The sequence below is a fragment of the Pyrus communis genome, chromosome 11, assembly GCF_041283825.1.
Source record: "Pyrus communis isolate YQ-2024b chromosome 11, ASM4128382v1, whole genome shotgun sequence".
NCBI classification, from domain to species: Eukaryota; Viridiplantae; Streptophyta; class Magnoliopsida; order Rosales; family Rosaceae; genus Pyrus; species Pyrus communis.
The window spans coordinates 20413168-20485256 of record NC_142575.1 but is presented as its reverse complement, the minus strand read 5'-3'; the positions used below and the strand labels follow the sequence as shown (position 1 = coordinate 20485256).

Below are 72089 nucleotides of genomic sequence, written 5' to 3'. Positions count from 1 at the left end.
TTGACTTTGTGTGTTGCATGAGAATTTCTTATTAGAAAACTATTAGTTAACTTGATTATTTAATATCTGAGTATATCGATAATTCTCTCTAGAATTAACTAGTATTGACATTGTTTGGCTTAACTTTCTGTGTGGGTAGTGAAATGTAAATGAAATTTTACCTAGTATTGACATTGTTTGGCTTAAAATTTGAAAAACTATGCAAAATAAAGTATTATAAGATGAAACTCGAAAGAGTTGGGTAAACCCGAACCCAATTAAAACTCAGACCCTACAAAACCCTCATGAAACCAAACCCAATCCAAACTCGAATTGTGAAAGTTGGGTTAGGTTTGCTTTGACCATCCAATGTGCCGCGTTGCACCCCTAGTATAGAATACTCCAGATGCAAGTAGGCGATTTTTTGTTGAAATTGTAAAGAGCCATTGTGTCACATATCGACTAGTAAACCATGCATCCACTTTCAAAAACTCAGCAATTCAAGAGGTCTCCCCAGCCAAGAGGACCAATTCTACAACTGTTCCTTTGTTCCAATACACAACACTGTAATGTGATGAATTATGTGCACATCATATGGTAACACAGAGCTGGTTATATCATGTACAAAACGCGCATACGCAATGCCTCGAATATAAACACATTTATGAACCATTGCGGAAAAGACTTGAAAAATTTTTTGCAGATGCAATCGCTTATGGAGTTTACACCGCAGCTGCTTTCCACAAGCGCCAGCAACCTAATAGGAATTTACATTTCTCACCCTCAAACCCCCACACAAGGAACATAGGGAAAAATTAGAATACAACAAAATTAGAGAAAAATGGGAAAAGTAAAAACGCAATCAAACCCCTATACCAAACCTCTGCTTCTTCAAACCTTTATAAGAATCAAAGCCAACGCTAATTAACGAATCAGACCTTGGTAACCCAAGCTTGAACCTGAAACAAAAATATCGTTTCCATGTACAGATGACTGTTCCCACATGTCAGTGAGCCAAGTCCTCGCTCCCAATGCCTACACTAGACTTGTCTACCGTGCGCACATTGTATATTTCATATACTCTTGCTCGGTTCTCTGCCCACCACTGTTCTGCTTGTTTCTCACTAAATCGCTTCCGACTGCATTCACCAGTGATATAAATTTGAATTACTGTATGAATATACTGATATGGTAAACTTCTATACAATTTACTCTCTCTCTCTCTCTCTCTCTCTCTCTCTCTCTCTCTCTCTCTCTCTCTCTCTATATATATATATATATATATATATTATATTTGTATGAACGAAATGTTCTCTTCCAGACAGTGTATTCAATTAAGATAGTTTAATTAGAATTTTAAGTGATTCTCTGAAGGTGTATTCAATTAGAATTTTAAGATAGTTTATTAAAATCCCTAGAAATTTGGGTGTATTCAATTAAGATTTTAAGGAAGTTTATAACATTTCAGGTGTATTCAATTAGAAATTGATTTTAAAGAATTTGAGAAAGTTGAGGAATTAGAGGGAATTGGAGAGATTTCGTAGTGTATTTTAAGCATCCACAAATGTCACCTCTCCCCATGAGATTTCGAGGGAATTGAATCAAAATTTTATATGGAATCTCTACAAATCAATTAAAATCCATGGATTTATAAATCTATTAAAGTCCCTCAAATTCTCAATTGAATACACCCCCCCGTAGTCTAGATTAATAGGTATGTTATCAGTCTGGCAAGAGAACATTGTCCCATATATACACTAATACACGCTATTATCAAAAAGGTAAAAACACATCTACGCACATATTGTTATGTAGGTAAGTACAATATACCTGAAACGAACTCGCTTGAGATCCTTGGCGCCTCCCGGTAGGGAAGTAAGTGTGATATATACACCAGGCTCATCTTGCTCAACCCATTCAGTTTCATGATGAGATTCGTTTTCTTTAATTTTGGTCCCATTTCTGGTTGCCACATCTAGATGTCCTTGTTTGTTGTGACCTGAATTGCGGTTACTGGTGGTGTTGGACCCATTAGAAAACAACTGACTGTTTGGTCCATTGGAGTCTGGTTCTTGGAATGTTAATTGACCATTCAATCGGTCAGTCAAAGGAATAGGAACTTCGTTGGAAGGATCAGAACCCAAGGAAGAAGCTAGAGAGGGTGATTTGATATTCCGTACTGCTCCAACAGGCAGCCTTTCAGCCATGTCCTTCAACTGGTCAACATATACAAAACACAAAATTAACCATCAGCTAGACTTGGCCTATAAGAGCACAAGTGACAGTATACAGTAAGGATCTATTTGTGCCCGACCAATTGAATAGATCACCAGAACTGACTCAGGAAAATCTCTTTAGCGCATGGCACTATAAATAATTTATAGTTACCATTCCATGTAGTTCAATATGTCATACACATTTATTGTGGAATAGAAAAAGTTGATCTCTATCAAATATACTAAGCAAGCAGTCAACACATGTCAAATGAAAACCAGAATCAAACGAGAATCTATTTCTTCACTGTTTCTGGTGAAAAATAACTCTTACGTACACCTAGATACATTTTCGATAGATAGCAGAACTTATAACATAAAGAAAAATCAATAATCAATCTAACTAACAAACTACATTTGAAACAATGGTTAAAAATAACAATAAGTATTGTACCAAGAATGTAAACATCTATCGTATTCTTACTTGGGCAGTAAGTGACTGGATCACTTCCTTTGCTGCTTTGCATTTTGCAGTCTCCGCACCTGCAATTGCTATTGCTTCCTTCAGCTGTTTAGTTGTTCGTTCTAGCTCAACCTCTTGTATTTGGGCTTTTTGAGTAAGACTTTCAACCTTAGAGATAATAGTAGTCAGACAAAACGCTCAAGGAGAAAACTGAACAAGTGTAATATGAATATGTTTGGTCTTGGAAAGTAAATTTGAAGGGCATCGATAGCCCAACACAAAGGTCACATTTCTATAAATAGAAAAAGAATAACATGATTGTTTCAATTTTTGGTTTTTTTCCTCCCTTTGTTTTTTCTCTTGGTATGTTTCTTATTAATTATCTATGATTCTTTTCAATTGTCTCAAAAAACAGTTAACTTTCCACCAAGTAAAAAGTAACACTGATTAATTTAATTTCATTCTTTTGCTCTCTCTTTGTGCTATATTTCTTACTGTTAATTGCTCAGTCACTTAAAAACGAAAACTCATGCCACATTGTCTGCTCCACATTTGAGAATAACAAAATTCATCTTCAACTACCTGTTGATCAATAAAAAATTATCACCAGTTGTGACCTTAATTCATTTGAAATACTCGGTAATTGAATTTTTATTTGGATATAGTTTGATGAAAAGGCATATTTCGTTTTCTAGTTTAAAGAAAATTTCTCATGTTGGAGGGGAGAGGGATTTTGATTTCTATATGTGAAATATTACCATGTTAAATTATTAAAGATCCAGACTTGTAATTTTTTAAAATTCTTGCCAATAGTTATATTAATTCCAAAATGAAAAAAGTTGAAATTGAGTTGTCGGAGTTTAATTTCCACAAATAGGCCACTACACAATTACTTATTTCATCAAAATAAAAACTGGTGAAAGGAGAAAAAGAGAATCAAGTAAACAAAGTCAATTTTCACCAGCAGCTGACTTACAAGAGAGCTGTGCACCAACACTTGTTGAAAATTAAAAAGATAAGTAGTTGATACCTGTGATCTTAGTTTGATAACCTCCTGTCTGAGGCCTTCATTTGTCCTTTTAGCGTCATCTACAACAATCTTTGGCGATGTGAGTCCTCCCAGAGTTGGAGTTGGTGTTGTAGAACGAGGTGGGCTGGGGCGCCTTGAAATTGGGGATGTAGCTCGAGAAACAATTCTTGATCCAGGAACAGAGGCTGAGAAAAACTTCTTGGATGACCCAAATACTGGATTAAAAGGTTTAGAAATATTAAGAGCTCCCCACTGTGATCCTCCATTTGGAACAGGTGAGACTCGACTGCTGTTAAATTCTAGTTTCTTATTTTTCTTTGATGAACGGGTTTCCACATGCTTCAGAGATTCCATTGAAGAAAACCTGGCAAGTTGCACACGAGATCTGGAGTCCAACTTATCATCTTTATCAATAACCTCATTTGACCCCTGATTGATACTTCCTCTTCTGCTTATAGATGTCCGTAATGAAGTATCAGTTTCAGCAGCTTTTCTCAGTTTATTAAAACAATTATCACAGACACGATAAGGTTTGCTAGGATTTGGTGCCATGGAAGCTTTGAGTGATTTCTTACTGCTGCAAGAATGACAAAACACAAGCCCACAATTATAACAATTATGGCGTTTTCTTTTAAAATTAAATGGAAGCCGGCAACCCGAACACATTGACTGATCAACTCCTGAAACCCATTTATGAAGGCATATAACTGCAGTAAAATTAGCACCACAAGCAATACTTTTGACTTGCTTATCTTTCAGAGCTTCAACTAATGTTGGGGAATTTCGATCATCTATATTCCCATGACCTAAACGACCATTTGCTCCTTTTCCCCAAGTATACACTTCAGTTCTTGAAGTTAAAACTGCAACATGATAGGCACCACAAGCAATCTCTTCCACAAAACTCTTGGAGAGCTTTCCCTCAACTCGAGTTGGAAGCTTTCCATCAGCTTGAGGATTTCCTAACTGGCCATAAACAGGACTTCCCATTGTGTAGACATGACCAGATGTTGTACGAGCAACTGTCATACTATGTCCACAAGCAACTCGACAAAAATTGGATTCAACCAGAGCGGCAACACAGGTAGGCACAAGTTTTGCTTCCTTGTCACCATGCCCCAGCCTACCCTTATCACCATCTCCCCAAGTGAACAGCTTTCCTAATGAACAGTTGCTGGCACTTGAATTCCCAACCATGACTTCTACAACTGCAGCAGTATGCCAAACACCACAAGCTGCTCGCACAGTGCGAAGGCCCTTCAGGGATTCCACTTCCCTGGGAATTGAAACACTTTTCCGATCACCATGGCCAAGAACACCAAATGTGCCATCACCAAAAGTAAACAACTGCCCAGCAGAAGTTACTACGGCTGTGTGCCAGGGTCCACAAGATATGGATGAGACATGTATAGCCTCCAAGGGTCCATTTACTCTTTTGGGGACCCAATGGCTCACTTCATTTCCATGTCCAAGTAGACCGAAATTGTAAGTTCCATCACCCCATGTGTACAGATCACCAGAAAGCGTAACAGCACAAGTATGGTACTCACCACAAGCAACAAGCTCAATGTTGATATTACTAAGTGCATCAATGAGCTTTGGTTGCAAAACGTCAACATCCACACCATGCCCAAGCCTGCCCCCCGATTCCTCTCCCCAAGAGAAAATCTCCCCTTGCTTCGTTACTAAAGCAGCATGCCTACCACCACATGCAATGTTTTGGACGTCAAGTACGACTTTAGATTCTAAGGCTTTGGGCAACAAAGAATCCATTTTTGCACCAAGACAGCTTCCAACTCTATGAGAACCACCACCCACAACACCATCTCCTGTGCCCTCTCCCCACATGAAAACATCTCCCAAGGCATCACCATCATCATGACCAGAACCTTGGCTTGATGAGCTAACAGCACTGGATAGACTAACTCTAACAGCATCCATTCCCATTGCCTTCATCTGCCCATGTACACTGTCTGAGCCCCCAGATGACACAGAATGTACGGAAGCACTGGCCGAATCTGAAGGGAAGAAACCCTTGGGAGGAACAGCATACAGTATCACATCTGAAAGTGCCTTATCCAGACCATTTTTAGGAGGACTTTCATACGGACTATGAAGGCGAAGGTGATCTGCACTATCCTGAATGGAATAAAATAAAAGAATTTAATTTACATTTTGGACGCAAGTGAAGAAGAGCATACAAAGGGAAGGGGATCCTCTCCGGATCCCTTCCACCAAGTCCACGAAGGCCACAAATCCGGGCCTTTGAAATTTGATCCATTGGCTAAAGTTATTATAACTTTTAAAGTGGGCCCCTGTTTGTAGCCGTTGGATCAAATTTCAAAGGCCCAGATTTGTGGCCTTGGTGGACTTGGTGGAAGGGAGTTGGGGAGGATCCCTTTCCCATACACAGGAAGAAGAAGACATACCTTCTGTAAGCTATCATTACTACCAAATGGAGAATTTAGAGGGGAGCTTCTCCGAGTGTATGTTCTAGGACTATTTGCTTCAGATGGAATTCCATCACTCCTTGACTCCGTTCTCCATTTTCGATGATGGCTGCGGGATATCAATGCTTTTAAGCCACTAAACCAAACCTCAGCTTCATCTTTATCTTTGCAAATCTAGTACAGAAGAATCAGATCACTGAATACATACACTTTAAAACAATATCAAAACCATTCTACTATGACAGTATGACCAAAGGATAGAACAAAAGACGATAGCAATCAAAGAGAGTAGATTGAACCTTACCAAATCTAGTGACCTGTCATTATATATTAAAGAAAATGACTGGTACTCCTTCTCAGGCCGTGGATACCTTTGAAAGATTGGCTGGAAGAAATAGGGCCATGTTTGATCAGTAGTCTTATCTTTTAATTTTTATTCAGACCTTAGCATCATGTTGCTGCAGATGCATAAAGATATGGAGCTCTGATAAAATTAAAACACAGAAACATACGCAAGCACAAAAGCACAATCAATGAGATATGAGGGTTATAATGAGAAATCGCCAGAATCATTATCAAACAAACAAATCCTTAAAAAAAAATCATCCTTAAGATTAATAAATTCAAGGAGGAAGGAGGAATAACAAGAGAAATGGCACAAGAGTAGGGAAATTCAAGGCTTCTTATGATCCAGAATGGCACATGTTATATACTAGTACTACACATGCAGTGGTACATGTATAAAGATGGAAAACAGAAAATAAAAAATAAACAGATAACCCATGGCTAAATATGGTCAAAATATCCAGCTTTTTCACATAACCAGTGGTTTTTGGGTTTAAAAAAAGTTACAACTTAATCACACATTAAAAGCATACCAATTTTTCTTTCAATAAAAGATCATTGACTGATGTAGTCATGCAACCACATTGTCAAAAAATTTGTACATGTGAGTAAGATATATAGATGATGCATCTTCACAGTTAAGACACTTACAGTCCGTTGCCCAGAAATAATTCTAGACACGTGGCTTAGCTTAAGGTGCTTTTCCTCTTTCCCAGAGAACCAGATTAGAACGGATTCATCCTGAAAGCAACAACCAATGATGAATTATATATATTAACAGGAAAAATTATGTATGACAGTCTTACGAAACTACTGTATTGAAGAGCACAAAGCTTTTAGCTACAATTAGATGCCTCAAGATATATATCATATAAGATTGTTGATACGGGAATTGGATGAAACTGTTGCAGAAGATCTGAGTAGGCGTACTTAATTAGTTTTAACACCATTTTATTCTGCCTCATGTAGGTGCTGAATATGATCATGTAATTAAATCCTTCTATGTTTAAGGATGGCTTCCAACATGAGAATGGATGAAAAAAAGGGATACATATGGTACTCTTGCAAGGAAAGGAAAAGAACAACATAGATAAGAAGGCAGACCCAAACACAATATTATAACAGCAAATCAGAAAATTCAGGAACAAACTTACATTGGAAAGACGAAATGGACAAAACTTAGGCTTCCCCCTTCTTCCATACTTGAGCAAGTATGCCCCTTTCTTTAGAGCAGTAATAGCCTGTAGTAAGAAACAGTCAAGACTCTAACTTAAGCATATTCAGCAATTTCGTGTATGAAAAGAAAATATTAAGAAAAGAATAACAGTAATGTATAGGAAAGGATAACAAATTACTTATTCATTAAGCCTACTAAAATTACGAAGAGGAGAAAGACATTTTAAAGAAAGAAGTGCATAAATCCATAGGAGCTAGCATTCAAACTGAGTTCTAATATACAATTCTACCATGCATGGACACGGATACAGACACTGGGATACGACATGACATGGGGATATGTCAAATTAACAAGAATTGATGTATGACCACAAGGGAATACGACACGACATGGGGATACGAGGGGACTCCACACGGGGATACGAGGGGATACCACCATGTCCATGCATCGTAGATACAATTCCCTTTAAGAATTCATATTGAGTTTTGCTATCATTTAGTATACAATTCCTTTGAAGGATCAGCACACTTAATTCAACCAATGAAGATCAAACTGAATTAAGTGAAAGATGACATAACCACTCATAACAATTGAACCTATACTTGTATTAATCCTGGGAAGAGATGCTCTGCAATGTTATGAATGCAATATTCCTAAGCACCAATCTGAAGTGTTGATAGAAAGAAGAGAAACCTATCGGCAAGGGAGGACGGGAATGAGAAAACAAGTTCCTATTTTCAAATGTTACAAAAAATTCATTTCCGTCATTATTCAATTATTGCCCCAGACTATCATCAAAGAAATATCCTATTCCACTAACCCCCTTTCTTCTTCTTTTCTAATTTTTTAATTTTCATCAAAGAAAATTTGAATTATATTGCCCCCATCCTCCACCTCTAATACAGTAAAATCAAACCCGTTTTGGTCCCATGATTTAAATAGAGTAAATCCGTTGTATGTGATACAACAATGATCAATTTGATTGGTCTTTTGCTTTTGTTTGTATAAGGTAACTGCAACTCAATTGCTAAACTCATACGTAAACCCTTAACAACTGTCATCCCTAAACTTAGAGCAATCAAATGTATTCGCTTCAACTACCCAACCCCCAAACTCATATCGCAAAAAACAGTGGAAAAAGTAGTGAATTTCAATAATGTGACCCCCAACTATCAACGTAAGCAAACACTAAACTCCATGGCTTAATCTAAATGTAGTACTCTAAATTCCACGAGCTGCAGCCGCTTCACATCCCACGAGTTACAGTCTCATTCAAAAAATCATTTCATGCAATAAGCAACTCATTGCCACTTGATCACATTGAACAAAACTCGCAAATCATCATCGCCATCATCACCACCACCAATATAGCATCTCAAACAACGAGATAAACACTCAATTTTGGATCAAATAACACCTCCTAATTAGTTTATACTCAAAGCATTCAACATTAGCAGCAACACCATTAAACAGCAGAAAATCAAATTAAACCCAAAAAAAAAAAAAAAAAAAAAAAATCGAAACCCCAATAAATAACAATACCTGCTCGATGTCTCTTTCGACGGGACCGGTCCTGCTAAGATCCGAACCCATTCTATCGGTCCGCGACATTTCTTCTCCTCCTCAAAAACCCTAAACAAGTCTAGATTCTAAACCCCAATCCGGGACTCAACCACTCTCGTAACCAAACACCGCCATTCACAGACTCTGAACTCAGCCTCCAAGTGGAACCCCATATCTTCTCCCCCAAACAGCCGCCAATCTCCACCGACACTCAAATCCACCATCGTCGCCAATTTCAGTCCAACTTCAATCCAACTCCCTCAGTCCGCATAGAAACCAACGCTCTCGGAGTGTTGGAGTCTTCGCGTCTTCCAGTGCAGTCCACAAGCTCCGTCGTCCGGTGCCTAACGAAGCTGAGAGAGAAATGAGGCGAGAATTCAGTGATTCCTGGAACTGGGGACGCGGTAAATTGGCGAGTCACCGAGTCGCTGACTCGAGAGATTGAGTGAGAGAGAGAATCTAGGGGAGGAGAAAGTGAGGGAAAAGGTGAGAAAATGCAGGTGAGTATGATCTGATTTTTTTCGTTATGAGTTGAAGAGGAGGGCAGAGAAACAGCTTTAACCCAGAGGGAGAGAGGTGGATTTTTATCTTTCTTCTTTTTTTCTCCAAGAGAAAAAGTGTAAGAAACGAATGGTAAAAAGCGAGTTAATTATAAGAAAACTAATAAAAATGGTTAAAAGTTTTGAATTTTAACAATAAGGATAAAATAAAGAGGGTTTTAATGAAAAGGGCTTAGGTCAACAAATATTTAACCAAAAACCATCCCGAAATGTTATTTAACCAAAAGAGCTCAAAGTTTAATAAAAAACCTTCCAAAACTAAGTGTCCCCAAGCACTGCGCTGCCATAACCCCGCCAAGAACAACAACGACAACAAGAAGACAGGGATCGGAAATTGGATCCGGTGAAATCGGGTGTTGAATTGTAGTGATTTTGATTACCTTGTGAGTGTTTTGTTTGTGTCCGAGAGTCTGCCTGTAAATTGTTTGCTGAAATACCAGCCTTGTTGTAGACATTAATTTTTGGTACTGTTGTGAAATGTCGAAAACCTTTGCTTAATTTAGTGTCTGCTTGGTATGTGTTTGTTGTAAAAGGATAAAGGCTGCGGGATTGCTTGTCTTTGACCTGCAGATGTTACAAGGTCTTCTATTTAAATCCACCTTGTTGTACTCTTTTTTTATTAATTGTCAGAAACATCAATCTAACACGAAACCGTCATAATAACTCCATGTCTTCCTATCAAATCGAATTCCCCCATTTTAAAAACAACCAAATCAAAGTTGAAAAATGAAGCATTAATTGAAACAAAGCCGCTGAAACAAGTTCAAAGAAGTTTAATAGCAGAAACTGATGAAAAAGTATCTAGAAAAAAAAAAAACCAAAACGTAAAACGGTTTCTGGAGAACCCAAAATATAACACTGTTTCTGGAAAAAAAATCAGATACGGTGTTTGTTTGTGCACAGACAAAACAAACACTGTATGTGGAAAGAAAAAAACCAAAATCCAGAAACAGTGAGTTAAATTCCAGAAACAGTGACTTAGATTTCAGAAACAGTTTATGTTTTAACCATTAACTGTTTCTTTTCTTTTATGAATCAGTTGATTATATTTAAGAAATATGATGCTTATTTTGCTTTGAATCCAAATACAGTGAATTTCACTATTTCTTTTCTAACTTACATTTAAGAAACAGTATGTCTATTTCATTTGGATCCAGAAACAGTGACTTGATTTAAGAAACAGTAACTTAAATTCCAGAAATAGTGACTTAGATTCCAGAAACAGTGTTACTTAAAATCCAGAAACAGTTTATTTTTACAGTCCAGAAACAGTGACCCATCGTTATTATTAAATAACATGCAGATCTCAAATTTATTTTCTGGAGAAACAAATGATGAACTCCATTGATGAAGAAAAATTGAAAAACAGTATCTCGAATACACTATGAATAATAACGACGATCACATTTCAATGAAATAATACAAAATATAAATTAAATAGCATGACGATCTATATTTTTGTTTCAAAGAAAAAGAAGAATGTTTGCAAAACAACGATGATCTCCATTAACGACGAAAATCTGGAACTCAACCTAAAAATGTTAGAGGTAAAATCGACAAATCATAATTTATTATAGTTGGGCCATTTTTAGTTGGACTAGCCTTGTACTAATCATTAAACAAAACTTATAACATGATTTTTAATTAGAACTAAAACTTTTCAAACCCTTTTCATTAGTTTTCCTAACATTAAAATGATAGCTATAATTCTATACGGGTTCTAAAATATTGTAACTTTTCCAAATTTCCCCATAACTAAACACCTGTATGTAAGAGAAAAAAAAAAAAAGATGTGTGTTTATCTTTTCTCTTAATTATTGTGTTATATAAGAAAAATTGAAACTTATATCTACTTTACCATATGATATTATAAATAAAAAATATTTTTTTTTCAAAGTATATATGCTGTCTGACAATCAAGTTGGACGCCTCGTTAAGTTAATTCTATATGTTGAGAGATTAATAGTTTTGCAAAATAATACGTATGTCAGATATTTACTTGGCAACGTGTATATTATACGTATGACAATGACATATATATACATGATTAGGGATTTAGAATAGGCAAAAATGAAGTTTGCTAGACGATATTACTTGTTTATAGGCAAATTATTACAATGCATGTGTCCTTAACAAACGTTCATGCATAATGCCCTTGACAAGAGCAGTTGGCTTTCCCTTTGATTGACCAACACCATGGAAGAAGGTTCACTTTTAACAAAAGCGGCTTATGTACGTATAAGCACAAGTCAGAAATTATGCATGGTCCCTAGCTTTCTTCCAGGCAGTGGTCCAAACTCCAAACCTTTTCTAGTCTCATAGGGGGATCGATGATTTCTTATCCATCTATTCCATGATCTAACATTCCTTACCACATAACCCTACCATATATAGCCCTACAAATAAGAAACAATTGCTAGGTTAGCACAACAAGTCAATGTTTTACCACCGTGGCACTACTACAAATAACAGTTTGCACGACGAAGCACAGTTCGTCGTGGAAAGATAAAAAACATTGCCTGAGAATTAGCATGACAAAACCTTCGTCGCACGGAGTCCGTCGCGCAAAGGTCGTGAAAGAAGGGTTTGTGTGACGACAACGTAAGATATGTCTCGCAAAATAACTTTGCGCAATGACAATAACCTGCGTCGCGTAAATTTTTTTGCACAATGTAGCTTAATCTCATTGTTGCGCAAAGATTGTTGCACGACGCAGGTTATTGTCATCACGCAAAGTTGTTGTTATTGTTATTTTATTTTTTGACAATATATTTTTTTATTTAATTTTTATAAATATTTTAATTAAATTATAAACAATAATTAATAAACTAAGAAAAAGTATTTAATTATAAAATATATGAAAATGTACATACAAGTTGCCCAAATAATAATAAATAAAAAATAAATAAAAAAACACTACAATAAATAGTTGTTCGGGTTTGATGCATCACGCTACTAGGTATCAGCTGGGCAAAGCGGCTGGGAGGTCAAAGGTGGAGTAGGATCAGGTGTTGGCATTAGGATTTGGAGGCTGGACAGCTTGAAGGCCCATAAGATCATTCTCATCTTCTCATCATGGACTACAATCACGAACCCACGCCTTCACCATCCCCCAAACAACCTTGCCATGACAACGGCCGAGCGTCTGATCAAGGGTCTTAGTCAGGATCTGAAGACCCGCAACGAACTAGGACTTTACCGTCTTTTTTCCAAACATTGTGCGACGAATATGTACCTTCGTCGCGCTAAAACATTTTGCACGACAGAAAGTTTTGTCCCCTAATGGCCCATCTTGTAAAACGTCATTGTGTGACACTTCTTTGTCAAAATCGCACGAAACGTTTTTGAGCGACGTAATATGCTTCGTCGCACAAGTGTGTTTTTGTACTAGTGTGGGGGATGCCAGTGTGTTTTTGTACTAGTGTGGGGGAGGCATCCCTCATTATGTCAGTGTTGCAAAGCATGTGTTTCGTCATGCCTTTTCAACTTTATTGACGATCTATGAACCTAAAAGCCAAAAGTGGTCCAAGAGAAAAGGGAACCAGCTTTCTTGGTGCGATTATATAGATTGTAGAGTTCAGGTTAATGATTTTGCCAAATGCAGGAATGTGAAAAATAAAAATGGATCAGATAACAAGGCCAGCACAGCATATGCATGAAGTCAGAGACGATGCCTTAGAGCATAAGTTTAGAAAGTTCATGTTATGCACAATGTTTGTCAAGTGTACTAAAATAAATGTTTTCGCATCGCCAAGAATGTTTCTCATCATGTTTTGTTCAAGAAGTTTTTGTTGGCATGAGTTGGGTGATTGGAGAAAAATTTGTATAGGGCTCAGTTTGTCACTGGATTTTGCTGAGTAGCAATATAATTCACTTAAAACTCGTCATGTGGTAAGTTTAAAATGTAATATTTTATCTTTTTTCTTATATTTATAAATCTCATAATTAAATTTTCTACTAATTAATATACACACCATGAGATTCATCTAATGGTTCATTTTTCTCCTCCCTCTATTTTTTTCTTCCCTAATTGCCTCTACCGTTCTTCACCACTTCCTTTCTTCATAAGAATCTGGAGAAAAAATTAAACCACATGAAATGAAAACAAAAAAGTCCAACTCAGAGTTCATTTTTGAAAAAAAGCTGTGTGAGAGCAACATTTGGATGAAAGTTTGTTAGCTTCTGGGTTCTCTGTCATGAACCAACACAGACGTCATTGTAATGCCCAATCCATTAATCCATCAGTCACATCTTGCCCTCAAATTTTCCATGAACGAATGACGATTTAAGTGGTGGGGAAAATTTGGTACATTGTTAAGACTGAGAGTTGCTGGCAAGGTCGGAACTAGGTCTGGCAAACGGGTCGTGTCTGTCGTGTTCGTGTCGTTTTCATGTAACACATGTTATCTTAACGGGTCGTGTCGTGTCACACATGTTATCTTAACGGGTCCTTAACAGGTCGGGTCACTTTACCCAACAGGTAAAGTGACCCGACCTGTTATGACCCGCTATGACCCGTTAAGAAAAAATTTTTTTTTTCTTAAATTTGCATACACCACCCATTGCCACATAAATATTACTTCAAAACATTAAAACACATTTGTCGTTTAACTACTACATCTACACTTGAAAATAAAAGCCTAATAAACAAACATTCATACACTACTAATCTATTACAAAATATTAAATTTGCAAGGATATGCAAAATGAAAAAGTTTTTGGTTTCAAGGTTGTGAAGCCTTTCTCAAAAGTTTAAACCTTGCCAATGGAACTCAGAGCTTGCATGTTATTCCTTTTACAAAATCCTCAATTTTCATCGATCATCATGACATAAGATTTTGTGGTATCAATAGTGTAAATATTTTAAATTGAAGATCGAATTCATCTCTAAATGTTTGGTTTTTGCGATTTTTGGCGTATGCGATCTTGAAGCATATACAAACAAGTTTGATGATTGGATCATTGAAATTATTTTCATAGAATGCGTATCCCATCAAAACGATAGATTCACTAACACTTGGAGTTTATTTATACTTTAATTAAGTATAACATAAGATTTTGTGGTATCTACTAGGGTAAATATTTTAAATTGAAGATCGAATTCATTCATTGTATTCATATAGGGTCAAGGACTGTAGCTGTAAAAAATCATCAAAATCGGAGTTAAAATAACCGTTAAATCATGATTTTTTGTTGATAACCGTCGAAAAGTTTTGTCTCATTACTTGATCTTTGAATGTTTGTTTTTTGAAATTTTTGGCATATGCGATCTCAAAGTATATAAAAACATGTTTGACGGTTGGATCGTTGAAACTAGTTTCATAGAATGCAAATCCCATCAAAACAATAGATTCACTAACACTTAAGAATTTATTCATACTTTCATTAAGCATAACATAAGATTTGTGATATCCACTTGTGTAAATATTTTAAATTGAAGATCGAGTTTAGTCATTGTATTTGTATAGGGTCAAGGAGTGTAGCTGTAAAAAAATCATCAAAATCGGAGTTAAAATAACCGTTAAATCGTGATTTTTCATTGATAACCGTCGAAAGGTTTTGTCCCTTTACTTTATCTCTGAATGTTTCTTTTTTGCGATTTTTAGCGTATACGATCTTGAAGCATATACAAACAACTTTGACGGTTGGATCGTTAAAATTAATTTTGTAGAATGTGTATCCCATCAAAATGATAGATTCACTAACACTTAAGAGTTTATTTATACTTTCATTAAGTATAACATAAGATTTTATAGTATCCACTAGTGTAAATATTTTAAATTGAAGATCGAATTCATTCATTGTATTCACATAGGGTCAATGAGTGTGGTTGTAAAAAATCATCAAAATCGGAGTTAAAATATCCGTTAAATCATGATTTTTCAATGATAACCGTCGAAAACTTTTGTCCCGTTACTTGATATTTGAATATTTGTTTTTTCAATTTTTGGTTTATGTGATCTCGAAGTATATACAAACATGTTTGACGGTCGGATCGTTGAAATTAGTTTCGTAGAATGTGTATCCCATTAAAATGATAAATTTACTAACACTTAAAAGTTTATTCATACTTTCATTAAGTATAATATAAGATTTTGTGGTATCCACTAGTTTAAATATTTTAAATTGAAGATCGAGTTCATTCATGATATTCATATAGGGTCAAGGAGTGTAGCTGTAAAAAATCATTGAAATCGGAGTTAAAATAACCGTTAATTGTGATTTTTGGGTGATAACCGTCGAAAAGTTTTGTCCCGTTACTTGATCTCTGAATGTTTGTTTTTTGAAATTTTTGGCATATGCGATCTCGAAGCATATACAAACATGTTTGACGGTTGGATCGTTGAAACTAGTTTTGTAGAATGCGTATCCAATCAAAACAATAGATTCACTAATACTTAGAGTTTATTTATACTTTATTAAACATAACATAAGATTTTGTGGTATCCACTTGTGTAAATATTTTAAATTGAAGATCGAATTCATTCATTGTATTCATATAGGGTCAAGGAGTGTAGTTGTAAAAAATCATCAAAATCGGAGTTAAAATAACCGTTAAATCATGATTTTTCGTTGATAACCGTTGAAAAGTTTTGGCCCGTTACTTGATCTCTGAATGTTTGTTTTTTGAAATTTTTGATGTATGCGATCTCGAAGCATATACAAACATGTTTGACGGTTGGATCGTTGAAACTAGTTTCATAGAATGCGTATCCTATCAAAACAATAGATTCACTAACACTTAGATTTTATTTATACTTTAATTAAGTATAACATACCACTAGTGTAAATATTTTAAATTGAAGATCGAGTTCATTCATTATATTTATATAGGGTCAAAGAGTGTAGCTGTAAAAAAACATCAAAATCGGAGTTAAAATAACCGTTAAATCGTGATTTTTTGTTTATAACCGTGGAACATTTTTGTCCCGTTACTTAATCTCTGAATGTTTTTTTTTTTGTGATTTTTTGCTGATGTGATCTCGAAGTATATACAAACAACTTTAACAGTTATGATCGTTGAAATTAGTTTCGGAGAATTTGTGTCCCATCAAAACGATAGATTGACTAACACTTAGAGTTTATTTATACTATTATTAAGTATAATATAAGATTTTGTGGTATCCACTAGAGTAAATATTTTAAATTGAAGATCAAATTCATTCGTTGTATTCATATAGGGTCAAGGAGTGTAGTTGTAAAAAATCATCAAAATCGGAGTTAAAATAACCGTTAAATCGTGATTTTTCGTTTATAACCGTCGAAAAGCTTTGTCCTGCTACTTGATCTTTGAATGTTTGTTTTTTGTGATTTTTTGCTGATGTGATCTCGAAGCATATACAAACAAGTTTGACGGTTGGGATTGTTGAAATTAGTTTCAGATAATTTGTATCCCATCAAAACGATAAATTGACTAACACTAAGAGTTTATTTATACTTTCATTAAATATAACATAAGATTTTGTGGTATTCACTTGTGTAAATATTTTAAATTGAAGATCGAATTTATTCATTGTATTCATATAGGGTCAAGGAGTGTAGCCGTAAAAAAACATCAAAATCGGAGTTAAAATAACCGTTAAATCGTGATTTTTCGTTTACAACTGTTGAAAAAACTTTGTCCCGTTACTTGATATCTGAATGTTTGTTTTTTGTGATTTTTTGCTGATGTGATCTCAAAGCATATACAAACAAGTTTGACGGTTGAGATCGTTGAAATTAGTTTCGGAGAATTCGTATCCCATAAAAACAATAGATTGACTAACACTTAAAGTTTATTTATACTTTCATCAAGTATAACATAAGATTTGTGGTATCCACTTGTGTAAATATTTTAAATTGAAGATCAAATTCATTCATTGTATTCATATAGGGTTAATGAGTGTAGCTGTAAAAAATCATCAAAATCGAAGTTAAAATAACCGTTAAATTGTGATTTTTCGTTTATAACTGTTGAAAAGCTTTGTCTCGTTACTTGATATCTGAATGTTTGTTTTTTGCAATTTTTTGCTGATGTGATCTCGAAGCATATACAAACAAGTTTGACGGTTGGGATCGTTGAAATTAGTTTCGGAGAATTCGTATCCCATCAAGTTCAATGGTGTGTGTATATATATATATTTATTTATTAAGTAGATTTAAATCTATTTATTTTGTACATATAATTGATTGGTATACGGAGTAGTACATCACGTGAGTCATTATAAAAATAGTGAGATATGTCATATATGTGATAAAAAGTTAATAACTTAAAAAAAAAAAAAAAAAAAAATCTCACCACTTCTATTAATTTTCATTTTTCCCTCTCTTTTTTGTTTCCTTTTCAACTTTTGTTATAATTTTCACTTTTCCCTTTGACAGCCTACGGTGCCTACCCATCTTTCCCTAATTCCCTCTCTTTTTTGTTTTTTTTCAACTTTTCTTATCACTTTCATTTTCCCTCCATTTTTCTTCAAAAAGAGCGACATTGCAGCCTGCAGGGAATGGAATGGAATTATCAATTATGGAATCAAATCAATGAATGCATATTAATTAATAATTATTATAGTTTTTATAAAATTTAATTCAAAATTTAATATGTATATATATATATAATTATTATAGATAGTTAATATTTTGGGGGTATAATTATTATAGTATATTTAATATAAATATATATATATATATATTATAGTTTTTAGGGGTATAAAATTGTTAAATTAATATATATAATTATTACAGTATTTTTTTAGGGTTATAAAATTATAAAAATAATATTCTGCTTATCGTGTATTGTGTTACCCACGTGTATACCCGAATCAACCCGTTATCTTAACAGGTGCTTATCGAGTTACACGATAACGACCCGATTCGTTATCGTGTCGACCCGAACGCCTGTTAATTTCGTGTCGTGTCGTGTCGGGTTATTGGGTCGTGTCAGGAATTGCCAGACCTAGTCGGAACCATTACTGGGTCAAGTCTAATATTGATTACTTTTCTTTCTTAATATTTTTCTACAGATTTATTGGGAAGAAAAACAAGAAACCTGGTCGGGGAAGAAGGGAAAATCTGATAGGGAAAAAAGAGTGGGAAGAAAAGAGGAAAAATCATGGGTCATTAGATGAACTTAACGGTGTATATTAATTAGGAAGAAAATTAATTATAATGATTTAAAAATAAATACATGGTAAAAAATTCCGCTTAAGCTTACCTCATGGCAAATTTTGAATGGTTTGTAGTGCTATTCAGCAAAATTTAGTGGCAAGTTGAGCCCCATGCAAGTTTTTCTCTGGTGATTGAATTGACTATATGTGTAATAAGCTGGATTTGTTACCCATTTGATTCTCAGTAATTAGGGTAGGTCTTATTACTTATTGTTGCCTTGTAAGTCGCAGCTGTATTATACATATCTGCTCCTTTGTGATAGAATGCAATCAGAAGAATTAAACCAAAATTAGCACAGTATCAGAGCAGAGATTCTAGGTTTTCTGCTTTGCTTGTTCCTTTTTTTTGTTTTAAAATGAAAAAATAGAACACCTTCAAGGAAAACCTGCCGCCCTTCCATGGTGGAATCACCACTAACCACGAATTCTACCAATTCCACCCTATCTGATTTTACCACTACTACTTCTACTACTACCACTTCGAATTCCTCAAGTAGTAATGCAAATTGTTCTTCACGACACATCCGTTGTGTCAATTGACATCAAACTCAACCGTGCCAATTATGGAGTTTGGTCCCAAATTGTCAAGATGTTTGTTGTTGGCAAAGATATAGTTGCTAACATATTATGACGATTTTGATAAGTTTATGATCTTACCTGCAAAGCTTTTGAATGCGGCAAGATGGGCGACTTGTGGAGGCATATTATAACCACCTTCTGTTACTACATACAACAAGAACTCATCCTAGCCATCCATGTAATCTACCTTAATAGATAGTTACAAGTGTCATAATTCATAACTTAAAGGAAATACATCACAATAGCACACTTGGACTATGATTCAACAGCTGAGATTAAAACCGAAAATTAGAAAACCAATTAAACATTAAGAACCTATTTCTGCAAATACACTCATATTTCAACTATTACAAACTGTTGGAAACAGATGCAAGGGTTGCAGTATTATATGCAACATGAGAGCATTCCATTGTCCGAGGAAAAGTAAATACTTAAAGAGATGAAAGCTCTTGGGAACACAAGGTGACAAGTTATTCTATTTTTACTCGTATCTTTTTGAGCCTTTTATGTTTCAATGAATTCCTGAAAATTGCGTGTTGCAGAATTGTATCATTTTATAATATGCACTAATCGTTTGCAAAATCGTGTAAATGTAGCTTACGGATGGTGTTAGGTCCAAACGAGTCTCGAGGTACCATTTTTGTAGCCCAAAAGCCAGAGGTTTTCTTCCAAAAAGCAAGCATACGTGGCTTTGAAGCTTAGCTCGCTTTTGTACGTTCAACGGTGCATATTTTTCATTTTCCTTACATTGTTGGAAATTAGAATTGTGCGTTCTTTGTTGTATTTAGGGATAAGCAAAATATTCATGGGTTTGGGTAACGCAGTTATCCGTTTATTTAAAATTCACGGTTACAGTTATGGGTATAACCGTTTATCCATGAAATTTAAATAGACGGTTATGGGTATTACCCGTGATTATAACGGGTATCCATTTATCTATTTAATTTCTTGATTTTGGATTACAAAATTTGACTGACTATTTGGGGACAATTTGTTTCCCATCTCTCGCATTTGGTTCTGCAGCTTTCAGTTTGGTTCTGTGTCAAATTTTGGGTATGCTAAAATTCTAGGTACAGGTTCTTGGTGTAGGCTTTGGCCATGAACTCTTTCCTGCAAAGTGCAAATATAACATACATACATATGTATATATATATATATATTAATACAAATTACATAATATAATTAATCAATTAAAATACACAACTGGTCACCATGTTTGTATGCGCTATCAATATCTGCAACTTGCCATCTTGATAGTTGATATGATGATATATCATTTTGTAATTTTCAAGTTGTTAAAAAAAACATATAGACGGGTGAAAAATGGATAAATGGATAAAAAAAAGAATAAACGGATTCAAAAATGGGTAAACGGGTATGATTATGGTTAAATGGGTAAACGGTTATGGTAAAATGAGTACATGGTTATGGGTATGGTTAACCGTTTATAAACAGTTATGGGTATGAGTATAACCGTTTATGCAATTATTCAACAGGTAAACAATTATGCTGATATGAACATAAACGGTTATGAGTAAATAACCGCAGTTACCCGCCCACCATAACCATTGCCCATTCGTAGTTGTATTATTTATACAATTATTAAGAGATCCTCTTTGTCGACGATCAGTTGTGAATCCCAAGTGGGCTGAGAAAATTACACCAAATGCAGGACCTTATTAGTGCAAATCTGAATCTAGATACAGTTAAAGAATTCGAACTAACAAAACAACACAAAACAAATGAAACTATATTTTTGCTCTTGTGGGTACATAAAGTAGCCATCTGTTTACTCATTTCAATTATCTTTAAACTCTATGGCATGAAACCATTGAATATTCAGCTATATCCAGAAGTTGAACCAACACATTTCACTTCGCATCTTATCGCACTTGCGCATCGTTTCAAGCTAACTATTTATTCATTTCAATTTATTTCTTTTTATTACTTCATCTATATTAATCTGGTTGGCGTTAGAAATTGACACGAGTTGCGAATTTGACTTGCTTCTGGAGCGTGAAAAGAAGGCGAAGAAGAAGTCATCTTCTTCACCCGAGACCAATTCCGAGGAACCAATAGAACCTGTTGCTGAGGCTGCAGAACCAGAAAAGGTAATTGAAAAGGTTGAAGCTCCTACCCCGGCAAAGGCAAGGGCATAAAAGGATAATAATCTGAGGAACAGATATCGAGCAAAAGGTTCAGACGCACTACCAGAAGACATCCTGAAGAGGAAAAAGTCGAGTACTACCTATTGGCTTTGGGCTGTTCCTGATGCTGTGTCAGTTGTGTTGTTTCTCTTGGAAAATTTAATAATAATATTATTATATTAAATTTATTAATTGAATGGAAATGTGAAGCCTTTTAGTAGAAAGATATATCTACTTAAATGAAGTGTTACACTTTTGACTCTTCATGAATAGTCACATGCTTTCCAAAGAGATATCTCACATTCTATAAATAGGAAAACCCCCTATAATCACCAAAAGAACTTTTCGTTGTTTACATAATCATACATAGAGTTCATTAAATATTAGAGAGTCTCATAGATTCTATATGAGAGAGTTTTCAATACAATCGTGGTTCATGGAGCCTTGTGATTTGGAGTGCTACTATTACAAAGACGTGGTCGTTGTATCTTGGGAGATATGCGCCGATCAACAATGAACACCATAGTGGGGCGTAAACTTGTCTTAAGAACAAAGTGTCCAACACTTGCCTTGACCATATTTTCTAAGTTTTTCTAATCCATTATATCGTGTTCATTTAACATTGGTTACTCCATGCCAGGACAATCTCTGACATTTTGGGGGCCTTGTGCGAATTTAATAAAAAGGCCCTCTGACACACCCCGACCTAAATCAGGGCGTGCTGCCCGTCACATGAGAGTGATGTAACCATGTGCACAGTGCGTAAGCAATAATGATATAGAGAAATACGAGTGAATAAAAACCAAACTACTAAAAGTACTAGCTAAAATAAGGTGCTAGTGCGAGATTAAGTGTGAAATACACAATCAGAGCCTAAATAGCCTAAGTGCAGTCTGATTGGATAAATACTAATTATACAACACCCAAAGGTGATCCTACATTTGTGATGTTCTGTCAGAACCACCGTCGAAATCCCCGTGAGCCACCAAAGCACTTCTACCTAAAACCTGGAGGGACGCAAAACAGAAAGTGTGAGTGGGCAAAAACAAAGCTTTTCAAATTCATTTCATTTCTCAAAAGTTCTAACCCCTACTGTAAAACCTGTATAATTTCTCATAAAATATAACATACCATGCCAAAGTATCTCAATGAAATGCCATAAGTAATCCAGTTAAAATATATCAATGCCAGATATCATATTAGTTGGATCCACCTAACGTGACCTGCACGGCTGAGTCTATAGCTCATAACCAATCTCAATCATATCAAAACCTACACACAAGTCGGAACCACCTAAAGTGGTATGTACGACAAGATTAGGTGTAAAATAAATATACTCTAGTGTTACGATTACGTGAAGACTGTGCGAATGATCGCGGGTCACCTATGAGTCGGAACCACCTATAATGGTATATATGACAAGCCTGTGCACCTAACTTGGATCCAAGGTGAGCATATGGTGCCGAAGGTGAACATCACGTGAAGGACTGTGCCCTAACTCTGGGCGGGAACACTAACACCGGGGTGCAAGTTTGTGAGTTCTCAATGCATCACATCATATCTCGCATAACTAAAGCAATCTCATATCTTTAATTTATGAACTTACTTGGCACTTACTTGTGCGTCCGCATCACCAATCATAAATATGCAACTACTAATGCATAAATAAAATAGGCAGATATTTTGCATGGCATTTCAAAACGTATAATCATTCAAATTCATTTTCTGGGAAAAATCTCAAGTATATAGGTATATACGGAAAACCAAAAGCCCACTCACTGGTATGTCGAAGGGTCATAGCCCCCGGGCCTTGATTGATGGCGCTCGTCCTCTGGATAGGTCTCACCTATATGCGAAATAACTAAATAAACGTTATTTAAAGCATATAACCAAAACTAGCTAATAACTTTTCATACAATGCTCAAATGAGGTGTTTGAATACACCAACGTGATCTACTCAACACCACGAACATCCCCATATTTTTAGAAAAAATTTCTAACCACCCATGTGCCGGCCAAGGCACGGCTAGACACACGCGCGGCCAACCCTAACGAAACAGTTAACGACAGTTAGGAATATTCCGTTAAAACCTTAACAAAAGTTAACAGCGTTACCTGACGTCGTTAGAATATTCTGTCAAACTTGATAGAATATTCTCCTTCGTTTTCCTTGGTTCGCCGAAGACTGTCACCGATGTCGCTGCGATCGCTGGTTTTTGGAAAATATTCAAACCTTCATTTCTCACTCATTTCTTAACCAAAATTCATGAAATTTGTCTCAAAATGAAGCTTAGAGTGAGTAGAACACATTCTTACCACTTTCAAGCCTTGAAATCCATAGGATCTCGCCGTAGAAACCTCGAACACTCCGGCAACGTCTGCAACTCGATGAACTCGAGCTTCCTGACGTCCAAATCACTTCAAAATTACCCCTCGAGCTTCGTGAAGACGTCCTAAAGCTTCCTAGAACCTTAAAACTCATTCAAAATTCCACGATCACATGAACAGTGCTCAAAATGTGGGATTTCTGGGTTCTCGGGTTTTCGAAAGATTCACGTTCTAAAAATAGTATGGATGTGTTCCTAAGCTCACAAGGAACACGAAGATGGCTTCCAAAACCTCAATCTGTGCCTGAATTGATTGGTTCACTAGTTGACCGTACAATTGTACGGATAATGGATGAAAACCGACAGAGGGAGGAGAGAGAAAGGTCAACAAGTAAGGGTATAGGTGTGTGTGAGGGTGTGTGATCCTAGTTGGCAACAAAACAACCAACCACAAACTAGGAAAAAGTTTAGTTTTAATTGGGTCCAAACAATTAGGACTTAACATGCATTGGACCACAACCAAAACATATCACCCACAACACCAACTAACGTCCAATGGCAATTTAGTCTTTTCACGCCATCGATAAAAATAATTCGGGATGGGCTGTGACAACCTCCCCCCTTTAAGAAAATTTCATCCTCGAAATTCAAACAATAATTACAAACCACTAATAATCATAAAACAACCTTGGATACATATCTCTCATTCGGTCCTCTGTCTCCCAAGTAGCTTTTTCCATTGAGTGATTTCTCCACAAAACCTGCACTAGGCGCATGGTTTTATTTCTTAGAATCTTATCTTTCCAATCCAAAATAGGCATTGGCTCCTCATCATAAGACAAGTCTGGATTAATATACATATGTAATATATAGGAGGGTAAATTTTTTTTGGGCCTCTAAAAAATTCGGGGCCTTGTGCCATTGCACCTTTTGCACACCCTCAATGCCCTCTCTGCTCCATGCATTATTGTGATATATATAATTGCATGAATTATTTCTTGATTTTTATGTGATTTAATATAGCAATTAGACCCTATTTTTCCAACGGTTTCTAGTACTTGGTTACTATTATCTTCTTTGAGGAAGGTAAGAGGGAGCAGACCGAGGTAGAGAAGGGTTGAGAACCACAAGTTTCTGCTTGATAAGTGTGCCATAACAACTAGGTCTATCTGTTTAGTTAAACTAAGTTATTTATGTTCTTTACAACCTTTTGTGGGATGGACTCAAAACTCAAAACTCATAATGTTGGTTTATTCCCAACTATCTTTCAATGGAGAAGAAGAAACACACATTTGGTTTTCTTTATGTGTTAAAGATTGCAACAATCAGGGATAAGGATTTGGTCCTATAAGAAAGAATCTCTGTATTATTTAGTTTCTTGGTTTGTAAGTCAATGTGTAATTACCTAGTTTAGCATATACTTGTGTATATAAGTTTGAGTTGTACACCTTATTGAATAAATCAATCAAATACATTTGGTTGAAACCAAATTGGTTTTCTACATGGTACCAGAGCAATAATCTTGGGACCGAAGAAAATATCAAACCCTAGCCGCCCACCATGGCAGAGAACAACGACAAACTCAAGCCCTCTGGTTCAATGGAGGCAACCACATGATGTTAACCATTCTTATTACCTGCATTATTCTAATCAGCCGAGGATGATGCTCGTTTCTTAACTGCTCACTCCAAACAACTACAACACATGGAGCAGGGCGATGATCGGTGCATTGAAAGCCAAAAACAAGTTAAGTTTGGTTGATGAAACTTTCTAGACTTGCATCAATGGGATTGATGTAACAGCTTGGTTAAAACATGGTTGGTGAATTCAATATCACCAGAAATTTAATCGAGTGTTATTTACTATGATCATGCGTATCAAGTTTGGGAAGACTTGAAAGAACATTTTTCCCAGATGAACAATATGCAACTGTATCATATTGAAAGCGCAATTCATGATTGTGTCCAAGGAACAATAACTGTGAGTTCTTACTTCACCAAACTCAAGGCACTGTGGGATGAAAGAGATGTTGCGATCAACCTACCAGATTGCAACTACAACACTTTGCAACATGCGTTGACATTTCAGCAAAATCAAAAGGCAATTAAGTTTCTCATGGGACTTAATGAAACCTTTAGTGCAGTGAAGGATCAAATTCTATTGATGGATCCACTTCCCCCTGTCAACAAGGTATATTCCCTTGTGCTACGCCATGATAAGTAGCACAACACCACTGCAGGAAAAGCACCGGTTTAGGGGCTATTGTTTTTGCTGCAAAAGAACCCGACTTTAGCAAGAAGAGTATTGATATGAAGTGTGGTCGCTACAACAAGAACAATCACACCACTGAAGATTGTCGTGACCATTTAAAATGTGATTATTGAGGCTGGAAAGGTCATACGATAGATTATTGTTGGAAACTAAAAAGGGCAGATCTGGAGCAACAAAGGAGCCATTCTAAGTAGGAGAGACCAAGAGGTAACAATGTTTCAATTAACCTTGAAAGGCAAGAATTGACAACCTCTTTTCCATTCACGCTTGACCAGTGCAAGCAGATCATGACCAAGCTCAACAACAACAAAGCCAAGGCAAACAATGTTGGTAAAAATTCATCTCTAAATGATCTTTTAGGTAAAGCATTTTCTTTCACTGCTCATGGTCAGCAGTTGTTATGGATCCTAGATAGCGGTGCCACAGACCACATAATTACCTCACATACTTTGTTGACCTCTTTTGTGCCTGTTAAAAATAAGACAGTAAAACTGCCAGATGGTTCTTATGCCGCTGTGACACATATAGGAACCATGCAATTTTCCACAAATTTTGCCTTACATGATGTCTTTTGCGTCCCAACATTCCAACTCAATCTAATCTTCATCAGTAAACTTGCTTATCAGTCCTTGTGTATCACCATTTTTCTAAGTTATGTTTGTGTGATTCAGGACCTTCCTTTGGGGAAGATGATTGGGACGGGAACTAAACAAGAAGGCTTATATTTTTTGGATGACACCAACCGAAAACCCACCTTATCAACCTGTCATGTTGTCAAGAAAACATCACCACACCTTTGGCATCAACGCTTAGGCCACCTTTCTGACCAAGCCCTTTGACATACTTCACTCTTTAATAATGATATTAGTTCTTGTGTTTCCAATAATTGTTTTGTGTGTCCTCTAGCCAAACAAACGAGATCTCAGTTTCCATTAAGTGAAATTTCAACTATTATGCCTTTTGAGCTTTTACATATGGATTTTTTTTTTTGGGGGGGGGGGGGGGGCGTTTCATGTTGCTTCACTCATTGGAGCACAATATTTCCTCACAATCGTTAATGATTACACTCGTTGCTCTTAAATTTACTTAATGAAGCACAAATCTGACACACGTCATTATTTGACCAATTTTATCAATCTTGTTAAAAATCAGTTTTCTCTTAAAGTGAAGACAATTAGGAGTGACAATGGCCCATAATTTAATCTCGCTGAATTCTACTCAACCAAGGGCATTTTTCATGAAACAACGTGTGTTGCTCGCCCCAACAAATGGGGTGGCTGAACGCAAAAACCGTCACCTCCTCAACATTGCTAGGGCATTACTCATTCAAGCTAAATTGCTCACTAATTTCTAGGGAGAAGCCATCCTCACGGCGGCCTATCTCATCAATTGTACACCCATTTTCGTCTTGCATGGTAAAACACCTTATGAACTTTTGTTTCACAAACCACCTAAATATTCACACTTGAAAGTTTTTGGCTGCATCTGCTTTGCATCCACACACGTACACCATCCATCCAAATTTGATGCTAGGTCTATACCATGCATATTTATTGGTTATCCATATGGCAAGAAAGTGTACAAAGTTTATGATCTCAACACACGAAAAACTTTAGTCTCCTGTGATGTGCTCTTTTGTGAAAATACATTTCCTTTTACCCAACCTTTCGCATCATACTTTGATACAAACACACAACAAACATTCTCATACCTACCTACCCTGGTTAATCATTCTTTTGATCCGCCACCTAATCCACTCATAACTACCACCATAAAAGACCATCATACTCCCTCTTCACTTCACGAAAATACCATCCCCGAACCTGCTCCAATGCCTCCACCTGCCTCGCCAAACATTGACAACTCTCTACAACCTCTTCCCACACTTGACAACACAACACCTATGCCTGCACAAACATCCAGTCGCTCTTCCACATGAGCCACTTGTTCACCTCCATACCTACAACAATTTCATGTCGGTGTCAAGTTGCCTTCTTGTCCCAACCAATCATCGATTTCTAACGTTGGATCACACAAAAGTAGTACTTTTCACCCTCTTTCTCAATTCCTATCATATGATCGCTTGTCTCCCATTCACCGTGCTTTTACCACCTCTCTTTCCATTGCCAAAGAACCCCAAAGTTACTTGCAGGCTATTTAGGATCTTAAATGGTGCCAAGCCATGAGAGATGAGGTTTCTGCTCTTGAAGCCAACAACACCTAGACTCTACAACATCTCATTCTCGGGAAGAAACCCATCGGATGCAAATGGGTCTATAAAATAAAACTTAATCTAGATGGTTCTGTGGAACGCTACAAGGCACGCTTGGTTGCCAAGGGGTATACGCAAGTTGAAGGTCTTAATTACAAAGAAACATTTGCTCATGTTGCTAAGTCGGTCACGGTTCGTTTACTACTTGGTGTTGCCACTACTCGGGGTTGGCATTTGTATCAACTCGATGTCAATAATGCCTTCCTCCATGGTGACTTACTTAAAGATGTTTACATGCGACTCTCACCAGGATACGGACGAAAGGGAAAGACACAAGTATGCAAACTTCAGAAATCTCTTTATGGACTTAAACAGGCTTCGAGACAGTGGTTCCTTAAACTTTTTCTGTACTCAAGGCTGTAGGTTATCGACAGTCTAAAGCAGACTATTCTTTGTTAGTCCGATCCAAAGGCACAAGTCTTACTACTATTCTTGTGTATGTGGATGATGTGATATTGGCAGGTAATGATTTGTCGTTTATTGAGAAGACAAAAGAATTTTTGGCTAGCAAATTCAAACTCAAGGATCTAGGAAAGTTAAAATATTTTCTGGGCATTGAAGTTGCAAGATCATCTCAAGGTATATCATTGTCACAACGAAAGTATGCTTTGGAAATATTGGAGGACACTGGTTTTCTTGGAGCAAAATCAGCTTGCTTTCCTATAGATCAAAACTTGGCACTCTGGCAGACAGATGGTGAGTTGTTGGAAGATCCATCCACATATTGAAGACTCATTGGTCGTCTAATTTATTTGACAGTTACTGGGCCAGACCTTGTTTATTCTGTCCATGTTTTGAGTCAATTTATGGACAAGCCTAGGCTGCCGCATTTAGATGCAACATATCAAGTTTCGAGGTACATAAAAGGGACGCTAGGGCAAGGTATCATGCTCTACTCCACAAGCTCGCTTCAATTGAAAACATATTGCGACGTTAATTGGGCAAAATGAAAAGATACAAGAAGGTCAGTCTCGGGCTATTGCATCATGCTTGGAGACTCACTTATATCTTGGAGAACAAAGAAGCAAACCATAGTAGCAAGATCAACAACGGAGGCAGAATATAGAGCCATGACATCTACATGTTGTGAGATAACTTGGTTGAGGTATGTGCTAAATGATCTACATGTTCATCATCCGAAACTTGTTACTTTGTTTTGTGATAATCAAGCTGCACTTCATATTGCATCCAACCCTGTGTTCCATGAGCGGAGGAAACATATCGAAATTGATTGCCATTTGGTTCGAGAAAAGATACAAGGAGGTATTGTCAAAACTGCCCATGTACGAACTCTACAACAATTGGCAGATTTATTCACCCAAGCATTGAGTACCTCTCAGTTTGAAAGTCTTCTTAGCAAGTTGAGTGTAATCAACATACACTCCAACTTGAGGGGGAGTGTTAAAGATTGCGACAATCAGGGATAAAGATTTGGTCCTATAGGAAAGTATCTCTATATTATTTAGTTTCTTGGTTTGTAAGTCAACGTGTAATTACCTAGTTTAGCATATACTTGTGTATATAAGTTTGAGTTGTACACCTTATTGAATAAATCAATCATAAACAATTGGTTGAAACCAAATTGGTTTTCTACATTATGTGACTTCAAATTTTAAATTTTGCCCCTTTTTCATGTATCCTGGATCTGTTATTTGTTAAGCAATCATGAGTTTTAATGTCGTTGCATTTTGCTCATATATTTACATAATATATACATATACAGTCCCATAAGGACTATTCATTACAACGTGTTGTATAGCATCTCGACAAAAATAAGCAAAGGTCTTTTCAACAAAGGGAAGATGATCAGTGCGGAGGACATTGCTTCAAATTTTATTGAGCATATCATCTAACCCATCAAATAGTGTATAGACTCGAACCATTTGAACAATCTTGTTATAACTTTCAATATTATGCTTCATCGGATTGGGACGTTAATAATCAATTTCCTACCATATAGAGAAGCGCTCCTTTCTCCTAGCTACATAACAATGGTAATATTCCTTTTGTGAAGTGGTGTGAAATGAATGAATTCAATTGCAACATTCTCCTTCCTCCTTGAGCTTTTTTTAATTTCTCCATTTTCAGTGCATAGGAAACCTTCGTGATTCAATCACTCACTGAATCAAACTCATTAAAATCAACCTCCTCTAACATGGCCTCAGAGCTAGGCTCATCCGTCTAAAATTTGGGCGTTGAATCTATGCATTTCCTTATTTGAAAATCTCGAAAAGATTACTCGAAGCTGAGCTAGAGTTTTTCGTCTAATCTGTGTCTAACGTGGCAGGATCTGGAAGTAGTGAGTTGAGGGCACCAATATTCAATGGTGAAAATTATGAGTTTTGGAGCATAAGGATGAAAAACATTTTGAAGTCCCTTGGACTCTGGGAGTTTGTGAAGAAACGGTTTGATGATCCAGAACTGGAGAAGGAAGAAGGATCGGAACCAAAGAAAAAGGAAGTAGAAGGAACGAGTAGCACAGAGAAGTTGATGATGGAGGAAAGGCTCATGAAGGATGCAAAAGCATTGGGTCTAATTCAAGGAGTTGTTGCTGATGAGATTTTTCGTAGAATTTCTCAAAGAAACTTCAAAAAAGGGAGCATGGGATATTCTTCAACAAGAATATAGAGGAGAAAAATAGGTATGAAGTGTGAAATTGCAAGGTTTGAGACTCGTATGAGAGATGATGAATCTCTATATTCATATCTCACTAAACTGCTTGATCTTATGAGGCAAATGAAAAGCTATCTAAGGAGAGAGTTATGCAAAAATTGGTAATTAATTTGCTAACTTCATATGATTCAATATGTTATGTGATTGAGCATTCAAAGGATTTAGATACTATTGAAATGCATGAGGTTGTAGCATCATTGAAAGGCTATGAACACAGGCATAAGAGGCACATTGATAATAAGACTGAAAAGGCTTTTGCTAGTCTCAGTGTTAGACCTAAACAAGCTAAGTTCACTGGGAATCAAAATATTAAGTACCAGAAGAATAGGAAAACAAAAGGCCAGAAGTGGAATAATAAGCCTAACTTTTTTTTTTTTTTTCGGTCGATATAAGCCTACTTATCAAGCAAGAAAGAAAGCTATTGGTACTGATGGTGCTAAGAATCTCTGCAAGTTTTGTGACAAATTACATTTTGGGGAATGCTGGTTCAAGGGAAAACCTAAATGCGATGTGACAAGATCGTTCACATTGCCAAGGACTACAACAACAAGAAGACAGTGTAGCATCTCAAGTATGCCAATCAGGTAGTTGACACACCTACTATGTTCTATGTATGCAATGCAGCAACTGTGGAAACTATTCAAAATGTGCGGTACATATATAGTAAGTGTAGTAATCATATGGCTTATTGGTGGATATTGATAGAATTACTATTGCCAAAGTAGAGATGGGCACAGTGTAACTTATTGATGTCACAGGGAAAACCAAAATGGGAAAAAGATACATCAAGGAGATTATGCTTGTACCTAGATTGAAAGAAAATTTACTCAGTGTGGGCCAAATGATGGAACATGGGTATTTTCTGATATTTGATGATAACAAGTTTGAGATATATGATGATTGCTTTCTCTTAAATATGGTTGCCAAAGTATTAGTGAGAGGAAATATGAGTTTTCCCTTAAAGCTTCAACCAAGAATGCATATTGCTTTAAAAGCAAGTGTGTGTCAATCTACTCTGATATGGCATAGAAAACTAGGGCATTAAAACATGGACAGTCTGAAATTGCTGCAGGAGCAAGAAATGGTGTTGGGATTACTAGAAATTAAACACACAAAAGAAGTATGTGAAGGTTGTGCATTTGGTAAACAATGCAGAGATACATTTCCAAGAGAAGCAATGAAATTTTTACCACACGCGCAAAAGGATTTAAAACACCTAAAATACTTGCAAGAGTAACAAGGTTGTAGTAGTATAGATGGTTCTAGAGGTCATTCTCCACATGGATTATTAAACAATTTGCAATAAACCAAATCTCAATTAATTATTTAAAGCAAAATTTTGGAAAGATTGATTTATGACATAAATTAATAAAAACAAATTTAATTAAAAAGATAAGAAAAATCTGCAATATTAAAGAAAAGGAAAAGAAACAGCTTTTGGAAATCAAGCTATAAAAGCACTAGGGTTCCGCTGTTACCTTAACAATCCTATGTAGTTCTCCCAATTACTTATGATCTATAATGCATATTTTGAAGGTTAGGATTTCCTAATTTATGTTCTACTTGGACCTCCAATCTAGAATGTATATCAAACATGCAATCCGTCTGTGGTATTCAAATCAAATCTAAACATGCAAGACTCATTAAGTTTTGTGAAAACCCTTTGATAACCATGCAACAATCATGACGTGTTATTCATCCTAAGTGAACTTGCACATATTAACTGCAAAAAGCCTTCGTCAATTTTAGGGACGGACCTCCGACTAAAATTGCATTAAATTACTTTTCTAAATATCCTAATGGTCGTGAATCATCAAGACACTTAAATAGTTTATACCGGTGATTAATAAACCTACATGCATAATATAATAAGTATTGAAAAGAAAATACATATTTTTGCTAAGGCTCGTGACCTCAACCTAGCAAAAGAGATTAGTTACGTATATTCATAATTAAACTCAAAAGGAATTTTATTGAAATAGAAAAAGATCGAAAACACCTTCAATGTAAAAGTATAAAAATCTCCGAGCTTTGGCCAAATGCCTTTCCCAAATATCGCATAGAGAAGAAGAAACAATGCCCGGCCAAAGGCCTTATTTATACTGCTTATAATTAAATCCTACTTAGAAAAGGTGTTAGAATAAAACTATGAAACCAAATAAATTGAAATAAATTAGGAAACATAATCCTAAATTGATTAGGGCTAGAATTTTTTTTTCCTAAAAATCACAAACCAAACCAAAAAAATCACGATCCCATACCGAAAATTCCCAAACCGCTAATGTAACATCCCACATCGTCCAAAGGAGTAGATCCTATAATCCTTATTTGTATATTCTCATCTCTACCTAGCACAAGGCCTTTTGGGAGCTCATTGGCTTCGGGTTCCATCGGAACTTCGAAGTTCAGCGAGTTCGGGCAAGAGCATTCCCAAGATGGGTGGTCCACTGGGAAGTTCTCGTGTGAGTTCCCAGAAACAAAGCTGTAAGGGCATGGTTGGGGCCCAAGGCGGACAATATTATGCTACGGTGAAGTCGAGCCTGGGATATGGTGGGGGCTTGGGCGGGGATGTGACAATTTGGTATCAAAGCTAATCTCTGGCCGGAAGTGTGCCGACGAGGACGTCGGGCCCCTAAGGGGGGTGGATTGTAACATCCCACATTGTCCAGGGGAGTGGATCATGTAAGCTTTATACGTATATTCCCATCTCTACCTAGCACGAGGCCTTTTGGGAGCTCACTGGCTTCGGGTTCCATCGGAAATTCGAAGTTAAGCGAGTTCAGGCGAGAGCGTTCCTAGGATGGGTGACCTAGTAGGAAGTTCTCGTATGAGTTCCCAGAAACAAAACCGTGAGGGCATGGTCGGGGCCCAAAGCGAACAATATTGTGCTACGGTGGAGTCGAGCTTGGGATGTGGTGGAGGCCTGGGTCGGGATGTGATAGCTAATACCAAATTTTTTAAGATCCATACCGAATTGATCTCGAACCTTTCAGTATGGGAATCGCGATTACATATTCAATGATTTAGGAATCCCGAACCTAATTGAAAATTTATATATATATTTATTTATTTTGGTTGCATGAATGTTGAATGTTGAATTTAAGTAGTTTGACAGTAAACTTTATTGGAAACAGAAGTATGAAGTTAAATAGTTTGGAACTTTTGAACATTAATTTGACTTAGTATGAATGAATTGGTATTTCAATTGGTATGAAATTTCAAATTGGTATGAGATAAAAAGCCTAAATTTCAATTGATATGAAATTGGGAAACAAAATTTTATGACAAAAGCACCAATTTTTTTCCCATAGCCAAAAATCTCAAATTTCAACCCAAAAACCCAAAAGCCCAAAACCGAAAATCCAATCCCAATCCATCCCGAAATACCGAAAACATTTCGGGAATCTTGAAATTGGGAATACCAAAATTTTGGTTTAGGATTGGTCTTCAAATTTCCGTACCAAAAATTTTAAGTTTGGGATTCTTGATGCCATTTTTTATTCGGGATCCTATACTGAACCACCCCTAAAATTGATTAGGATAATTTGCCTAGAATCTGTCCAGCCCATTTTGGACCCAAATCTCCTCCAAATCTGGCCCGTGATAGTTCATTTTGAAGCTTGGAATAATCTGAACACTTCTCCAGAAGGCCTCAAACCCAAAAAAGCCATCCTGTGCTCCAAAAATCACAATTAAGCTAAAAAAGTCACTTTGGCTACACTGCGTATTGCTACTTTATTTTTTCGCCATAAATTAATCACTTGGTAGAAAAATCTGAAACTTTGAAACGAATAAGCTGAGAGACTCACGAACATCTTCCAATTAGAATCACTCCAAAATTCATCCGTTTGATCATTTTTTGCTTAAGAGGAAGTCAAATGTCCTGCGTTGAAAATATAAAAAAAAAGTATCAAAATTTCACCAAAATAAATACCAAAACATATTAAGAATATGGTAAAATATATAGTATAAAATCGACCATCAATAATCAACAAGTAAGGCCACCACTCCTCTTGAACTAGTACATATTGATGTATGTGGGCCTATGCAAACAACTATAAAGGCTGGGAATAAATACTTTCTCACCTTTATAGATGATTGTACTAGGATGTGTTAGATCTATTTCTTGAGATACAAGTCAGAGGTATTCAGTGTATTCAAGAAATTCATTGCTACTGTTGAATTGCAGAGTGGTTACAAGTTGAAAACGCTAAGAAGTGATAGAGGTGGAGATTACACTTCTATGGAGTTTAATATGTTATGTGAAGACATGGGAATGGAAAGACAACTTACAGTTGCATACTCACCACAACAAAATGGTGTGGCATAGAGGAAAAATAGAACAATAGTTGAAATGGTTAAGTGTATGATGTTAGAAAAGAAGATACCATTTTGAGTTTTGGGTTGAAGCAATTAATATTGCATGTGTACATCTTAAATAGGTGTCCAACAAAGGCTTTAGATAAGAAGACACCCTTTGAAGCCTATAGTTGGAGGAAGTGGGTATCAGACATTTGTGGGTGTTTGTTTCACTGTGTTACTCTCATGTATCAAACCAACAGAGACAAAAACTTGATGTGGCAAGCTTAAGATGCATATTTTTGGGATATGGAAGCTGTGAGAAAGGCTACAAGCTGTTCACTGCAGAATATGGGAAAGTTATTATTTCCAGAGATGTGTTTAATGAAACATTTTTTTGGGATTGAGATGCTCAGAAAGAAAGAAGTACTGATGTTTCAATCACTAAAATGACTAATTTGGAACAAGGGTATGAAGGGAATGTGCTAAATTTTGTTTGACCAAATAGGTTTATTATACTACAATATAAGAAAAAAGATTACATCAAAATGAAAACATACAAATAACTATGATAAATAAAAATTGAAATAGTGAAACTATTTCTGTACACGAACTTTACACAGTTACTGATTAACACTTTAATATAGGTATGGTTTACATACAGTGACAAACCCTCTATGAGAGAGTGTGTCAACAAATATTTAAATTTTGTATCCAAATAGTTTTATTGAAACTAAAAAATATATAGTAAAACACAAAATCTAGTCCCTATTCCTTCTTTTCATCTTGGCGATGCACATTTCCTTCTTCACATAGAGCGAATCTTGTACATTATCTAGGAACCAAAAATACACATGCCTTCATGTCTCCTTAAGAATTAAAGAACCGCGAATTCCCCAAAATTAGATAATAAAACCTAGGGCTGCAAAAATATAAAACTAGGGAAGCTCATCGCGATCATTGTCCCCATCTTGGTTGACGTTGTTCTTGTTATCCTTGTCAATTTCTCTACACTTATTTGAAAGTAGAGCACCACAAAGTAGAGTACCTCAAAAGCATCTAAGCTCTGGAGTTGCGAGCCCTTCGGCATTTGTCCTTTAAGATTATTGTATGAGACACAAAATTGTTCAAGTAACTAAGGCTCGTTATGGACAAGGGGATTTTTCCAGACAAATGATTCATGGAGAGATTTAAAATCTCTAAGCAATTTAGGTTAGATATTTGGTCTTGAATATCGTCGGAGAAATTGTTGATGTTAAGATGCAACTCACTAAGAAGCTTCAATTGGTCGATCTCAGTAGGCATACTACCACCAATGTTATTGGCCGCTAGGTCTATTATTCCTTGATAGAAAGATAGCGTACGAGGCATAAAATATGGATTTTCAATGATGCAACCGAAGATGGGAAGTTCAAATTCATAATTTTCTACTCGAGATGCATTCAACATTGACATTGGTAATCTATAAAGTTGTTTTGGAATTTCACCTGAAATTTGGTTGTTTTGGATATCCACATAAAAGAGTTTTGGAAGAGTCCCCAACCAACTTGGAATTGAACCTGTGATTTGATTAACACCCAAATACAACATCTCTAGATTCTTTTGGTTTGATAACCAACCAGGTATCTGACCAGTGAGCCTAGACATAGCCAAACTCAAGACACAATGATTTTGGAATCTATGAAAATAACCAAGTCATCATTAGTTGGCATTGCCTCGACGTTAAAGTAACAGCCAAGGAGGAGTATGTGAAGCCTTTTGCAACACATTAATATCTTCATTGCCCCTGTGACATTGGTTAATCGTACACTACCAAGCGAGAGGAAGGACAAGGATTTCAATGAAAGAATCTTAGATTGTATTTGTTCTTCTAGGTAATGATTTTCAATCAATCAAATTTCTTTTAGGGACCTGCATGAGTAAAGGCTTACTGGCAAGTTACTAGTGAAATTATTCCCCATTAGGTCAAATTTACTAAGGTGGCTGACTTTGGAAAAATTAGGTGTGGAGAGATCTCCTTCCAAGTAGTTAAATCCTAAATGTATTTCTAGGAGGTTTGTGCAATTCATCAAAGATGGAGGCAAACTACCTTCTAAGGTGTTGAAACTAAAATTCATAAATTTCAACTTGGAGAGCTTACCAATATTGAGGGGGATCACACCACTCAAACGATTAATTTAGAGATCAAGGATTATGAGGTGAGTAAGGTTGGCAATTCTTTTACTAATGGCTCTATTTAGTGAATTGAAAGGTAGTACAAGTTCCTCAAGTTTGGTAGCGTTATAGATATCTTCTAGAAGTGATCTTGACTTGTGACTGGCATGAACAATTTGAAGTTTGGAACACCCCCCCCCCCCCCACAAGCCCACAAGAAATGTTGCCACTAAATTCATTGGAGGAAAAATCCAATACTCTTATGGAAGGAGAGGATCAGAGACAAATAAAGGAAGGGATATGCCTGGAGAAGGTGTTGTTGCTAACATTGAAACTAGTCAAATTCCTAGCTTGTTGGAAGAAAGAAGATGGAATTACACCATGGAAGTGATTGCTTGACAAATCTACTGTCTGGATAATTTTGGATGGTAGAGAAAATGGTATCTCCCCATAAAGAAAGTTATAGCTCAAATCAAGGATCTCGAGGCGATTCAAGGACGAGAAGAATTTAGTTTCAAGTGCGCCATAAAGTGAATTGTGGGAAAGGTTTAAGTGGTTGAGATTTGTGAGATTTCCAAGTGATGAGACAAACATACCTCATTTGAGCCCTTTCGAGGTTAAGATCAAATGGGTGACCCAACCCTCTTGATTACAAGTGATGTCGTTCCAATGGCAACAATCAACATCACTACTCCAATTTCCGGGAGGAGAAGATAGTGTAAGGGCGAATGCCAGAAGAGAGGTGGTTACTTACATGAATATTTGTTGTAGATATAATGCAAGAGAATAAGAAGACGAGGAGGAGGTCATGGGCCATTTTTTTTTTTTTTAAACTTAGATATTGCTTGCAGTAATGGGCCTGCACATATATAGGAGCAATATTTCTTATTGCTAAATTCACTAGAGTCAGTAGGTCATGACTCATAAAAAGGGTCGCACATGGAAACTACTAAACTTAACTAATGATTAAAATGTTGTTTTGCTGCTAGTTGGTAGCCACGTTAACACAAATCTAGGTCCTATATATGCCAAGTCATCACTTAACTATAAACTTAACAAATGTTCTAACGGTTGTATAATATTGAAATAAAATGATAAGTAATGTAAGTGATTGAAATGTTTTAGAGATGTTGTATGAGGTTGCAATTGCACCCAAAGTTGAGGGGGTAAAAAGGAATGTAAGTGTAACGTTTTGAATTCGAGTTGTGTAAACTATGAGTTCAATACTATTTAGTAGCGTATACGTTATGCAAGAAAACAAAAGATTCATCCCATTGGGGTTTCTAAAGGAATGCAAGTTCTTCATTGAAAGGAATCGCACTAATGTAGAAGAAATGGCCAACCTTTCAGCACACTTCAATGGTCTTCTAGGCTTAAGTGGTGAAGGTGGACAAGTCTCACAACTTGGAGCTGGAGCACTACCACAAGCACTCCCGCTTCTAACTCCAATTCCAATCCCACTACCACTCCAATTTCCAGCTCCAACTTGTTCCATAATCATTTAATTGAGAACCCAATTTCATTTTGACTCGTGTAAATTGCGAGTTCAATACTAAATTTAACTATTACGTTAGTCTCATTTTAATACTATTTAGTGGTTTATACGGCATGCTAGAAAAGAAAAGATGTGACAGAAAGGATTTTTACCACACATGCAAAAAGGTTAAAAATACCTATAATACTTGCAAGTGTAACAAGGATATTGTAGTATAGATGGCTCTAATAAGGTCGTTCTCCACAAAAATTATTAAATAATTCGTATTAAACCAAATCTCAATTAATTATTTAAAAGAAAAGTTTCAGGAAGATTGATTTTATGACCTAATTTACTAAAATCGAATATAATTAAAAAGAGTACAAAAATTTGCAATATTAAAAGAAAGAGAAACAAACAATTTTTGTTTTAGAAATCTAATTGAGCACTAGGGTTTCTCTGTCACCTTAACAATCCTACGCAATTCTCCCAATTACTTATGACCTATACATGCATATTTTGAAGGTTAGGTTTTCCTAATATATGCTTACTTGGACCCTCAACATAAAGCGTGTATCAAACATGCAATCCGTCTGTGGCATTCAGATCAAATCTAAACATGCATGACTCACTAAGTTTTGTGAAAACCTCTGAAAAACCATGTAACCCTTAAGGTGTGGTATTCATCCTAAGTGAACTTGCCCAAATTAACCACAAGAAGCCTTCAGCAATATCAGGGACCGTCCTCTAACCAAAATTGCTTCAAATTACTTTTCTATATATCCTAATGGTTGCAAATCATCAAGACACTTAGATAGTTTAAACTGGTGATTAATAATTCAAAACTTGCATGCATATTATCATAAGCAAATTGAAAAGAAACTACATTTTCTTGCTTAAGGCTCGTGACCTAACCCTAGCAAAAGAGAATTAGTTAGGCATGTTCATAATTAAAATCAAAAGGAATTTGATAGGAGCATATTTATGCGACTTTGTTATCTTATTTCTTTGCATTTACTTAGTTAATTTCCATTTATTATCGTAATTTAAGTTATTTTCGTTTTATTATAGGTCCAGTTGGTAAAGTAAACAATTAGAGATCAAATGGAGCAATTTGGAGTAGTTTTGGACCTGGATTGGATAGCATGCGTGGATAACATATGGGCTGGATGTTTTTGGTGTTTAAAAGGTGTTAAACATGTGCTAAAATTTGGAGAAACTAAAGTTGAGGCTTGGAAGACAAGGAATTAAACAAGGAAGAAGAATCCTAGTTGGAGTAAAACATTATCTTATCCTATCTTATCTTATCTCCAGCTTTAAGGAAGAATCCTAATCACATTCCAACACTCTCTAACTGTTTCTTCGAGTCCTAAAATAATTCAAAATGCCTAATCCCTCTCCTCCTTGGATTCAGCCATGCCCTATATGTATGCAGTATTATGCAATGTTTTAGAAGTATGCCTTGCCTACCATTCATCCACTAAAGTTGTTGGAATTTTCAGAGTTCTTTCTATCTTTGCTTTAAGTTTCAATGTTTGTTTTCAATTTCTTTTTAGTTATGATGAACATGTGTAACTAAGTTTCTTCTTAGTTGGAGATGAATTCAAAGCCATGATCGTCTATTTTATATAAATTGATTCCATCTAGTTATTGTTTCATAAAATATGAATGCGATTTGTTTATCTTGTTTATAGAGAATTTATTCTTGTATGTCTATTAAGAGGGCCCGCTTAGTTTGCATGCAAGGATTTGATGCTAGAATATAAGGGAATTTCACCTAATCAATATGAACTTATATTTGTAAGTAGTAAAAGTCACTAGTCATGATTGAGTTAAGTAAATTCTTGGTAGGAGTATCATGCTTTTTATAGTTACAAATGCTTTGTCAATGCTTATGATTTTCACAAAACTTAATGATCTTCGAGATGTATCTCTATCATATTTTTCATAGTTAGGGAACTTGAGAATAATAATTTGGTTGCATCGCTGTGCCTAATTCAATGAACTTAGGAAAATCCGAGAGTTAATTAGTATTGTTCACAGTTAATTTGGGGCATTGTCATTCATGGTTTATAGGAAGAATAAATGGAAATCGATTTGTATGCATATGTTTCATGTGTGGAGAAGAATCCTTTAGCTATCATGTCATTCGTATTTCATTCACAATTTAATTTTCTTGCTGCTATTTACTTTTGTTTTAGTTAAATTCGTCCAAAATCCCTCTAGTCACTATTTTGTTGTTAGTTTAACTTAGTTTTATAAGTTTAATTTGTGTTGATTAGTATCCCTTCCAATCCTTGGAATAGAACGATCCTTACTTACTCGTACTATGATTGCATAATTCAAGGGTTTAATTAGTGTGTTAGTTTTTACCACATCAAATTTTTGCATCGTTGCTGAGGGTTAGCAAAATTGATCTTTCCCTTTGTTGCTGTTTGTTTCTTTTCTTTTGTTTCTGATCTTGTTTTGTTTTCTTTTGTTTTAGGTACTAGATTATGACTTGGAGTACTCAACCTACTGGTGAGAATATATTAGACTTTGACGACGAATTTGAACGAACTTTGATAAAGAAGAGGAAGCAGCCAGAATTCGATCCACCTAGCTCTAGTTCGGAATTAAAATTTGAAATTGAAACTGAAATGGAACCGAAAGAGGATCAAGACAAGGTTTTGACAATCGAACAATTAAGGAACTTTCAGCCTTAGGATTGGAGAATGACGTTTCCATTTGCATTCAATATCCTACATTCAAAGTAAAACCGATGAGTTTGAATTGAAGTCTAGTTTGATGCATCACATTCCCAAGTACCATGGGCTATCCATGGAAGATCCGAACAAGCATCTCAAGGAATTTGAAGTAGTGTGCTTGAGCATGACACTTATTTATGTGGATGGGAATATTTTAAACATGAAGGCCTTTCCATTCGCTCTTTTAGAAAAGGTTAAAGATTGGTTTTTTGAATTAGCACCTGAAACCGTCACTTCTTGGCAAAGCATGAAGAAAGCATTCTTAGAGAAATTCTTCCCTACTTCAAGATTCATTCTTTTGAGGAAGAGAATTAATGGAATTCAATAAGGCCCAGGAGAATCATTTTCAGCGTATTATGAGCGTTTCAAGACTTTAGTTGCATCTTGTCCACAACATGAAATGAATGAGGAGCTTTTAATTCAATATTTCTATGAATGACTGCTTCCACTTGAGAGACAAATACTTGATACTTCAGTTGGAGATGCTTTGGTGGACAAAACCCAAGTTGCTGTGAAGATTTTAATAGCGAATCGTGCCTTGAATGCATAAGAATATAAAGGAGTTAGAGAAAGAGAATATGCATGCCTAATTCAAGTCAATGAGGTGAGTGCTATTTCAGAACTTCAATCTCAAATGGCTAATCTCACTACTCTTATACCATAGGTTGTCAAAGGGTCTAAAGTGCAAAGTGTAGCTGCATGTGGTATGTGCTCTATGCAAAGACCTCTTACTGATCAATGTCCTCAATTAATAGAGAATGGGGATTGGGAAAATGCCAATGTCGTGGGTTACCAAGGCCAAAATCAACCAAGGAATGGCCTGTTTTCCAACACCTACAATTTGGGCTGGAAAGATCTTCCAAATATGAAGTGGAGGGAAGAATTGGACAGATAGCAGAATTCATGGGACAATTTAGAGAACAAGGCAAACTTCCTAGTTTAACCATTGTCAATTCAAAGGGAGGTTTTGAAACCGCTAAGGCTATCACTTTCAGAAGTGGTAAGGAGGTTGGAACTGAACCAAAAATGTCCAAACAAAGCCAAAAAGAGGACGAACAGCTGCTGCCCAAAGAAGATGAGGAAGACAAGGCCATGACAGGGAATGAACAAACCTTGCCGCAACTTTCTAAAGCCCCTATGCCACCCAATTCAAATAAGGTTGTTCCAAATTCAATTCTTTCTAACCATATTCCACCAAATGTACCCTTTCCTCGCAAGTTTATGCAATCCAAGAAAGAAGAGAGTGAAAGATTCATCTTAGAAACCTTCAGGAAGGTACAGGTTAATATCCCACTTCACGATGCAATAAGCAAGTTCCGAAATATGCTAATTTTTTTAAGAAGCTTTGTACAACAAGAAAATGGATTCCAGAGAAGGAGGTGGTACATGTAAGTGAAAATGTCTCTGCAGTTTTGCAAAGAAAGCTGCCACCTAAATGCAAAGATCTAGGTAGTTTCACTATCCCTTGTGTTATTGGTAATACAAGGTCTGAACATGCCATGCTAGATTTAGGTGCTTCTATTAATGTCATGCCATATTCCGTTTATGCATCTATGAATCTAGGAGAGCTTAAAAATGATGGTGTCATTATTCAATTGGCTGATCAATCTAATGCATATCCGAAAGGAGTTTTGGAAGATGTTTTAGTGCAAGAAGACCATTTGATTTTTCCAACGTATTTTTATGTGCTTGAGATGGAGGATTCAGCCCACTCTACGCCATTGCCAATCTTACTTGGAAGACCTTTCATGAAAACAACCCAAACCAAGATTGACGTGTCCTAGGGAACTTTGACTATATCCTAATGATGTTCGTTTTGCCATTAATGTGATTGAAAATATAAGGCAGGCCAATAAAGATGTATTAAAACCACCATTGAAAATGGAATTATAGTGGATCACACAAGACAAGCCATCGTCCTCAAAGCACCCAAGGCCGAGAGCACCACCTCTGAAATTGTTGACAGTGCTGCTACTTTTGAGTCTACGTCGCAGTACATCAATGAGCCACCTATTCCAATTCCAATGTCCATTTCAACTAATAGATTGTTACCTTCTTTAATTCAGGTGCCCAATTGAATCCAAGCCGGTGGGAAAGTTTACATTAACTTTAGGAAGCTCAACGCCACAATTAGGAATGATCACTATCCCCTTCTGTTCATAGATCCAATGCATGGAAGTTTTAACGAGCATTTCGTGGAGGATACTTTATTTGGAGAAAAATCACATGTAATCACAAAAGAAAAAAAAAAAAATCAGTTTTTGTAACATGCTTGAAGGAAGAAACTCAAACTAATGCTACAACCCTGTGAGACTTGAGCCTATTCTTTATTTGGAGAGTTATTAATTTGTGATATTCTTGTTTTCTAAAGTCGTTGCATGATCTTTTTATTTCTTTGCTTGGTCGCTACTTAGAATGTTTTTTCATCATTTTAGTTCCAAATACTAGAACTCATGCCTATTTCGTTCAAAGCATAAAATTGATTGCATAACAAATAACAAGATGAAGGTGTCAAGTTACCACCAGAGCCAAAAAATCTTATCCCTTGCTTATGCATTGCAAGTTTAACCCTTTTGAGCCTTATATTTAGCCTATTTACTTTGTTAGCCTGCATTATCCCTACCTAGCTTACTATAGGAATATCCATACCCTTGTTGTTAAAGAATAGTGAAGACTTATTGGGAATTCCTTTTCGTCTACGATTTGCAAAAAAAACAAGTGTGGGAGAAGAATTTGTTCTTTTGAATCCAGTGAAGTAGTGTTTATGTTTTATGTTTCAAAGAAAGAAGAAGAAAAATGTTGAAAAAAAAAGTTGAGAAAAGAAAAAAAAGGTTGAAAAGAAGTGAGAATGAGTTCAAAAGTGTTGGTTGTTGAAGAAGGGTCCAAAAATGTGAATCTGACCTTAAAGTTGTACGAATCTCCCCTTTGTATTTATAGGGGGTGTTGCAATCAAAAGTTGAATTCTAAGTGTTGATTTTATCACTTTAATCTTGATTGTTATGTGTTTCAATATGTGGAGTTTGAAATTGGCATGAGCATATGGAATCCCTGGTTCTCACTTCTAAGTAGTGGCATTCCATTCATGAGATCCTATACATGTTTGTATTAATAATTCCAGAAGGTGCCTTCTTTGTTATAACATATGTTAGTGCTAGTCTACATGTTTTCATCAATCTTCTCACATATACTTAGTATAGGGAGTGTAGTAAAACAATCTACGTGAAAATAGAGAGTAAATTCGGTGAGGAATTGAGTGAATTCTCTGTGGCATGTTACTACTTTCAAATGTTGTTTTAATTGATTAAATGCGAGCTAGTAAGTGGTTACTGCAGTTAAGTCTAAGCTCAAGAGTAAGGATGGCTAAAATCTATGTAAGTAGTGATTTTTAACATGTCATGTTTCATTGGAAATCTCTGAGGCAATTGTTGGAAGGTCCTTGTTTTGTTTTCTATGTTTTGCTCGGGGATTACAAAAGTTAGATAGGAGGGATTTGAAATGCATCTACATGAGCATACAAAGACTTAAGGTGTCATTTACAAATCCTTGTTGGATACTCATGTGATGTGTTTCTAATTCATCATATTTAATTTTTTGTGATCTATTTTTTCCTCATTATGCTAAATTCATCATGCACACGTACCCTTAAAGAAACTTTTACAAGAAGATTAGTAAATCAAATACACGTGAAACTTTTGTCATGACCAATTGTAACAAGTTTATTTACTACTATACAGTTAAACCTTTATAAATTAATAGCCTTGTGAGTAAAGAAATCAATTAGTTTAGAAAAGTTTGCCCGTGGTCTAATATCCTAGTGGATAAGGTGTTCGGTTTCTACGCGTGTGTCCTAGGTTCGAAACTCCTCTTCCCCTAAATTATTGCAATAGTTTTGAACCCTTTCCCCCTCCCATTATTATTAATAATAAATTTATTAATTTATCAAAGTATTCCTTATTTTCTTAAATATTGCACATTGTATTTAGTTTCTCGTTTTACAAATTAAATCTCACTTTTCTCTCTCTCACTACCATCGGCCTCCCTCTCTCTATTCCCTTAGAATAGCTCATTTAAATAGGCCTACAATGTCACATCTTGGCCCAGGCCCCTACCACATCCCAGGCTCGACTCCACCGTAGCACGATATTGTCCACTTCGGGCCCCGACCAGGCCCTCACGGTTTTGTTTCTAGGAACTCACACGAGAACTTCCCAATAGGTCACCCGTCATGGGATTGCTCTCGCGCAAACTCGCTTAACTTCAAAGTTCCGATGAACTCCGAAGCCAGTGAGCTCCCAAAATGCCTCGTGCTAAGAAAAGATGAGAATATACATAAAAGGCTTAGAGGATCGACTCCCTTGGGCGATGTGGGATGTTACATACAACACGTTATCAGTACACTTTTGCAAGAAGTTGAGGAACATACGGATCGTAGGTGGAGGCTATCTTCTACAAAATTCAAAAGCTCTTATTTATTTTCTGTCAATCAGGTACGTTTAAAATAAAGGAAGATATTTGAAACGTCAACAAAGCATGAAAACATTCCCCATGATGCATGAACCCCTCTATGTTTATATTTTCCTTATATATATATATATTGTATATGTTTCATATATTTGTCAATATATATATGTATGTTTCATGCATTACGCAATTATATTGTTATGTGGAATTTGTGAGTCAAAGCATATAAATAAATTAGAAGCATGTTAGGGTTTTTCAAACCCTAGAGAAGTCGGAAAAAAAAATTTGGGAAATTGTGCAGCACAGACGCCGCACCACTGCCATGGCAACACCATTATCCTCCGCGCTAGCCTGCAGCCCAGCCGCGTCGAGCACACCACCAGGACGACATCATTCTGACGTTTAGACCCTGGTAGGAGCCCTTTGGGCTTTGCTGCGAGCACACGGACATACCAAGCCTTCAGCCGGCTTAACTCGGGCCTAAAGCCCAGCCCACCTCCAAACAGAAGCCTGCAGCCTTCCTTAGACCTCTCCAAATGTACTTGGCCCAAACTGCCAGTAGCATTAGGTTGCTGGGCTTTGTCCTACGCCCAGGTTCGCTTGCCCACAACCTTGGCTGCTGGGCTTAGCTCACCCCAACCCGAACCCAGCTTCGGTTGAACTTCATAGACCCACACACGACCAGATTTTGCTGGGCCTCTCCCCATGTCCACCCCTAGGCCTAAACGCCAGCAGCTACTGCTACTAGGCTTACTCAGTCCCTCGGCTCGTGGCCTGCAATCACATGTGGGCTGCTATGCAGGCAAACCCGAGACCCATATACCTCTAAGGCTTTACCTTACTCACGACACCTAAGCCCAAACCCTTTTGGGCTATAGTTTTCCAAATCCAATGCTAATTTTTGGCATTTTAAATAATTTTAACCCGAATGTTATTATTATTTTTGCTTCCACGATTAACCCTGTTTGGTCCCAATCTATTGAATTAATTAAAAATGACATGTAGTCCATTAATCTGATAATGAATCCAAAATTATTGACCTGAAGATCACTTTTAGACATTAACGATTCAATAATTTATTTTTATACTTTGAACCGTTGACATACTTTCGTAATCCCGATGCTCTCACACTTGAGTTGCTTAAGCAACTCAAATCCACTATACTTAAATCAGCATATTGCATTTTGTGTTTCTTGCAGGAACCTCTCCTTTATGAACTAATCGTTCACAAAACTAAATTGAACCTGTAGTTTCATGTTTAGTGCCTTTGAAACCTGAAGTTTTCATTCAAAATTTACCACATGAAACCTGCAGCTTTCATGCATAAATTAAACCAATACATGTCTATAGAACTTGAAGGTTCTACGATGTATATCTATAGATCACCATATGACTAACCACATTTTGTTGTACCTTTCATTTTAGGGACATGTTGAACTTAAACAAGCTTGATTTCACTGCTCTGGAAGTATCTGGAAGAAACTACCTAAAGTAGGTTCAAGACATGAAGCTCCATCTTACTGCAAATGGTGTTAGAGCCACCATTGAGGTACTTATCGACGACAAACCTGTCGACGAAGCTCAGAAAGGTACTGGAATGATTTTCATTTGAATACAAATCCATGATGCACTGTAGACTGAGTACCTCATTGACACCCACGCATCATCTAGCTTGCTCTAGCCGACCGTTTCGATCACTAGGAAGACATCTACTTGCATGAAGCAAGAAACGACTGGCAGCATCTTCGCTTCTAAGACTTTAAGTCCGTGAATGAATACAACTCTGAAGTTTGTAGAATCTGATCACTACTAAAGTTCTATAAAGTGGAACTAACCGAATTAGATCTCCTGAAGAAGACCTATTCGACCTTCCGTGCCATCAATATTGTCCTGCAGCAACAATATAGGCATATAAGTTCACCAAATTTTCAGATTCGATCTTTGTTTTACTTCTCGCTAAAAAGTAGAACCAGCTTTTGATGAAGAATCATCAAGCTCAACTAACTGGCTCGAACGTCACGCCTGAAGCGCATTCGACCAATTATAGCAGCCACAAACGACGTAAGAATAGTCGTGGCCATGGCAATGGGCGGTAAGCTCAACCACGAGCCCAAGGTCCATAGAGTCAATGCCCAACTAAGGGAGGAAATGTGACCCAACAACACCAACCCCTTGCCCATAAGGCCCCAAACTTCAAGAACAAGAGAAAAGCTACCGTTCAATCGGCTTCCACATAAATGGACATGTGTTACCGCTGTGGATCAAGGGATCATTGGTCACACGTATGCCGAGCTACCCTCGAGGCTATTGCCAAGTATCATTCCCGTCGTGAGTCTAGCTTTGCACATTTGGATCATCCCAAATATGCTACTACATCCATGGAGATATTAGATTTTCAGGAGGCATCATCTCCTATGGACGAATAAATTTTAGACATGTTTTAGGGTGTTTTACCCCTAGTGGCCGAACCCACTAGGAATGGCCGGACCCTTCCCCTATTTTTCTAGGTTTATGGTTTAATTTTGAACAATTTTTCTACGTATTTGGAATAATTTGTTTGGTTTTCATTTGTTTTGAATTATGGATTGTTATGCTAAGGATATTATTTCTTGAATTAATTAATTGAATGAATGGAATTATATTTATGCATGTGACCAATTTAATCAATTTATTTCAAGGTATATGTCTAGTAGGAAGGTTAGTTGTTTGGCTGATAGTGCTACCACACACACCATATTGCGTGAGCGACACTATTTTACTAACTTTGTACCTAAAAAAGCACATCTGACAACTTTCTTAGGCCCATCCAACCTGATTAAAGAATATGAAAAGGCCCGTATCATGTTGTCCAATGGTACTGGCTTAACCATTAAAGAGGCCCTCTATTCTCCACGTTGCAGAAGAACGTTGCTGAGTTTTAGAGATATTTGAGGTAATCAATATCATATTGAAGCCACTGATGATAATGGTTCTGAATTTCTTTGTATCACTTTGTACGAATATGGCCAGAAACGTATTTACAAGAAGTTGGAACGTCTCCCGAGTGGGTTGTACATCACAACCATTCGCGGCATAGAAGCCTAGCATGTGGCCGACCTTGTGCCTGAGTTCCAGAACACTTTGCTGCTTTGGCATGACCGTATGGGACATCCTAGATGTGACATGATGCGTCGTATCCTCAAATCATCACATAGGCATCATTTACCTCCCTACGTTGGATTCCCACCATGCAAAGCATGTTTTTTAGGGAATTTAAATACTCAACCCTCAATTACAAAGATTATTCATGACCCTCCTAAGTTTCTTCAGAGGATTCAAGGGCATATGTGTGGACCTATCCAACCAACATACAGACCATTTAGATATTTTATAGTGTTGGTTGATGCATAGACACGATGGTCGCATGTTTGCCTGTTGTCCATATGCAATGCTGTATTTGCGAAACTCCTAGCACAAATTATTAAGCTAAGGGCTGATCACCCTGATTATCTGATCAAGTTAATTTGACTAGATAACGCTGGAGATTTACGTCATAGACTTTTGACTATTATTGCATGTCAGTAGGGATTGATGTGGAACATCATGTACCCCATGTTCACACCCAAAACGCCCTGGCAGAAGTTTTCATAAAGCGCCTTCAATTGATAGCTCGGACTTTGGTTATGCAAACCAAACTATCGGTATCTGCCTAGGGCTATGCAATATTGCACAGAGCTATACTGGTCCACATGTGGCCCACCACTACCTAACCTTATTCACTGTTATAGTTGGTTATTGGATACAAGCCTAATGACTCTCATTTACGTGTGTTTGGGTGCTCAATTTCTATGCCAATAGCACCACCACTATATACCAAAATCGTTCCTCAGAGAAAAATGGGAATCTATGTTAGTTATGATTCGCCATCAATTGTTCGTTATTTAGAACTCTTGACAGGAGATTTCTTTACCGTACGTTTTGTGGATTGTCACTTTGATGAGACAGTTTTCCCATTGTTAGGGGAGATAAGCATGTTAACGTTTCTGCAAAATGCCATGAATTGTTGTGGTATGCTCCTACTATGTCTCATTTAGATCCTCACACTGCTCAATTTGAACTGAGGTATGTCAAATTATAGATCTTCAGAGTATTGGTCAGAGCATGTCGGATGCTTTTACTGATCTAGCTAAGGTGAGAAGATCACATATACCCGCTGCAAATACACCTGCACGAATAGAAGTACCCCGCGTATGTCACCATCCTTCCTAGGAAGGCCGGATCGTCCCCAAAGGTGGGGAGCATCTTCCCGTGGCCCGGTACATTAGCAGTTAACCAATCATCTGCTCCAACCCTAAAGCATGCCAGACCCCTTAGTTCAAAGGATTCACAACCCTGGAAAAGGAAACCGGCACTAACTAGTGACCCTAGTTTGAATTCGACTATCGATAAGGTTATTCTAGATTACGACGATGTCTTAGACGAGACAACTTGGCCTCCCGAGAATCATGAGATTTTGGTCCACTATGCAGTGTTGGATAAGGTTTGGAATCGGAATGAGATGATCGTCAATGATGCATTTGCATACACAGTAGCTACTGACATCATGCTTAACGATGACATTGAACCACGTTCCGTTGATGAATGCCAACGTAGAACAGATTGGTCAAACTGGAAACAAGCAATCCAGGTCAAACTCGATTTGCTTGTGAAACGTAAGGTGTTTGGACCTATTGTTCCTACACCACCACGCGTGAAACCCATTGGCTATAAATGAGTTTTCGTGAGGAAGCATAATGAGAATAATGAAATAGTGCGATACAAAGCATGCCTCGTAGCACAAGGCTTCTCTCAGCGCCCTGGGATTGATTATAAGGAAATGTATTCCCCCGTAATGGATGTTATACCGTTTCGCTTCCTAATCAGTTTGGTTGTTTCCAAAAAACTGAATATGTAGCTTATGAACGTGGTAACCGCGTATCTCTATGGGGATCTAAATACAGAAATATACATGAAAGTTCCAAAAGGACTTTCATTGACTGGTTCAAATAGTTCCAGAACACTCTCTCTATTAGATTGAGGAGATCACTCTACGGATTGAAACAATCCAGGCAGATGTGGTATAACCGTTTAAGTAAATATTTGACAAGTCATGGTTATGTGAACAATGAATTATGCCCATACGTGTTCATAAAGAAGTCACATTCTGGATTTGCAATCGTTGTAGTTTATGTCGACGACATGAACCTCATCAGAACTCCCTCTGAGCTTGAGGAAATTGTCGATCACTTGAAATCGGAATTTGAGATGAAAGATCTTGGAAAAACTCGATACTACCTCAGCTTGAAGGTCGAGCACATCAATCAAACTACACCTAGAAGGTGTTGCAACTTTTTAATAAGGATAAAGCGAAGCCTTCGAGTACGCTTATGGTCATTCGGACTCTAGATGCTAAACGAGATCCCTTCCATCCAAAGGAGGATGATGAAGAGATTTTGGAACCTGAAGTTCCATACCTAAGTGCAATTGGGGCTTTATTGTACTTGGCGTAATGCACTGGACCCAACATTTCCTTTGCTGTTAATCTTTTGGCTATATACAACAATACGCCCACACGTAAACATTGGAATGATGTTAAAGACATTTTCTGCTACCTCAAGGGTACGACGGATTTGGACTTGTTCTATACCCGTGAATCTTCGACAATTGTCGCCCCCTGGGTCCTCGGATTATTCCCGCCTTGTTGGTTACGCAGATGTTGGATATTTGTCTTACCCACATAGGGCACATTCTCAAATGGCCTATGTCTTTACCATTTGAGACACCGCTATATCTTGGAAGTCTACCAAGCAGTTGCGACTTCTTTAAACCATGTTGAGATTTTCACCCTGCATGAAGCATCACGAGAATGTTTTTGGTTGAAAGCAGTTATGGAACATATTCGAAGCACTAGTGGTCTTACTTCTCGTCATTGACCTTCCTACGACAATCTTTGAAGACAATGCAGCATGTATTGAGCAGTTAAAGAAGGGATACATCAAAGGAGACAACACCAAGCACATAGTGCCGAAGTTCTTTTATTCTTACCAATAACAACAACATCAGAACATTGAAGTCAAGCAAATCCATTCCCATAACAACCTGGCCGATCTCTTCACTAAGTCATTGCCCAAGACTACCTTTCAGAAGCTCATCCAATGAATTGGTATGCATAAACTATCTGAGTTGAATCGCTTATAGTTCTCGTATTTAGAAGTTATGTCTAACTCAGGAGGAGTATCATGAAGCATACTGACTTGATCTTAATGTACTCTTTTTCCTACGATTAGGAGCATTTTTTTCCCACTGGATTTTTGCTACCTAATGAGGTTTTGATGAGGCACCCATCCTGGGATGATCATACTTCGTTGAGTTCATTACTTTCGTCTTGTTTGACATTTGTTTTAGACATTATGCATACTTCTCACTTTTCTTCTTAGTCTATGGGTTTTTCTCCTACCATTAGGTTTTACCATAGTGAGGTTTTATGAGTTTTACTACCAATGCATACTTTCTTTAAATTTGAGACTCGCATTCGCCCATTGTGTCATCGACTTCATCAATTGTTCTACCTTATCTGCTGAAGATCTACATATTTTTCTCAAAAATAGATGGTACATTGTTCGAATACTCTACATTATTTCATTTTAAGAACATTTAACTAATCAAAAGGCTCTATTTAAATAAACAATAGCCATTTTAAAACTGCACATCATATACGACAACGGTCACTCATCTCAAAGGTGTAAATAAATCAACAATGATGGATGAAATGCATAAAGCATTGTGTGAGTACAATAAAAATAATCCAGGTAACACTAAAAAACAGAAGCACTACGTATTATAGTCACATCATAAATACTATGTTTCCACAAATTATTAATTTATATATTCTGTGAGAACTACATAAATTTTTTTATAATGTATTATCTTATCAATATAGCAAATAATTAATTTAGCACATTATCCTCAAGTTGAGAACCGTCAAAATATTAATCGAAGTTATTAATTTGTAGGATATTAAATTATAGAAATTCTACTGTATTTTCTTTTCGATAAATATGAAAATGGGAAATACCCAAAATGGTACATTTTTATAATCTTATGACAGAAATAAGACAAACCGACAATACACAAATCATGCACACTATGCACAAAACTAAAATTAATAAAATACCCATGTATAAGTATTAAAAACGCTCAGCTAAGTGCATCACTTTACATCATTTTTCTAATTTGGAATCGAGGAAGTCGAGAGCGTGGGCTTTGGGTTTCTTGGTTGAGTTCAGATTTGTGAGTTCTGATTTTCAAGAGAGGGAGGAGGAGAGAGCTGTCCACCTCATTCCCTACAGGTGCGCTAGGAGCGACTACGCCCGCTGAAATTCTGAGTCTTTTGAGGGGGGGTTTTAATGTCGTTTTGATTTGATTTCGGTGGTGAAAGGAGGCTCGAACATAGGAGAATCGCAGTGGAGGGGTCCTGTACACTGCTTCGACGGAGGGGGACGAAGCTCACTGAACTCTCAGAGAACTCATCATCTACTACCCTATTATTCCTTAATCTTTACATTAATCTTAATCTTATGGGTACAAATGAAATGATGGCAGTGTTGTTCTTGACTCATGATAAGCTATGTTTACGATATTAAGTTGTCATGGTTTTAATTTCGTTTATTTTTCTATAGTCCACATTCTGTCCACAAAGCACATGCCGGAGAAAGTGAGAATTTTGAGGGGAGATTTTTGCGAAGGCTTCCTCGCATACATTGTCAGGCAAGCCATCTGTTATCTTTATAGATGAAATAGATGCACTCTGTCCTCGCAGTGATTCTAGGTAACAACCAGTGGTGAAAGAGTGAACTCTAATGAACTTTGGACATGCCTGGCTTAACATGGTTATGTTTGAATTGCAGAAGAGAACAAGATGTTCGTAGCGCCTTGCAACTCTTTACGTTGATGGACTCTAGGCATCCCCAACATCAGTACCACGGGTTGTGGTTGTTGCACCACTAACAGGAAACTAGACATGTAGTGTATATATTCCAAGACTCTTGATAACAAATGCGTAAGCAAATTCATAGATAGCTCAATTTTCCAATTCACTGTTTCTTCCGTAGTAGTGTGTAATTTGTGTTTGGCTACTTAGAAAATGTGAATGGATAACGATTTGGATTTAGAATGTCGACAGTGTCTGTATGTCGGTTATAAGTGCAATGCATTTTAGTAATCTAGTAAAATTTGCAAAGTATATTCTGCAATTTTTAGATGCCATGGTTGAGGTTTTGGTGGAATGGTCATCAATCAGAAATTAAATGACTAAGTTACTTTTGTCTGCAGGTTTAACAGGTTTAACGTTAGCGCCACTTGTGAAGGTAGATCCAAACCTAAATGTAGTTTTGCCTGCATTTCTCTGTTAGACTGAGTCGTGTTTCCTCTTCCATTACAAACTCTTAAGTTTGTTCACGAAGTCAATGGTCTTTTCTAATAAGCTTTTCTGTTTTATTTATTTGGTTTTCAAGGGTATGTTTGTAATCAGTTTGGTTGTACCGTGTAATCAGGTTGTGAATTTTTGAATTGAGAGAGAGAGAGAGAGAGAGAGAGAGAGAGAGAGAGGGAGAGAGAGAGAGAGAGACTCCAGAGCATTCACAGAAATTGGAAATGGGTTTGAACTTTACAGATCGCTATCTGCTATCAAACTCAAGTACAACTCTTGCACGTTAAAACCCAGATCGCAGATTGAAAGGGGGTTAGGCTTAGTAATTTATGAAGAAATTGAATGCAGGTTGGGAAGAAGAGAGTGTAGACTTCGTAGGGAGAGAGGAGAGGAGAGGAATCAGAACATGGGAAGAATTAACTCATTTATATGCGAGGGCAATTTGATCATTTAAAGGAGTAAGGAAAATCCTATTTCTATAATTGTTGTGCATCGCGTGCGCATGACGTGTACATATTTGAAATGTCCTATTTCTATCCCAAGATTAAGAAATTGTCCAATTTTAGGGTATTTTCCTATGAAAATTTCCTTCAACTTCAATACATTGTAGTCGAATCATTTTGGTAAAATCAAGCCATATGTCAAACCAATAACATCATCTTCCACTATAAAGGTTTCCAGCTACCGATTTTTCAGAATAACGAATTGAAGTATCAAAGTTTAACTTTCAATTATTTGTTCATTTGATTTTTGCATGATATTCCCGCTTAATATTTTGTATATTTCCAAAATTCATATAAAAACTGCTTCACAATGTTAATTGTTGTCATTATATAATAAGTGTCTTCTCGACATATGACAAAAAATATCACCAATCAGCTTTGACATTCGGCTTGCAGCAAGTCGAACTTTGAAGAATATATTACCATTGATGATGTGATTTGGACATTTTCGTTGGCACTCTTTAGTATAAGAGAGACCCACATACTATGGTACAGTACATCTCATATGTACTAGAAAAATATCTTCAACAAGTATGTTAATTTTGTATGTATGGATAGTTTTATTGTACTATTATATATATTAAAACAAACCTTACATGATTACATCATGATGAAAACAAACAAATAAAAACTAAAAGAGTCATCCTATTTGGATACACAAATTAACTATCTTTAATATAAGTGTGTTCACATACAACGATAGAATCCACCTCTATTAGAGAGTGTCAACAAGTGTGTTAATTTTGTGTATCCAAATATCTTTACTAAAACTGAAAATAAATAATGAAAAGTACAATCTAGTCTCCAATCCTTCTTTACATCCTGGCCATACACATTGCCATGTTCACATAGAGCGAAGCTTGTATATTATCTAGGAACCGAAAATACGCATACCTCCGCATCTTGTTAAGAACTAAAGAACCGCAAACTCCCAAAATCCGACAATAAAACCTTTGGCTGCAAAAATATAAAACCAAGGAATCTCATCGCATTCATTGTCTGTATCTTGATCGACATTGTTCATATTATCTACATCAATTTCTTAGCACTCATTTGGAAGTGAAGCACCACAAAGTTTTGGGTTCCCCTCAAATGCAAAAGCTTTAAAGCTTTGGAGCTGTGTGCCGTCAGTATTTGTCCTTGAATATTATTGTACGAGACATCAAAATCATTCAAGAAATTAAGGCTTCCAACGGACGAGGAGATTTTTCCGAACAAATGACTTGTGGAGAAAATCAAAATCTCTGAATATTTTACTTTAAATATTTGGTCTAGAATGTCGTTGTAGAAGAAGTTGCCATTAAAATACGATTTACGAATAAGCTGCAATTGGCCGATCTCAGTAGGTATACTACCACTAATGTTATTGTCCCTAACTCTTTCATACCTGGAAAGCTGGACGATCCATGAAGCATAAAACTTGGATTTTCAATTACACCATTGAAGAGGGGAAGTTCAATTTCATAATTGTCCACTAGATATGCATTCGCCATTATTGGCAATCTACAAAGTTATGTTGGAAATTCACCTAAAATGTGGTTGTTTTTGTTGGAAATGTGCCCTAAAGCCAATCATATAATAATACTTTATAGACATTTCACATGTTAAACTAATCTATTTTAATATAAAGAGCAATGATTATTGTTTAAAGCCGTCTCATATAAATGTTATATGCTTAAACATTAAGTCTAAGGAATATGTAATTGGGAGAATGTGATCTAAAGAAGTTAGATTCATGAGACCATTCTCTTTCGTATACATATCCTAAACATTCCTGATCATAGGATTGCCATTGGACATTGACAGTCCGTTAAAATTAGTACGTGCTATGTCTTCTCTTAGAGAGAGTGATTGATCTCCAAGACAATCATGTAGGTGCTCAATGGAGAATGAGTCCATTGAACGTGATCAACAAGGAGTTCTCATACTAATGTCACATGAAAACTCATGGTTGGGATAATGCAAAGTAGTCCTTTGACCTATAGCATCATAGTTGTCTTATCGTTAGGTCCTTAATCTTTGACTATGTCAAAGTCATTTCGCCAAAGGGTGTCCACGGCATAGTTGGGGTTAAGCCACTTAGCCATGGAGGCAAGTGATTGCACAACAAGGGATCTCTAATCTTCAAACCGTTTAAGGGAGAATATTCTATGATATGATTAAGAATCTCTGGGCAGAGTATGAATGAGATTTAGGAATTCGTTCCAAATCATATTCAAGGTAATCATATAAGTAAGAGAATCACATTGGATAGTAGACATGAATAAACTATCAAATCAAACAATGTGCCCAAGAGTATTGTATTAGAGAAAGACCGTATTTCATTGTAATCCCAAACTGAATAGGTTCTCTGCCTCTTCTGATTAGCTTGGGTAGCCATGACATACTGCTAAGTGTCCACTCATGGTTTGTGGAAGCCCTAAAGGTGTATAATCACTAAAGGGAGAATTGAAAAGTAAGTTTCACAATCGATTTGAAGAGTTCTAATCATCCACTGCCTTGCTAAAAGGAACCTAATGGATTGTACATCGTGTAAGATAGAGATTGAAGAAACAACAGAGATGAGTAACGACAATTAAATGGTTTAATTATTTATGGCTAGGATTAATTAGTATGTTAATTAATCAAACGAATAGGTTTGTTTTAGACCTCGAGTTAGTTTTGAGCCTCAAGGCCCAATGGGCTTCGAATGTCAAGTACAATAACTCAAGTTGTATGACAACTTGAAAATACAAAGGGCATGAAAGCCCAACGAACCCACATGGCCAGCCATATAGAGTGTGAGGGAGAATTGGTTTTAATTTTAAATATGCCACTCAATGTAAGTGGCTATAGAAAGGAAATTATAACCCATTCCCTCATAAGGGTTTTCTAGAGAGAAAAGAGAAAAACACAAAAAAACTCTCTTCTCTTAGGAGGCCGGCTACCCTAGGAAGAATGGACTAGCATCCATCTCTTCCTAGGTCACTCATCTCTTCCTTAATGCTTTCCTTGGTGTGGAAACTTAGAGGTTCCCTTTCTTGGGAACTTGGAGAATCCATTCTTTCATCCATATCCAAGAAGTCATGGAGCCAAGAAGCAAAGTTCCTCCATCCACATCCATGGTGCCAAGGAGCAAGGAGCAAGGAGACTAAGGAAAGAAGGCCCTCACATGGGTGAATATCCTTTGGTAAGCAAAGAGGTGCTTCAAAGGTATAAAAGTTTCTCAACTCTTTTCTTTAAGATTTGAGTTGAGTCTTGGTTCACCACAACTACTAGGCCTTGAATTTCATGGGTAAAGTTTTATTTTTGAGTGCATACAAGCATGATTCTACCTTTAATTGTTAATTGCATGCATAGATGTTGTTCAAATGAACTTGTTTTCACAAGTTATTCCTTCAGTTTTGGAAATTCACAAAAAAAGAGTTTTGAAAGAGCCCCCAACCAACTTGGAATTGACCCTGTGATTTGATTAACACCTAGATAGAACGTCTCTAGATTCTTTAGGTTTGATAACCACCCAAGTATCTGACGAGTGAGCCCATAGTTATCCAAACTCAAGAAACCACAAGATTTTGGAATCTATGAAAATCAATCATCAGTTGGCATCATCTTGTGGTCAAACGAACTGGTAAGAGGAGTACATGAAGACTTTTGCAATGCATTAAGATAGTTGGCATCATTGCCCCTGTGACATTGTTCAACCGTACATAACCAAGCGAGAGAAGGACAAGGAATTTAATGAAAGAATCTCATGTTGTATTTGTCCCTTTTTTTTTTTTGTTAGTAAAACTTTGTAATTGTCCTTCTAGCTAATGATAATCACTCAACTGAATTGCTTTTAAGGACCTGCACGAGTAAAGGCTTGTTGGCAAGATACTAGTCAAGTTATTACCGACTCCAAAGTATCATCCACGTCAACACTTAAAACGCTTTAGGCCTACTAAATGTCTCAACGTATAGGCAGTTATTTAGAATGTTATAGCATATTGAAACCAACGTCGAATCACCCTTAAAAGTTTAGGTAGTTATCTACACTTAACCCAAAAAAGTTCTGAAGCTATAAGAATTACAATAAATGGAATTAACTCTCATATTGTCCACAATAATGGATGAACTGGAAACAATTAACAAGTGCCAATCCCTTTGTTCCTGTAAAGTAAAGCAAGCCAAGTATAGTTGCTGAAAGCAATGCCATCATTTAACCAACCAAAAAAGTAATTTGAGTTTGATCAGCTTTCTTCTACTAAACAAACCGCTAACAACTAAAGCAGTACACAAAATTATTTTCTACACATATTAACAAATGATCCCTGGAAGGCCAAAACAGATTGCCGCTGACGACAAGTGCTAAAATGGAATACAAGCTCTTTCAACTGTACATCCGTAGGGCCTCGTGAACCCTTCTGGCTTTCCATCCTTCAGCTATGGGAATCTCAATCCACAGAAGAATTGGTTTCTGCAGTTTCATCCTCACTGAAGCTAGATGGCATCTCCATGGCAGTTCTGAAAGTGAAACAATGCCGTCTGAAAGCAGATAGACATGTATCTATGTCACAAACAAGTTTAATCCTTGATGATACCACATTGGGAACACAGATATAGTAATACTCAGTTAATCCTCGAAATGAAATGAAATTATAAAATAAAAAATTATTTTCGTCTAGGACAGAATTGGTACTGTTCCGAACTCATGCAGCTAAATTCGTGTAAAAACTTTGATTAAGTGGATTATCAAGATCCCAATTAGTGACAGCTTCATTCTAATGGCATTCCCACCATCCGTAATCTGAGCTTAGATTATACAAGAATCCACATGAAGAAGAATCCCCTCATCAAAGTACTACCGCAAATAGAATTTACTACAAATAATAGCACGTCATCCTGGTAAAGGGAAATGCCACTGTAACTGAAACAATAAAGTGAAGCAAATCAGAAAATATTTTGCCATCTACTGCATCTGCAATATTAACTCTGACATGTAAGATTGCTGCCAAACATTTAACATGCAGACATTAATTAAAGTGACTGGGGAAAATGTGGTGTTTGCAGGCTTAACTTAAGCAGTCAAAAGAGAAAACAATCCCTAGTACATATATATAAATTTTTATCCTGTATTTTAAAGACGGACAAAAATTGATGGTCACATTCAACGTAGAAAAAAGCACATCCACAATTGAAGGATGCCATACTAACCCTTTGATCTGATTTTTACGAGGTGGCATTTGAGCAAATGAATTTGTTCCATAGTCTCGTTGAGGGAAATTAACTCTGGCTTGTTTTGTAACCTTTGATCAGTAAGGAAAAAGGATGTCAACATAATACGAACCACCATACATAAATAAGTAATTGTATGTAGTTATGTATCAATGCCATGCAAGCCCTATTAACATTGTCCCACTAAAGTTCATACCCACCGCCATTTCATCTGTAGAATTCATTCTTCTAAGTGGATTGTGATAGTCTTTCATGGCCTTACATTCTCCGTCAAACTTCTCCTCCTGGAACACATAGCAATTAAAATAGTCACAAGGCAAGTAGTTTTGACATGAGAGTCGTTGAATAATAGAGCACATATGTCAAAAGGTACGGTCTCAGAATGCTCAACCATAGAACTTGAAGGCCTTGACTTCAAGTACTCATTCCTTTGGACAATCTTGGGGCTCATAAATTTATCATACTCATCTAAGCAAGGCTCTGTTTGTTCACTAGTAAATTTCCTACCATAGTTACCCTTAGATCTCATTCTATCTTTCTTATTGCTATTATAAGCAGAAATCCCTCCAGAAGGTTTATCATAAATATCCAAGGAGGAATTTTTTCCAGGGGAAGAATTGGTATCGTTGAGATAAGTCAACTTTTGTCTCAATTGCTTGCCCGATTTCTTCTCCTGAAGATCAAACCCATGCATGATGCTAGGATTTTCCTGCTGGGAATTCAACCTGGAGTTGTATACTTCATATCTCTGCAAGAGCATTAGAAGATGGAAAGAGTATCATAATAGGGAGGGAGGGAAGGGGGACGAGAGAGAGAGAGAGTTTAAAAAGCATTTCAGCTATCTTTGGCGGGTGGGGAGTGGAGAGGACATAATAGAAGAGTTTTATTTTGCTTCCTTGAAACCAAGTATTAACAACCAATTATTTGCTTCCAGTAAGGACACAAATTGAGGTGCAAGTTGCGCTAAATCAAAAATTTCTATTCTAATTTCAACTTATGGAACTGCAATTTGCTTATATGCCAAGACAACGATTCAAGAGAGCAAATGGTTCATAAAAAATGTGGCTGGCCGACTGGCAACACATAAGTTCAATTGACTTGTTAAGTTTTCCTTGCTGTGAATTTGTGATTGGTATATACTGAAAATAAACAAATAAATTAGCCCCATCACAAAGTTGTCACACCCTTTCCCACACCAGATCTGTCAAAGAGTAACGAAAATGCATTAGGTCCGCTTACAGTGCTTGGACTTAGTTGCCCTTTCACTCCAGAAATGTCAGGAGAACGGAGGACAGTATTCCCAATAGTGGATGGTTCTGCGCAGCAATGAACAAAACAGAAGTATAAGACTAGTCTGCAAGAACCTAATATATAAGTATACAAACAGTACAGTTAATATTAAAAGACTGAAGAATCTGAATGGAAGCTAATCACACACTGCTAGAGTACAGCGTCAAGATAAAAGAGAGGAGAAGCAATGTTTAGCTTCTTTAATAAACATGCTCAAAAAATATATTGTCGCTTCAGAATATTGTATACATCTAATAGTTCAAGAATTACAGTTAAAGGACTGTTGTGCTAATGCCAACATAGCAACTTGATTCTTTTAATTTTTTTACTTTATAAAAGTAGGAAGCTGGGTGTTTTCATTAACAATATCTTGTTTTTTTAACTTCCCACTGTGTTCCTTGTTAATATAATTGTCCATGATATCAATTTCCCCCCACAATATTCCGTCCTTATCAACGTTAAAAAAATAAAGAGTTAAAGTAGAAGCAAAAGAAACAGAAGTTCTTCAATCCATTAATCATCATAACTATCAAGATCAAGACAAATCAAACATGAGAAACAAATGTAAAGAAACAGTTCCATATGCCACATCAGAGAATGCACAGCAGAAATCAGACAAACAGGATGCAATAAGATAAACACTGAGCCAAAGGAGTAGGGGAGTTCACAGGGAGACAGAGAGAGGGTAAAAACGTTGTGTACCAACTAAAGGTAAATTAGTTGGATGGTCATATTTTAAAGAAAGAAGGTGCACTAAATTAAGAATATTTCAATCCACTCACTACATCTTCTATGTATCTACACTATTATAGTACGGGGATTCCTTCTTCACTGCACTTCTTCCTACAATTTGTCCACTTTCCTCCCAACTACCCATGCTTTAAAATTAGACGCAAAAAAACAGGAAAAAAAACTCAAGCACTTGTGTTTCACTGTTTCAAAAGCCTAAATTTTATCTTATGAGCTTATATAAAAACATTAGATTAAATTAAAGGTTACATCAAGTTCAAGAATTCCATGTCTACGCTACTTCACTGAACAAGGCCCAGTGCCAGCAGATAAACATGAGCCTTCCATATAGAACAACTAGCATAATAAAATTAAATGTCACACACCTTAAATATCTTGTTTCAATGATATTACTCAAATTGACAATATTCATATTTATTTACATCACCTATGGACAAAGCAGATTAAAATTGTAAAAAGAAATAAAAACTACACAGTAATCATTCACACAAGGAAAATATGATGAAAAATATGAGAGCATCAACACAAGCTAAGTAACAAGATCAGAAAAACAGTTAGCAAGCTTGCTGTTCTCAGATGACTATTTCATGGAATAGGAAATTTTTTCCTATGAACAGAGTATATTATGACGTACCGTGGCTGGAACCAATAATCGGGGATTCAAATGCACCAGGAGGAAGCAAATCAAATTCTACACCTAATAGAGGACCATCCTCCCAATATTGCCTCCCGAGTTGCCTCTTAACAGCTGTAATAGCAGTATTTTCTGCTTCACCTTTTACTTTCAAAAACCCCGAGGGCTTATATCCCATGTTTTCCATGCCCTTGGTATGTGTTCGATATCTAGAAGTTTCCACATCATACGGATCCTCCTTTCGAGTCAAGAGCCTATCTTGTAAAGATGAGCTACTTTCTGAAGATGTATTATCCATGTCACCAATTCTTTCTGTATAGTGACTCCTATACTCGCGGGGGATATCTGCAGCTGTGAAATCAAGCCCAGAAAGCCTTCGACTTTCAACTTCCCTTGGATCAACAAACCTATGCTCTCCATGTTTAGTGCTGCCACAAGAGTCCTGCCCAAGTCCACTAGCTCGATCCTGAATGACAACACTTGAACGATCTTGCCGTCCATTAGCTTGTGTTTCATCTCTCAACAATCTTTTGTCTTTTAACCTTCTGTGGCAAAACCATCCAGATATCTGCTTTTCTGACAATCTTAACTGCTCTGCAAGTTGTGATTTCATTTCTTCCGTAGGATATTTATGCTCTGGAAAAAGTAAAAAAGAACATTCCTTTGAGAAATTTGATGGCTCAAAACTGAGGAATAAAAAAATACGCGAAGAGAAGCATCCTTACCATTATAAAATTTCTCCAAAGCCATAAGCTGGGCCGGTGTCTTGAGCTTTCTTTTCTTATTATTGTCTTGGGAATTTTTATTCTCCTCAGAATGCAGTTCATTTGATTCTAAATATCAACCAAAAGTGGAAGACGATATGTTAGTCACAAAATGAAATCAATAATTGAGATAAATATACATCTATCAGGACATAATTGTTACCGGATCAGCTTCTATGTATGAATATAATGCTTCATTTGTTCAACTATAAATTAAGGTGGTAAAGAAAAATATGGCTAATGTCAGGGCATGTGAACAATCCGTGGATATGATGGGACTTGACAAAACCTCATCCCTATTTACTTGAGTTCAGTCAAACAGATCCTTCACCATTTCACTAAGTTAGGACCATATCTTCTGTTAAGAATATATGCTGTGTTCTTTGAAATCTTGTAATTCTGGTGTTATAAAAAAAATAAAAAAACCCTTTCATGGTATCTCTACTTAATAGGAAACTAAAGATGCTTTCCTCCTAGTCAACCTAACCCATTTTTTCTTTATTTAATAAAATGAACTCTAATGAAAAAAAAAAGAAAAAAAAAACAAACAAACAAACATAGGGCACAGATAAGAGATCTGTTTCCTCCATAAACAGATCATCTCTCCATTCCCCGGAACCAAATTAGAAAAGAAAACACCAAAGCCTTGAGAAATGTCTCTTCAAGAAGATCTCCTGGCACGATATTCAATTACGTCACCAGTGAAGCCAACTCTTCATTTCTATTATCAAGGCTTCTGCTGTTCTGTCCCTACCACAACACCCAAATAGAGCCAAAACAGCCTATTGCCACAGGCTGACATTTTTCTTCTTGAAATCTTTCCCCATAATGAACACATACAGTCAATAGTAGCAATTCCCACGAACCACCCATTCCAAACCAAAAGCCAGAATTAATCTAATATCGGTTTGTGCCGTGGGGGAACAAGAAAAGAAAGATATAGTCAGAAGATTCCCCCACCGTTTTGCTTGGTGCACACCAAGAGATAATGAAGAGTACTGCCTTCTCTTTTGGCATACATGTGCTGACTCACCAAGAACTACCAGCCAACCAAGTGACTTTAGATTTTGGTAGGCACCCAAGGCTTTCCAATTGAAATTACAAGGAACAAAGTGGTCGGTTGCTTTGAATTATCTAGCAATTAAAGACAAAAGGACATACAACAGAAAACTACTGACCCTGAATAGCCCAAATTCTCCTCTCAGCACAAGTAAGACACATAACAAACTATTAATGAACAACATCAAATGAGAGAATGAGAGAGTGAGAAACAAGCAACAAGCTACGAATGGTTGCTTCTTGATTCAACAATATCAAAGACTACAAATCTGAAACTGAGAACTCTTACAAAGTTATTCTAGCAATGATAATCACAAGAATAAGTTTCTCCATTAACATTATTATGATTGTGCCTATTCCCATGGACTTTCTTTCTTGTTTGAGACAACAAATAATAAGACAACCGCCACATCTATGACGGACCTTCTGAGAGAAATATAAAGTGGTGGGAATATTATGCAATTCCTTACTAGGTTGCAGGAATCCGCTATATGGTAACAGGTTAAACAAAGCCTATCCAAAATAAATTTCCAAAACTAGTCACCCACTGATCAAATTGGAAAACTAGGAGAGATCCCCTGTAAGATTCCAAAAGAAAATTGAGGATCATAATTGCAAAGCTGCATCTTCCATGCAACTACCTATTTCAAAATCCAACAACAATATTGGATAACGAAGATCACACCTACAATGGTTAATCTCACAAAAACATTTGAAAGCATTTCTGTTTTTGAACTAAACAATGTTTAAACTAAAACTGTACAAACATACAAACAACTAAACAAAATATTTCGGCATATTAAAATTCAAGCATACAAGTATAGCAGCTCCAGACTTAAAAAGTATATTAGATTCCCGTAACTTCAGTAAAATATGGTAGTCATGTGCAATTCCAGAAGAGTTTCTTAATCTCCACTACCACTAGTGGGACTCTTACGGAGGGCACTCTAATTTCTAAAACAGACAGTACTGAAGCTTGCTCATAAAGGATTATTGAAGCTTATGTATCGTCCAAGTCCCTTTCCACAAGCTGGACCTATGAGTCAAATGTGCCAATTGCATAAAAGTACAGGTCATGGTAGCATGCCAAACAGCATCCTCCTTCACAAGAAAATTTCCACACATTTTGTACATGGAAGAAGGCCATAGTGGCATTCCTAACATTATCCTGTTTCACAAGCATTTTTTAGATCGGATTAAGCTCTTTTGTGATACATCATAAGGCCCGCTTCAGATTTTGATTTCAATCATCAAAATTGTTTTTTTATTCATTATTCAATGATCATGCTTGCAAAAAATAGACAAATTCAAAATCACTAAGACATCCAATTGTAGTGAAGAAAATACACAAGCACAATATTTCAAGAAAACACTAAAATGAAAACCATTTTATTAAGTGGTTAAATGGTTTCAAATTTGACTAATTTTTTGAAAGCACGACATTTGATGGAAGACCTAAAAACTAGACAGTTCAGATCATTAAAATAAAACACGGACTGGGCCCTACAATGGTGTCCCTCAAATAATCTTATGGGAGGAATCCCTCAATTGAAGCTCCCCCAAATAATCTACATTTACCTCACTTATCCATATTAGAATTTCTTGTTTCAAAGAAGATTTTCCAATACACTGATAGAAAATTCAATTACTTGAGGTTTGTTATTCCAGCGCTATAACATTTGACTCAAAAATATAAAAAGGACAACACCTTAAACATACACCATATCATTTACAGAAGAATTCAGAAAGCACAACAAACCTCCCAAGTCAAGTATTACGAACATCATCTATACAAACATTCAAGCATTTCCTGAGATTTCCCCACCTGGATGCCTAATGCCGTCACCATAGCTTCTGTGCCGGTAGACTAAATGTAATCCAGAAAACAACTTAGAAAAATTAATAACCCTAAGCCAAAAAATCGTGACGAAAGCCAAATGTGGGAAACATAAAGCACTGCAAATATATGAAAATTTTATTAGGCCAAGTAATTTGTACTCATACAGTAGGAAACAAAAACCACCATGATCAAAATGCCATTTTCCTTCACTTGTAAAAGTTTCTCAGTAATCAGAACCCAGATTACCCTCATTACCATTAAAACAAACTCTCCATGCATACAAAATAATCAAAATTCCGAGAACAAACAAACAATGCAATACCAGAAATTAACATAAATCAATCAGAAAATAGAAAACCCATATCTCAAAAGCGATCTGAGATAGAAAGGAAACGACGATACCTTCCATGGTGTGAGTCCGGGGAGGGGATTCTATCGCTTTGTTAGTTTTTGACTTGTACACGGCTAAAAAGCGTAGCCCAATAAACCTGATTGGGCAGATTGATGAAGCAAAACAGTATGCAATTGAGTCTGCATGTTTTTGTTTGCACCCAATTCAATTTTGATTTTGGAGAGAGAAAGAAAAGGTTCATATGCAGGGCAATTTTCTTTCTTCACTTCTCCTCTGTTTTCCCTTCAGCTGGTTTGGCTTCTCTCTTCATCCGAACAAGCATTGGGTCAAATCCCTTCGGTTATTAATGGATAAAAATCCCGTTTAATTTTATTTCACCATAATAATAAGATAATATTGGTAATCGTAGTAAGATGTAACTAAACTAAATAGATCTTAATGGGTGCCTATTAACTATCTAATTGGTTAATTTGCAACAACACACTTAGGATGACAATTTTAACCGTTAAACCCGATAACCAAAAATAACCATTCGGAGAAGTGTGGGTATATTTTGGATATAAGAAAAAATCATGAATATTATTCAGTTATGATTTTGGATGTGATTATAGGATCCCTGATCCGTATCCTATTTGAATCTGACTAGAATGAAAAATAATATAAATTATATATATATAAATATATTTCTATATTCATTATTATTTTTTTTTTTGTCCAACGATAGATTTATTAGATTAGAGAGCGGACGAGATTTGTACGCATATCATGGTGCAAGGACAACACTCTTCTTTACAACTGTGGTAAAGGGCTATTTGCATTTGTGTACTCATTATTCACCGAACACATTAACTTGAGAATACAAAAGTGGCATTTTGTGGAAAAGTTCAAAAGTTTTGAATCAAAATCAATGAGAAAATGGTGCTTATGGTAGATAAAAAAAAAAAAAAAAATCAGCCAACATCGTCAATATTTTAAATTCAATGCTTTAATTTTTATACCCCACATGTGACAGCCTATCCCTAATTCTACGATTTTATAAATTTTAAAAGTGTGAATTGACGAAATTGCCCTTAAAAGTAGGGGATGTTGACTTTCATTGACCAGTGTGTAGTGAAACATACGAAACATTCTTTTAGCGTATCCTCGTAGTGCTTGTCACTACGAACGCATAGGCGCAAGTGGAATCAAAATCGGAGTTACAGATAAAATTTTACGAAACATCGAATACCTAGGGAAAATTTGAAATTTCATGATTAGGGATATTTTGTATTGTTGTTTGTGTGACATGTGGGGCCCATGCCCTATCTCTTCACCTCTCACGTGTCTCCCTAAATCTCGGACCCTCTCTCTTTCAATATCCCTTAGGCCATCTCTAACCACCTCTAGCCTTCCAAGATATTAATATTTTAATGAACAATATAGGGCCATATTTTCCTCCATCTCCAACCCAAGGTCATAGGGCCAAACATAATTTATTCTTTAAATTTAAAAATTACAACAACTTAAATTTAAAAACAACAATTTAAATTTAAAAACTACAACTTAAATTGAAATAGAATGAAGTGAGATAGTATGAAATGATGAAAATTATGTGAAAAATGGTGTAGGAATGACTTAGGTATTTATAGGAAAAAAAAGGGAATTTTTTAAATTCATAAAAAAAAAAAAAAAAAAAAATTTGAATCCAATTGTAATTGACATCAGCTAATCGTTGTATTTGAAATTTTGGCCTACCATTCATGTTGGATATAACTGACAAGAATAATGAAAATTGTAGCCCCGAGCTAGGGCTGGCTGGCTAGCTGAGTTGGGCCAGTCGGTTGGCCCTTTAGCCTTTTTTGCTCTAATGGGCCCCACGAGCCCTTTGGCCTAGCCTTCGGTTGGAGTCGATTTTCGAGCTATTTTCAGCCTTCTGGACTCTTCGGTTGAAGATGGCCTTAGTCCCTTCAAACTTTTGGACCACACCCCATTCCTCTTTCTTATCCACGTGTCTCTCATTTCTTCCATTATTTTTAAACACTCTGATCTCTCTCTCAGCTCTCATTCGAGCTCTCTACCTCTCAAACTCTCCCTTTTCTCTGCACACGTAGAGAGGCCAGAAGGCCATACACCAAAGCCAGTCATCACCTGCCACCTTCTCCGGCGACCTACACTACCGAACCACCACCTTAATTCCGATGAGTCTTTGTCTTTACCATATCTCTCTTTCTGTAAAATCTGAGGCCGAGACCACCACTTTCGCGGTGGATCACCATATCATCGCCATCAGCCTTGTGGAAGACCACTACCTTCGTAACTACTTTGCTTAGGACACCTAAATGGAAAAATCGAACTGCACAATGACTTATATCATTGTTCATACCTTTCCTCGACCACAGTAAGCCTTAAGAATATCAAATTCTTTTTATTTTGAAGCTCATGTGTTGTTTCCAACCTTAAAATGTGTTTGGGGGATGATTTAAAGCAGGAAACACATGGTGACACGCCCCGATCCCGATGTCCCATGGACATCGAGATGGTCACGTGCTAGCCGACACTCGAAGGTGAAGCAAGCCATTTATGAATGCAAATATTGAGAACATGCACTTAAATTGTAGCAATATAAAAGAATATGACATAAATAATATTCAATTGCCAACAATGAATTCACAATAATAATGCATGGCATGTTCAGAGCATATTCTAAATCAGATTACAAGCGGAATGTGCTATTACAAGAGTAGTCAAGCAGAGAAGATGGCACGATGTCACTGGTATGGGAATGCCTTGTACGTCGGATCGTAGTCCTTGTTCCTATGTCTTGTACAAAGCATTTGTAATAGCCATCAAGACCTAGAAAACTTCTCACTTCAGTAACGTTTCTCAGTTGCTCCCAAGTAGACATTGCTGAAGCCTTTTGAAGGTCCATACTAATTCCCTCAGCAGACACTACATGTCCGAGAAAACTAATTTAGTTCAACCAAAACTGACATTTACTTAATTTAGCATACAACTGATTGCTTCTTAGCCTTTCCAGCACCACCCTCAGACGTTTCTTGTGCTCGGCAACACTTTTGGAATAAATTAGAATGTCGTCAATAAACACAATCATAAACCAATCCAGATACAGTTTAAAGACTCTGTTCATCAAATCCATAAATGTTGCAGGTGCATTTGTTAACCCAAAAGGCATGACACGGAACTTGTAGTGTCCATACCTAGTGCGGAATGCAGTCTTCGGCACATCTTCTTCACGGATCAGTAATTGATGATAACCTGAGCGAAGATAGATCTTAGAGAATACCTATGCATCTTTCAACTGGTCGAACAGGTCATCGATCCGAGGTAGAGGATAACAGTTCTTCACCATCACTCGATTCAATTGTCTATAGTCGATGCAAAGTCTCATCGACCCATCATTCTTTTTAATAAACAAGGCAGGAGCACCCTAGGGAGACATGTTGGGTTGGATGTAAGCCTTATCCACTAACTCCTGGAGTTGAATCTTCAACTCTCTCAACTTTGCTGGTGTTATTCCATATGGTGCTAAGGAAATAAAATTTGTACCTGGAAGTAAATCGATGGTGAATTCGATCTCCCTCGCAAGTGGTAACCCTAACAAATCATCGGGAAACACATCGATGAATTTCTTCACCACTGGCACATCTTTAGGACGCAAAGAAGGTTCATCCCTCGTAACTACGTGGGCTAAGAATCCTGTGAAGGAAAAAATTTGTCCTAGCTAAGAACATGCATGAACATTTGAATACATAGGCATACTAATAACACTTTAAAGTAGGCATGCATTCAAAAACAATTCATAAAACCCATGACTTTCAAAGCCTAGTATATGGTGAACCATAAGACTCTTTAACAATATTAAAGAGAATAAGAATTTAGAGATTCTTTACCCTTGAAGCTCATCCTTGATTGCACAAGGGATTCACCCAAGTGGAGGGCCTTCAAGTCACCTCCTTGCTCTTTGGATCTTCCTTGTGATTTCCTCCCTTTTAGTGCTCCTTTTTCTTCTTTGAGGATTTGAGGATTTGTTCTCCAAAACACCAAAAGTTTGGTGTCTCTAAGTCTCCACACCAAAGATGTTGTGTGAAGATGAAATGGATGACTTAGGGAAGAAAGATTGCTAGATGTTCTTCCCCTAAGGTGGCCGGCCTCTATGTAGAAAAATGAGAGAATAGGTTTCACCCAAATTCTATTAGAAAAACCCTAAGGATGAAATGGCTATAAAGTTGTCTTTATACCACCTCACAATGGAGTGGCAAACTTGCAATTAAGCCAAGTTCACTACCCTCCACCCTTATGGCCGAAAATATGTTGTTATTGGGCTTAATTGCCCATTTTGTTTTAGTTGTCATACAACTTAAACATAATGGGCCTTGTGGACCAAAACGTTTTTGTGCCCCGAAGCCCAAAACTAACTTAAACGCCCAATACGAACGTTTCGTATATTTAATTAACTATTTAATTAATCTTGACCATTCTTCAATTAAACCATTTAATTGCTTATCCATTTCATATAATTTCTTCACTTATATCCTTACTCGGTGTACGATCCATTAGGTTCCAATTAGCGAGGTAGTGGGCGATGTTACTCTTAACGATCGATTGTGAATTGAAATCACATTTCAATTCTCCCTTAAAATTAGTGTTTGCTAATCTTTAGGGCTTCCACAAACCATGGGTGACGCCTAGCAGCATGTCATGGTTACCCAAGCTAAGTAGAAGTGGTTGGAGAACCTATCCAGTTACAACTACAATGCAATACGGTCCTTCTCTAATACAATACTCTTAATCACATTGTTTAAGTGATAGTTTGTTTCATGTCTACTATCCAATGTGATATTTCTCTACATGATTCAATTGAATAAGATTTAGAACAACCTTCCTTAGTCATATTCATATGCTTTGGCCAAAGACTCTCGAATCATATC

General features: G+C 36.6%; 2 protein-coding genes, 1 long non-coding RNA gene and 1 pseudogene across 21 annotated transcripts; 1 reads left to right on the top strand and 3 right to left on the bottom strand.

Annotated features, from left to right (window-relative positions):
- Positions 1 to 442: 442 nt before the first annotated feature.
- On the bottom strand, positions 443 to 9841 carry LOC148693045 (PH, RCC1 and FYVE domains-containing protein 1-like). The gene is made up of 9 exons (XM_088679372.1): positions 9200 to 9841; positions 7635 to 7721; positions 7132 to 7221; positions 6440 to 6520; positions 6115 to 6309; positions 3686 to 5824; positions 2677 to 2823; positions 1810 to 2195; positions 443 to 1118 (listed from the first exon to the last, which is right to left on the bottom strand). Exons 1-9 carry the CDS (start codon positions 9266 to 9268, stop codon positions 986 to 988), a joined length of 3327 nt encoding a protein of 1108 aa, XP_088535498.1. The 5' UTR covers positions 9269 to 9841; the 3' UTR covers positions 443 to 985.
- A 26411-nt stretch (positions 9842 to 36252) lies between these two features.
- On the bottom strand, positions 36253 to 38462 carry LOC137714109 (receptor-like protein 2; annotated as a pseudogene).
- A 15426-nt stretch (positions 38463 to 53888) lies between these two features.
- LOC148693044 (uncharacterized) lies at positions 53889 to 54827 on the top strand. Of its 2 annotated transcripts, XR_015953092.1 has the most exons (3): positions 53891 to 54173; positions 54253 to 54404; positions 54677 to 54827. It is a non-coding gene; the product is annotated as an uncharacterized LOC148693044 (long non-coding RNA). The 2 variants fall into 2 exon arrangements; XR_015953091.1 differs by lacking the exon at positions 54677 to 54827 and having other exon boundaries at positions 53889 to 54173; positions 54253 to 54576.
- Positions 54828 to 59434: 4607 nt separating this feature from the next.
- On the bottom strand, positions 59435 to 67513 carry LOC148693043 (Homeodomain-like superfamily protein). 18 transcript variants are annotated; one of them, XM_088679512.1, is made up of 9 exons: positions 67212 to 67477; positions 66729 to 66836; positions 63872 to 63979; positions 63147 to 63782; positions 61712 to 61788; positions 60864 to 61220; positions 60673 to 60756; positions 60452 to 60543; positions 59435 to 60164 (listed from the first exon to the last, which is right to left on the bottom strand). In XM_088679512.1, exons 2-9 carry the CDS (start codon positions 66754 to 66756, stop codon positions 60056 to 60058), a joined length of 1491 nt encoding a protein of 496 aa, XP_088535638.1. In that variant the 5' UTR covers positions 66757 to 66836; positions 67212 to 67477; the 3' UTR covers positions 59435 to 60055. The 18 variants fall into 18 exon arrangements, with proteins under 18 accessions (XP_088535638.1, XP_088535640.1, XP_088535643.1 ...); XM_088679514.1 differs by having other exon boundaries at positions 59435 to 59782; XM_088679517.1 differs by having other exon boundaries at positions 59435 to 59761; positions 67212 to 67444.
- Between the last annotated feature and the right edge of the window lie 4576 nt (positions 67514 to 72089).

Bases quoted from the DNA above. Each gene is read 5' to 3' on its own strand.
- LOC148693045 (XM_088679372.1), bottom strand. From the start codon at position 9,268: ATGTCGCGGACCGATAGAATGGGTTCGGATCTTAGCAGGACCGGTCCC. The intron at 7,722-9,199 runs GTATTGTTATTT...TTCTTACTACAG, and splicing joins TCGAAAGAGACATCGAGCAG to GCTATTACTGCTCTAAAGAA. The intron at 5,825-6,114 runs GTATGTCTTCTT...TATTCCATTCAG, and splicing joins GTAATGATAGCTTACAGAAG to GATAGTGCAGATCACCTTCG.
- LOC148693043 (XM_088679506.1), bottom strand. From the start codon at position 66,756: ATGATGTTCGTAATACTTGACTTGGGAG. The intron at 60,757-60,863 runs GTTGAGCATTCT...TATGTGTTCCAG, and splicing joins CAAGGCCTTCAAGTTCTATG to GAGGAGAAGTTTGACGGAGA. The intron at 60,544-60,672 runs GTGGGTATGAAC...TACTGATCAAAG, and splicing joins ATTCTACAGATGAAATGGCG to GTTACAAAACAAGCCAGAGT.